The 65,606-nt window shown below is 40.2% G+C and overlaps 1 protein-coding gene across 1 annotated transcript; it reads left to right on the top strand.

Annotated features, from left to right (window-relative positions):
• The first annotated feature begins 9,373 nt into the window (after positions 1-9,373).
• trhr2 (thyrotropin releasing hormone receptor 2) lies at positions 9,374-34,174 on the top strand. The gene is given in 6 exon segments (XM_038705006.1): positions 9,374-10,212; positions 11,680-11,812; positions 12,264-12,415; positions 13,758-13,825; positions 13,828-13,880; positions 29,805-34,174. Coding segments are annotated over 6 exon segments (1,359 nt in total). The 5' UTR covers positions 9,374-9,829; the 3' UTR covers positions 30,375-34,174.
• The last annotated feature ends 31,432 nt before the right edge of the window (positions 34,175-65,606 follow it).

Here is a 65,606-nt window from a genome sequence, read left to right as displayed (position 1 = left end):
CATGAAATAACAATAACATGAACAAACGCTGTCTACCCGAGTCATGGTGTGGCAAGTATTTGGATTTGGATGGAGTTGAAAAAGACTTCAGTTATTCTACACTTATAGAGCCATCTTTGGTAGCTTATGTGGCCCCTTCCCATAGCCAAGGCATCAGTGGCTCTTCAGTCCAAACTGGCCCTGAGCTCTGTCACTACAAACATACAATATGAAGTGATGTGTGTGGAGGCAGGGAAACAGTGGTGGCACAGAGAGCTATCTCTCGCTCTCAATTCAATTCAATTCAGTTAAGCTTTATTGGCATGAATGTCAAAAACAATATTGCCAAAGCTTAAAATATAATACATCTGTGTCTGATAGGAACAGGGTCAGTTACTTACATGATCAGCTGAGGGTTTGTTTGTAGTTTGAACTGAAGAAGAAGCAGGCGGAAGCTCCCCCATTTTGTCACTTCTCCAGTGCCCCAACAAGGGTACCTTCACTTCCTGTATGAATGTTGCAAATGTTAAAATGTTGAATTCAATCAGGTGGTGCCATTCTCCCCCTACAGTGCTGCAGCTCAGTCGGCCCATACTATATATGAGTGACTCCACTGAAAGGTAAAATCAACAATCAGTCACTTATATAGTAAATGAGTCATACAATGGCAAAGCACCAATGTGGATTAAATAATTAGTGCAAATTGCAAATAATAATCTGTATTTACATTTACATTTATAACGCACAATATATTTATTATATAGCGTGGTATGTTAAAAATGTAGATTAATAATAACTTCCATGAGGTCACCAGCATATGGAAAACATCCGTCTACCGTCTACCGTTTTGTCTTTTGTGGTTTTAATCTAAATGGAAGCCCAACAATTATGAAGACCCAACAATTGGGGCGGCTGTGGCTTAGGAGGTAGAGCGGGTTGGCCATTAATCGGAAGGTCAGTGGTTCAGTCCTGGCTCCCCTAAGCTGCATGTCAAAGTGTCCTTGGGCAAGATACTGAACCCTGAATTGCCCCTGGTGGCTGTTCCGCCAGTGTATGAATGAATGTGTGTGAATGCGATGTAGTGTAAAAGCGCTTTGAGTGGTCAAAAGGCGCTATACAGAGATAAAATATATCCTCCAGTCAGCCTATGTATGAGTAATCGTTGTGTTATATATTAGACAATGGAAAATGATTTGTGTGTCTTTGTTGTTGGTTTTATCCTATACCTTTCACGATCTGTATGAAATTCAAACCTATAATAAAACCTGATTCTAATCCAAGATAAGTCTAATTCCAAAATAAGTCTTGTACTTTTATTTTGAAGGTGACAGTGCTGTTTCCCACGTATGTCTCTGTGGGTGTGATGGAGCTCAGTAAGTAGTAGCAGGGCACTGTGTTGGACAGTGTGCAGACTACAGCATGGCTATGCTGCCGACCTGGCTTTAACCATCGACTGACACCAAACACGCACACAGGCAAAAAATATAGAATTTTCACATGTGAAGAAAGATACAGGCTTGAAGAGTATTCTGGAGGAAGCTGACATGATGCATAGACTTGAAAGGTAAATCATTTTATTTTCTCCTACAAATGAGTAAGAATAATAAGAAGTTTACACTCACTCATGTCTGCCTCTCTATTGTCTTCATTTGCTAAAGCTCCATGCCATAGTAACATGAGAAAGAATTTTTGACAGTTGTCTTTTTGATTGAATATAGAAAAAGTAGCCTAGTTGTCATGGGGAAGTCGATATATCCATTCTCTTAATCTCTCTCTCTTTCTGTCTCTGTATATATATATATATATATATATATGTCATATCAGGGTTGGGGAGTAACGGATTACATGTACATGCACGTTACATAATGAGGATACAAAAAAGTATTCCGTTACAGTAAATGGAAAATAGACGTAATCAGGTACATTCTGTAAACTTGGGGATTACTCATCGGGATTACTTTAAGCAGAAAGTTTCCATGAAACAGAAAACGCAGTGTCCATCAGGAAGCTCTGTGTAGATCATCTCACTAGGCTACTGGATTCCCTGTTGGTCTCCGAGGCTGTTCGGTCCTGTTGATGCTGTGTTCACTGGGAGGCTGCTGAGCGAGGTTTCGTTGCCCGCACGCCTGCTCCGGTTCCCAGTCAGGAGCCTCACCGCTCCATCCGTCCCTGCTGGGCCCCCGCCCCTGTCCTGAAAACTTCAGTGCTTGAGTAAAGGCGTAAACACCTTTATACAGTCTATGGTAAACACCAACACTCCTCCGGTGCTCCGATCTCCCAGTTCGGGGCAGAGTAAGATAATCTGACCAGTGGCTGCACAGCTAACTGAGCTAATAACAGCAGCTAGTTAACTGTTAACTAACTCCAGCCACAAGTACATCTGTCTGTCCATCAGGAAACTGTGAATCACAGAGTTGAGACAGAGCAGCAGGGGACATCAGAGAGAAAACTAGAAAATATTTCTCTCCTTATTTCAAATTTTTCTCCATCAAATATGTCTTTTCATTGGACGCTAAATGAATACATCAAGTGCAGAATGAGTTATTTAACATTTTAAAATGCTTTTCCAAATGACAAACACATTTTTTTTTGTCATTGATGGGCCAGAGACTGCGTTACTGGTGACATAGTGCAAAGCATATCATATAAAAACATTTAAACATGGAATCTGATTTCATGGGAAGGGAAGATTTTGTACATGTTTCTCTAAAAATACACTGCGCAGACAATGCATCACTGATACTTCTCTTGTCTTCATTTGCTTATTTGGCATTGAAGTAACTAAAAGTAATCAGATTAAATTACTTTTATTTTGTGGTACTTGGATTACATTACTGATTTTTTACATGACTCATTTTTTAACAAGTAATTTGTAATTGTACAGGATTACATTTTTAAAGTAATCCTCCCAACCCTGCATTTAAATATACTAAATATATAAATAGGACTGTGCAAAACTCTTAGGCAGGTATGAAAAAATGCTGTAAAGTAAGAATGTGTTCAAAATTTTAATAGATATGTTTATCAATCAACAAAATGCAAAGTGAGTGAACAGAAGAAAAATTTAAATCAAATCAATATTTGGTGTGACCACCCTTTGCCTTCAAACAGCATCAGTTCTACTGTCCGGCAAAGTCTGGTCCAAAGTGGCCAAAACAGCATATCTCCGACATGGAAACAAGGACAAGCGACTCAACTATGCATAGAAACACAGGAAACACAGGAGACGAAAAATGGCAGCAGGTGCTCTGAACTGATGAGTCAAAATTTTAAATGATTGGCTGTAGCTGAAGGCAGGTTGTTCGCTGAAGGGCTGGAGAGCGGTACAAGAAGAGTGTCTGCAGGAAACAGTAAAGCATGGTGGAGGTTCTGTGCAAGTCTGGGGCTGCACTTCTACAAATGGTATTGGGGGTTTGGTCAGAATGAATGGTCTCCTCAATGCTGAGAAGTACAGACAGATCCTTATCCATTAGGGAGGCATCTGAGTGGCCCCAAATTTTTTTCTGCAGCATGACAACAACCCCAAACATTCAGTGAAAGTCATTAAGAAATATCTTCAGCATAAAAAACAAAAAGGAGTCGTGGAAGTGATGGTTTGGCCCCCACAGTGCATGGAGTCTGTCTGGGATTACATAAAGAGAGAGAAGCAACTGAGGCTGCCTAAACCCACAGAAGGACTGTGGGGAGTTCGGATGCTGTTCTGAAGGCAAAGGGTGGCCACACCAAATATTTTTTATTTAGAATTTTTTTCTGTTCACTTTGTTGTTGCATTTGGTAATTGATAAATGTGATCTATTACATGTCTATTTTGAGAGCAGACTTTTGCACAGTACAGTATAAATGCCAAGCTCCATCAGGCCGGGCTTCAGGATGAAGTGATTTCTAAGTGATTTCATAATCTCATTAGTTAGTGGTGAAAAGGTGTTCTCACATGTCGCTGAGGACAGATCCTCCGAAAATCACTCCATGGGTAAGTGCAGTAATCAGGGCTGGCATGGTGGAGAGAGACCCAGAGTAGCGCTGCAGGAAGGTAGAGCAGAAAAAGTGCATCAAACAGATTCCACCAAAGCTGTGTTGAGCTCCAGCAGTGGTTGCACCTTCTGCACTTCCAAGTGGGGACTATCTGTGTCATGGGCACCTCAACCAGCTGGCTGTTTTGTTCATTAAATCTTCTGTTCGCCTCCCCAATAAAACTGTCCGGTGTGCAGAAGAGGAGCCGCTTGCACTCAGCCTCACTTCCTCTTTCATGCTGCCCTACAGTGACATCTACCACATACTTGGCGGAGGAGCTGCTGTTTCTGATGCGTCATGTGGGTCGCCGGTGGCACACTGTGCCCAAATGGTTTGAAACTCCAAGTCACTCCTGAGCTTCTCCAAGCAATCCAAAGCACTTTTCACAGCCGTCACTCCAATGTAGAGGTCTGTTTTTTCATCCTGTAACACTTTTTTGGATTTTGTGGACCATAACTGCATTAATCCTGCAGCGGGGGTCTTGGAATACTTTTAGGAGCCCTGCTGCCTCTGTTCTTAGTTCTGTGTGAAGGCCACTACTGTCAATCTCTGCGAGGAACTGCACAACAGCGTCATAACTGTTAAAGATGACTGACACAGTGGCCAGGTGACCAGTCCACCTTTAGTCCTGTAGCCTTTTCTAAGCGAGTCCTTGCCAGTTGTTAACAAGTGTGGAGACTTTAGATCCTGTCGCACTATGGCCACAGAATTCCATTCAGAGAGCAATGCATTTCAAATGGTCCTTTCTGGATGCATGTCTCGCAAAATCTTTGGTTTCACATTTCAAATTAGAGAAGTTGGCTTGTGTAAAGGCTTTATCAGCATTAGTACTACATCCAATACTAAACTACTGACGTGGAAAGCAAAAAGGCAGCATCAGCATCTGGTGAATCTTAAAGCCACTCCCTGCCATTAGACCAATCTTTCTGGCATTAACTATCTGGGTAGCAGGTGCCCCAAAATTGCCATTCTGATCATGCTCGAGTGGAAGGAGCCACTGCCAGAGTAACTTCTTCTGCAACTGGTGGAGCTAGCTTGATACCAGTGGTATCATTGCTGCTGGGGCTACTGGCCTTGGCTGGGGTCTCTACTGTGCTTTGTTTTTTTCTTACAAAACCGCGTTCTGATATCCATCCTTCTTCCTGAATTGCATTTTATGGCTAAGCAAACAAGCCAGGAAACACACAGGCAATTCTTTAACTTTGTATGCAGCGCATAAACCCCCTAAACACACAACAAACAGTGCTATCCATTGTTCAGAAACAACAGCTAAGCGATATGTATCTCGTATCTGTATCTCGGCCCATAATTTTGTTGATTTTGCTATTTTGATACAGATAAATGAAGCTGAAGCAGAGGGGACAAAAAATACAATTGAGGGCATTAAGTGCCCTAAGACCGCACGTGGCGCCGGGCCCAAGCTCCATGCTGATTCATTCATTCAAATTCATAGTGCTTCATCTGTCACATAAACACAGATGCCACACTTTCATTTACTAATGGCCACTGTGCAGTGGAGCAGCTGTAGGTTTGGTGCAGATCAATTCTAATTTCTAGTAATAAGCTATTCTCTCTCTCTCTAGCAAGTCAGATTTACTAGTTTATTTTTACCCAAATTCTACTTGCATAACTGTGTGTGTTAAAGCTTTGTTCCAGACCTGCTGCTGTTTGTGTTTGATATCAACTCTCAGCAAGAAAGCGAGTGTATTTCCCAAAATCTCAAACTATTCTTTTATTAAGACCAAAAATCATCAATATGTACATATTTATGTAAGATCTTAATTTGATTAGTTGCCTCCTCCCCTTTTCTCATGTTGAAAAGATATTTTGTATCTGTATGTAAAGTGCAGTACAACAGGAAGCCCTCCAACCACCTCACTCAGCCAAGCATGATGGATAGTCAGAAATGTGCAGATGATCAGTGTGATGGAGACATGATGGAGTATTATAGATAGCAGAATAGTGGAACTAAATTTCATTTCATTTCATGTCCACCTCAGTTTATTAGCGGCAGTCCTCAGGAGGGGAGGTCTGATATTTCTATGTGACTGGGCTGGGTCCTGAGTGCAGTGAACAACAGATGCTTTGTAACACTTTCACAGTGCTGCACATTGGTTTATTAGTTTTCAGAAGAATGTGAAACCTCGAAACATACATCAGGTTTTTTTGGATGAAAAACATGGTTTACACTGTCCTCTAATAGTCATAGTTGAAGAATAACTTTAATCAGAAAATCTTCTGCTGTACAGGATTTTAGAAATGTGGCTGTAACTTTGCCGGTAATACACTAGGAGGCATCATAGTTGCATTATGAGAGGACAATAAACACTACGCTTATTTGTGTTTTTTGTCAAAATATTATGTTAAAATGATCTTAATGCAGTCTTTGAGTGTGTTTACAACTTGAGTGCAGTAATAGGGGTTATTTGTTACACTACATGCTCAGCAGCACCAGAATGGGTGTTAATCCATATCCACATTGGATTTCTTTAAACCTTCACCAGGCATGGTTTCAGCTCTGGTTCTCAAAGCTGTACAGTGCAATTTATCTGTTGGCATGTCAGAGCAAGATCTATTTTATCACATTATTTCACTACTGACCACATTGCCATGACATTTGTTGTGGACAGGATTCTTACTGTGCATTCAGACCAAACGTGAATTTAATCCTCGCAACGCTTTCCTCAAGGGGGTTTTATCGCTGGACAACTACCAAAAGTTCACACATAATGTGATAACACGAATGAACACAGCTTGTGATCACTACAGCTGTATGAACCCAAAGTAAACATTTTGTTGTAATTAAATAGCAATAAACGGGTCAAACTGATGCCGAAATAACTACAATTTGATACAGATTTGTTAAACATATGAATTCATGCTTTGTCAGGTCTGTCAGCAAGACAGCAGGACAACAACTTCTAAAATGTTTGTTTTCTGAATGGACTTCGGATCGATCAGGGCCGTGCTACGCTTACTTGTTCAAGGTAAAGCACAACGATAGCTGGAATAAAGTTACAAAAACACAAATTTTGAAGTCACCAGATAGTTCAACTTCCTCCCTTTCTTTTCTACAAGTAATGTCCTTTGTCCAGTTTTTATATCAATATGAAGTAGTAGTCCAGCAGACCTCTGGGTGCCAACCTGCGCTAACAACAACAGTGGAACCAGAAACGGATGAAAGCTAGCTGCTGAGAAGCTCGAGTGAAGATAACTCAATGCTGTAATCCCAAAAACTAAAGTAAACAGATAATTTAATTAAAAGCAGTTAACTCTGGGCTCGTAAACGTAGTTGTCAGAGCATAATCCAGACCGACTATGGGTGTTTATACGTCCAGAAGCTGCAGCGCTGCTCCTGACTCTGTCCTCGGCTTTTCCCCGTAGTTTAGCAGTTCTCCGTTGGCCTGGTCCTCTACAAACAGCGGTCTGAAGCCGTCGGTGACATCCGGACAATCTCAACACTTATAGGCTATCACGTGTCATGCGACTTTCTCGCTAAAGTTGAACATTTTCAACTCACATGAAGGCCTTCGCGTCTCCGGCAGGAAATTGTGGCTCTCTGCGTATTTTCATTAACTTTGTGTGTAAACGCACCGCCCCCAACACTCACTTCGCTTTTGGTCTGAAAGCACCATTAGTGTTTTATGTGACCACATTCCCTTAGCACCACCATCAGGTCAGAAATGTGCACTTGATACTCTGGTCAAAGGGTACATCTTAATTCATTTAATTTCATCCACATTTCCCTCACTTGATTGAGAAATGCAAAGAAAAGACGCAAGGAAAGAGGAATTGCAGAAACATGTTTTCTGTGAAATGAGCAGCCTAGTAATACACCTGCTGATCCAGTGTCAGAAGTAAACTCAACAGGAGCAACAGGAGTGGGGATGGATGGATGGGCAGGCAGGCAGGTACAGGACTTTCACACAGGGGACTGGGGCTTGGGTCCCATTTGAAACCAATAGTCGTTGTTGACTGTTTTAAGGAAGTACTCATTTTAACCCAAACTGTGATCTTAAACCTAACCAATCGTTTTAGTGCCTTAATCTAACCAAACTGCACAGTCACCCGAAATGTTTCACAGCAAGCTTTATTTACAGTCTAACTGGAAGTTGTATTTTGAGTACTGGTAACTTGCCTAGACGAAACAAAACACACCATGATGGAATGGCACGTGTCGTACATGCTTTTGCGTGATGCTAGTCTTCCTTCTCTCTCAAGCATTATCTGAAGTCACTGTCAGAACAGCACAGCTAAATCGCCTTTTAGTCTGTTTTGAAGGATAGGAAATATTTTAAGTCTGTCATATGTACACTGAAAGAGATATTAGCTGCAGCAGGCCCAATTATTCCTTATCTCCACACTGCAATGAAGAGTATCATTCCAGATGCAGTTCCAGCGGAGCTCCGCAGTCTTCATTTGGTGCAAAAAGGCTTTGCAAAGTTCTGCCCAAACTAGCATGAATTAGACAAATTAAGTGGGTATCAAAAATGTTTGAGTTAATTTTGTACTACATATACACTGACTTTTGAAGATACTCATTTGATTCGTAGAGTACAGACATTTATAGTACTGAAATTTGATTTTCATTTGAATTTGTCCTGAGTGACTGAATAGGAACGACAGTGATAGACAATAAATCTAATGGTGAGACTTGATGACAAATATGACAATTGCCATTTATCAGAGAGAGAATTAATCCACCTGTGACCTGCTGACCTTTCCTTTAGCACCCCCATTTAGCCAAATTTTAATTTTTAAAATATAGTGGTTGGGCTGTAACAAAGGTAATTTTTTTACATTCAGAGCTTCTGCTGAGGTTTTCAAATATATATCATATATTATGTCATTACCCCCCCATCACCTCCATCGTGCAGCTCAGCCCTGCCCTCGTTCAAACAAACACACACACAACAGAGAGCAGAGGAGAGAGACGGAGACAGCGATGTAACCTGGGCACTATGTTTTTGGGCCCTTTGTGCTGCTGAATGAATAGACATGAACAAAAAGTTGCATCGAATTATAACTACTCGGTACAGCCATATAAAATGGTCCGATTGGCATGTAATTTAATGAACACAACCTTTTAACACTCCATGAGCTTTACCCTAACACCACTCACAGGATAATGTGTCAACTTTGTATGCAAGATATCTCATATTCTACAAAATACTGCAGAGAAAAATGGACTGCAGATTTTTTTCGTACATAATTTTTGCAATTACAGAACAAAATAATCAAGCAGCTATATCTCAGTGCCATTTGACACCACCAGCTTGAATTGCTCTGAACCCCCTTCCCTTTATTTTAACCACATATGCTTTATCTGATTGCATGACCACTTTTGTCCAATTAATTCGACACATTTTGTATTTCTAGGTGACCCAATGGGAGCCAGAGTGGTGTTTGGAAGTCCTGGGATAATTACATTCAACGTGTTATTCTTTTTCACTTTATACATTATTTAAAAGGAAGACAGTGAGGGTCAGACGGTGAAGGTGAATGGCTAAGGAAGGAAATATCAAAGACAAGAAAACAAGGATAGTGCTTAGTTCCCCTTCTCAGTGATCAAAGACTTATAGCAAGCAAATTCACAGCAGTTGCTTCCTCTGTAGTAAGAACTCAATCAAATCTGTGAGACCATAAAGCTTCACAATAGTCAATGCCATATGCTACTTTTAATTGGACTGGCTTTAAAAGAGAGCTTGTGCTCTAAATGAAGAAGAAAAAACATGACCACATTTCAGAGTCGTGCCCCTCATTACTTAGCTTTACTCAAATGAACGTAACCTTTGATTAACAAATACTTGGGGAAGAAAAAGGCCAGCTGTTAGCAGATATGAACGACAACGTGAGCTCCAGAATCGACACCCCAACCAACATCTCTCTGAGTCCTAGTGTCGCCATCTCGGAGTCATTGGAGTTCAAGACAGTGTCCGTGTTTCTGGTCCTGCTGGTGTGCAGCATTGGCATCGTGGGCAACATTATGGTGGTCCTCGTGGTATTCACCACTCGCCACATGAAGACACCAACCAACTGTTACCTAGTCAGCTTGGCTATAGCCGACCTGACGGTGCTGGTGGCAGCGGGGCTGCCCAACGTGTTGGACAGTCTCATAGGCACATGGGTTTTTGGCCATGCTGGCTGCCTGGGGATCACCTACCTTCAGTACCTAGGCATCAACGTTTCCTCTTGCTCCATCACCGCCTTCACAGTGGAGAGGTGAGGACGAACAAAGAACAGACTAACTGTTCTCAGTACCCTAACTTTAACAAAATAGTAATTTTAACCTAAACCTTAATGTTTCCCTAACCTCAAGCATGTAGTTTCTGTTCCCAAATCTAACCAAACCATAGGGTTGTCACATTTGGGAAAACATTTTATCCTTCTGGGTAGAAAGTACAAATATATGAGATCAAAAATTAACAGTAAATGCAACCAAAAAAATCAACAACCAAAACACTGTGTCCCAGTTACTCTGGATAATCCTTAGAATCCACTGTTTTAATTGGAACTACTTTCGACCGAAGAATCAAAATCCAATTCCATTCACCTCCACTGTTATAAGGCGGAAGCAGAAATCAAGACCAATATCTCAGTTGCACCTGCCAATCTCCAAATCCCCAATCGCTTTACTTGTATACAGCATACGCTACACTATACTTGTAAACATTTCCCAAAGCATACTGTAGTGTGTTTTACCACCTTAAGTCATATAATTAAACTTGGAGATACTTTGAAAAGCTTAGGCAATACATCACACACAACATGAGTGCTGTCTGTATTAGTGTAAATGTAAATGCTCCGTATTTGTATAGTCTTTTTGACCACTCAAAGTGCTTTTACAGTGTCACAGTTATATTATTGTATTATATATTATTATATTATATAAGGTAATGCAGCTATAACTGACAATTGATTTGAAAAGTCTGTCATAGGTCTATTCTAACAAAACTACCTCTAAGCAAGTTTAAAGACTGTATGGAAATAAATGGAAAACAATGGCTTCATGAAAGGTTTACAAGTCAGTCCAAAAAGTGTAAACAGTGTAATTTAACTTGGTTGACAGTAATAGAAAGTGTAAGTGCAACAACACTTGTATGGTCTTTTATATTCTTGCACACTATTAATTTGATGTTTTATAAAAATCTCACGTGCATTTTCTGTTCATGATTTAAGATGGAAGGATATAAGTTTGTCCTCTACAGCTACTTTCAGACATGCACCCCTTTATGTTAATCTGATTGCAATTTAACATGTTGCGCTTATACATGAAAGCCACGACAGCAATCCAGCACGGTCGGATTTAGTAACATTTCTGTATTCACTTTACAAAAGTCTAAACTGAATGCAATCAGATTAACGGAGCAGCAGCACAAGGTAAAACAAAACATAATATAACCATATTAATAATCTGACCAACAGTCTTTCCCTATATTTTCAGCTTTCATGCCAAATGCATGGATGAATATATGAATATCTAACAAAATGCTTTACATACAGCATGCATAAAATGAGTCCCAAATTGACGTTAAGCTAGAGAAAAGGTGCCATTATCCAGTGTCACAGTGCAGGGGAATACATGAATAGCTCAGTGGTATCTATTTACCAACACATTGTTGTCAGTTAAAATATACAGCCATTGTGAGTTACTTGTGTTTGAACCCTCCATTTCCTCTTCGTATGCAGGTACATAGCCATCTGCCATCCAATGAAGGCTCAGACAGTGTGTACAGTGTCCCGGGCCAAGCGGATCATTGCAGGGGTTTGGATCTTCACCTGTATCTACTGCATGCTGTGGTTTTTCCTGGTGGACATTCAGGTTAGAGAAATATTTTGTGCATTACGTTTTGTGTGTCACTGATTCAACTGGATGGGGGCTACAGCAGAGTGACCTTCAATTATTGATTGAAATATAAGGCATAGGATAAATATTTGTGTACCATGGCCACAATAAAGTAAAATACATAGAATGAAAGTGAAGAATCCAAATAAGTGTTTTTGTACATATGAATATAAATATATTTACGAAAATAAAAACAGTACCCTTCACAGGACTGCATAGTGTTTCAGTAGTAGTAGCAGAGTCATGAACAGAGGAGTAAACTGCAGGGGAATGTGAAAAGCTTTTTAAGAGCTCTTTGCAATATCTCAGAGTAGCATTATTATGTTGAGATGGGAAAGATTATTATGTGTATCTCAGCCCAGAGCCAATCTGTGAGACACTAGCCTGTTTTATTACAGCACCTCTACGATAACTGTGTAACATTCAGGTTAGCCAGGACGGACATGTGCAGTGTGGCTACAAAGTGAAACGGGAGCTCTATCTGCCCATCTACCTCATTGACTTTGCCATTTTCTACGTCATCCCGCTGCTCCTCGCCATCGTGCTGTATGGCCTGATAGCACGGATCCTCTACCTCAGGTACTGTAAAGATCTTTCAATCCAGATCGATAAATATGGTTTCATTTTTTTAAATTACTTTTAATAGGTGTCAGTCCACCAATTTTACACATGAAGATCAGTTTATTCATCATTACATTGTGCTTTAAGGTTATCTGCACCTTAGATACAGGTTAATGACATTGTTTTGGGTTTTGGTAATTATTTTGTTAAACTAATTCGTAATTTTATATTAATAATGTGTCCAGTGATAAAGTGTAATGTGAAAGGGACAGAGAACTATAACCAACTCTGCAGTTCCCCTCAGCTTTAGCATTTATTTTGGATCTTTCATCTTATTATTTTGGTTTATTCTCACTGCTCTCGTCAGCTTTGTTTCCAGTTATTGTCAGTGGAAATCTCTCATAAACACACCATACACTAACTGCTCAGCACCTAACAGCAGATTTAGTAAGTAGCTGGTGAACATAGAGGAGCATTTAGCAGCTAGATAGCCTGTTCATTTTCTCAGGAGTTCGTGGAGACCAAAACAGAGCTAAAAGAGTGAATATTAGATTCATATTCATCAGGGGGACACAGACACAACTCAATGCTAATGTTGTTGCTGGATGTGTAAATAGGCAACTGTTTGTTAACACATTCTCCATTGCAACATTGTGATAATAGTTCAAGGCTGTGTTTGCAGTTTGTTTCTTCTGCGCCAAGAGTCCAAACAATGTATTACTTCTTATCATCACAAATGCACTTGCGTGAATGGACTCTCCTTATTAGTATATGCGTCCACACATCCAATACAGACTATTTTATTAAAATCAATATTAAGATTGTTGATGGGCAACAACTCTCTGAATTTTGACACAAAACCAGGCAGGAAAATACACTTATGGCTTACGTCACATGTTGGGCCAAAATCAAAAGACTTTATTTAAAATTGGTTCAGGCAGAAATCCAAGTAATGGATTTTGTGCAGTATGATTGATTTTCTGTTGTAGTGGTGGTGCTGCAATACGTTGTTTAGGAAGATCCTCCATCCTGACAGGATTCAATTCTGGTGAAAAAACAATGAATATTTGTATTTTAGGGGACAAAGCTCCTGATAAAGAAAGGATGAAATATATATTCAAATAGATGTTCAAATATATTCAGTACTGACATAAAATATGAATTTAATTAAATATGAATCCAAAGGTTTTTTATTGCCATTCAAAACTCATATCAACTGAGCCTTTCTGTGGGATTTTGAGATCTATAAAAAACCCTACAGCACGTGTTAAATCCAACCACATCCTAACGAGTTAATTTAACCAAGAAACCAAACCAACCAACCACTCAATGTTCTAATATGCAGCCTGTGTCCCCTCAGCCCCCTGCCCAACCATCCAGACACCAGCGCCACTACACTGCGTTGGAGCTGCCGGGAAGTGTCTGAAGCAGGAAAGGGGGTCGCCAGGGCCGGCCAAAGAGCACGCTCTCCTCCAGGAAACAGGTGTGTGCCTAATCTCACATTTACCCCCTTTCCCATGAACCACTTCTGCGCTCTCCTTCCTTGTTGTTACATCTTGTCTTATCTATCAAGTAATTGCTTTGCGATAGCTTTAGTCACATTTGACCCGGTCTCGTCTTTGGCTGTGTGTGTGATCTACTGGGAATATAAAGGCCATGATTCCCTTTTAAGAGCGTGGTGATGATGTGCCAGCTATCCGTTGCCTCAGAAAAGTGGCCTCTTGTCGGCTCTCTGTCCTGGCTGTTGCGTGGCCCTGAGGGCAATCGTGGCAGTAATGGCTATTTTTCCTCAGGGTGAGCAGTCAAAGAGCCTTTTACTGAGAAAACCTTGTCTCTCCCAGATTGAATGGTATTGCTCTGTAGTGCTGCTTTGTCTCTGTGCTCTTGAATGTAGAATCCATTCTCTTAGGCTTTTGGGTCATAAGCGACTAAGTTATTTTTACTCCAGAAGGGACTAGTTTTGTCTCCCCATTTTGTTCTTTCAAAAGTAGTATGGAATTTGAAAAGCCAAAGTACAGGAATTTTTGTTCACAACATAAGCAATAAAAGTTTCTGTCTCTGAATATCAAAGGTTTTGTCATTTTTGCATAAATATATTCACATATTCATACATTTGAACAACAAGAAATGAGATTTCTTTCAACTTCACCCAGATAGGATTACTGTAAAGCCTTGTACCTCAGCATGCTTCACATGAAGAGCTTGTCAGATTGTCTAAATGCAGCTGAAACCCTCTGAGTGTTTAATCAGCAGGGCTGTGCCCAACACAGAATTCCTGGAGAGAGATCAGACAGACTCTCAGATGCAGCCACAAGAATGACTCAATGTTATTTAATAAAAGTCAACTATGCATTTGCGTTTTTCCTGGATCACTCTGACGTTGACTTTCCACTCAAATCTTAAAATGTTAAAAAAGAGAATGTATTATAATTACAATGATTCTAGCGATCTATTAACTCCCGTTGCTCTTTCATACGTTTCTATCTGCAGGATGTCTCTCTTTATTCTATGACTCACTCTGTATGGAGTGTTTTGTCAGAGTGATTGTTATTTGGGATGCTGTAACTGTCGCTCCCCATCAAGCATCTGGGCGCATGGAGAGCTGTTTACTCTGCTCTCTGCTGGACTGTTACAGTGTATGGTCTCTACTTGTTACAGTTTCATTTACTTGTGGTGAATAGCAGGTATTGTACTATGCCAGGTATTCTGTGCCATCTATGTGCACATGATGTACTGTGATGCAGTGGTGGAAAGTAACAAAGTACAAATATACTGTTACTGTTCCTAAGTATTTTTTTTAGTTATTTGTACTTTACTTGAGTATTTTTAGTTGTTGCAACTATTTACTTTCACTTCGTTACGTTTCTGAAAAGCATGCAGCGCACCTGAGTGGAGCAGCATTGAAAAACCAATGTAAAACTGATAAAGCCGACTCGGCGAGAATCAACTTCGCCCAGCTGATGCGACACCGGCATATGCAGTGATGGTAATCAAGTCACTCCCGCAAAGCTGGAAAGCCCTGCCTCACTCTCATGTGAAAGATGAAAGCAAGTGTTTATGTATGAGAAGCCGCCTAGGCCAAAATTGAATACTTTGTTTACACATGTGTAAATACACACTTGCTATACATACATACTGTCATGCACATACATACTGTCATTTGTAAGTATGTTTGTATGCACAAGGTGAGTATTTATGTATGCGCAAGGTTAGTTTGTATATTTACGTGAGGTTAAGTATATATATACAGTGGTGTGTTTGTCACATTGAAATGTTTCAGATCATCAAACAAATTGAAATATTAGACAAGGAACACAAGTAAACAAAAATATTAAGGGGAGGAAAATCCAAACCTACATGGCCCCCATGTAGGATTACTGCCACATGTGTTCTCAATCTAGAAATCACTTAAATAGGACCTGCCTGACAAGCCTGACAAGTGAAGTAGACCAAAATATCCTCAAAAGCTGGACATCATGCTGCGATCCAAAGAAATTCAGGAACAAATGAGAAACAGTGAGTGCAAGTGAGTATGTACATATGTATGTGCATGTATGTACGTATGTATCTGCAGTGCGTCTCTCTTTGTCTGTCCTGCTTACCCAGCTGTTTGTGTCTTGGTTGCTTGTCAGACTGTGACTGAACAATGTTAAAGTGAAATAATCGAACCGTGTTGCGTGTGAAATTCCAGCAAGAAACATCTGTGGGACCAGTCCAGACACAGATGTGAGGGCACTCCTCATAGGCGCACATCATTCTAAAACAAGACAGTGATTATCTGCCTCTCAGTCATGGTTCAATTACAACTCTGGACTTATACAAGATGGGAAGCAGGGAATTCATTTTATACCTAGTATTTTATATTTGAAAATGTATTGAAAGAGTCCGTTTGAATGAGCCTGACATACAGTGGGTACGGAAAGTATTCAGACCCCTTTAAATTTTTCACTCTTTGTTTCATTGCAGCCATTTTCCAAAAATCAAAAAAGTTCATTTTATTTCTCAGTAATGTACACTCAGCACCCCATCTTGACAGAAAAAAACAGAAATGTAGAAATTTTTGCAAATTTATTAAAAAAGAAAAACTGAAATATCACATGGCCATAAGTATTCAGACCCTTTGCCGTGACACTCATATTTAACTCAGGTGCTGTCTATTTCTTCTGATCATCCTTGAGATGGTTCTACGCCTTCATTTGAGTCCAGCTGTGTTTGATTATACTGATTGGACTTGATTAGGAAAGCCACACACCTGTCTATATAAGACCTTACAGCTCACAGTGCATGTCAGAGCAAATGAGAATCATGAGGTCAAAGGAACTGCCTGAAGAGCTCAGAGACAGAATTGTGGCAAGGCACAGATCTGGCCAAGGTTACAAAAAATTTCTGCTGCACTTAAGGTTCCTAAGAGCACAGTGGCCTCCATAATCCTCAAATGGAAGACGTTTGGGACGACCAGAACCCTTCCTAGAGCTGGCCGTCCGGCCAAACTGAGCTATCGGGGGAGAAGAGCCTTGGTGAGAGAGGTAAAGAAGAACCCAAAGGTCACTGTGGCTGAGCTCCAGAGATGCAGTCGGGAGATGGGAGAAAGTTGTAGTAAGTCAACCATCACTGCAGCAATCCACCAGTCGGGGCTTTATGGCAGAGTGGCCCGACGGAAGCCTCTCCTCAGTGCAAGACACATGAAAGCCCGCATGGAGTTTGCTAAAAAACACCTGAAGGACTCCAAGATGGTGATAAATAAGATCCTCTGGTCTGATGAGACCAAGATAGAACTTTTTGGCCTTAATTCTAAGCGGTATGTGTGGAGAACACCAGGCACTGCTCATCACCTGTCCAATACAGTCTCAACAGTGAAGCATGGCGGTGGCAGCATCATGCTGTGGGGGTGTTTTTCAGCTGCAGGGACAGGACGACCGGTTGCAATCGAGGGAAAGATCAATGCGGCCAAGTACAGGGATATCCTGGACAAAACCTTTTCCAGAGTGCTCTGGACCTCAGACTGGGCCGAAGGTTTACCTTCCAACAAGACAATGACCCTAAGCACACCGCTAAAATAACGAAGGAGTGGCTTCACAACAACTCCGTGGCTGTTCTTGAATGGCCCAGCCAGAGCCCTGACTTAAACCCAATTGAGCATCTCTGGAGAGACCTGAAAATGGCTGTCCACCAACGTTTACCATCCAACCTGACAGAACTGGAGAGGATCTGCAAGGAGGAATGGCAGAGGATACCCAAATCCAGATGTGAAAAACTTGTTGCATCTTTCCCAAAATGACTCATGGCTGTATTAGATCAAAAGGGTGCTTCTACTAAATACTGAGCAAAGGGTCTGAATACTTATGATCATGTGATATTTCAGTTTTTCTTTTTTAATAAATTTGCAAAAATTTCTACATTTCTGTTTTTTTCTGTCAAGATGGGGTGCTGAGTGTACATTACTGAGAAATAAAATGAACTTTTTTGATTTTTGGAAAATGGCTGCAATGAAACAAAGAGTGAAAAATTTAAAGGGGTCTGAATACTTTCCGTACCCACTGTAGCTGAAAACATTAATATATAGAAAATATCTATAATTGAATTAACATTTTTCATGTGGTATCTTTACTTTTACTACTTTGTACTTCCACCACTACTGTGACATGTTTTTGCTTTGCCTGGCTACAAACACATTTACCATGATCACTGGAAATTCTCTGTGTCGAACCCCTTATAAATGCGCTTCAGATACCACCACCTGAAGACGCATTGATATCACTGTGTGTGGGTATTAGTGCTGCTATTGGACTTTTTTTGAAATTAGGCTCACTAGCACAGAAAGGGGAAAACTTTGCGCCAGATGTGTGCATATTACCAGCTCTTACTTTAAAACACTGTGGGCTGACATAACTTACAGGGGACAGCTGCTGTTGAGGGGTTGCAGGGGATGTTGTTGCTGCTGCTGCTGATACTACTGGAGGTGAACTGTGACTAGAGATATTAAAACAAACATAGCATATATATTAGCTGATTAAACAATTATGTGACCATGACAAGATATAAAGATTGTTGAGTGTTTGAAACTGGCTGAGTGACTTACCTGCTGTAGTGCTGCAGCTGCTGCCAAGGCTGACTGCAATGATAAAATAAGAGGGAAACGCTCACAGAGACTGCTGCACACCAAGAGCTGCAGGTAGAGGAAATAAGATGCCAGATTCAAAAAAGTGTGGGTTTAACCTGAGAAGGAAACATTAACAGGGGAAAGGATGAGGGTGGCCATGGCAGGGGTAAGAATGAGACAAACAAATTTATGGACAGAGTTGTGTGTGTCTGTGTTGTTTGCTTGTGTGTCCACAGTATGCAATATTGTGATAATGATTTTATATATTGCATTGTGAATCTGTGATATATTTGGATTTTTATTGACTATATGTCTAATCATAAATATAAATAAATATAAATAAATAAACTAGCATTAGCCTTAGCCTAACATTTCATACCTTTTTCTGAAATCTAATAGAGTCCTTTCATCTTCACTCTTTACTTTGATGTCATGAATATGCTTCATTGACACTGACATTTTTTTATTAAGTTACCGTAATAATCGTAGTTCAAGTGAAAAGTTTTTAGTTAAATTACATAAAAAAGACCACACCTCTCAACGCTCGTGAAACTTTTCTCCCTCAAACAGCAAGAACGAAGTGAACAGACCACCTTTGTTCATCTGCGCGTAGAGGCGACACACAGCAATATCAACAACTGTGCTGCTCTCTTTGCGTCTTTCTTGTAAAATTTATCCAAAAACCCACAACAAGCACATTGCGGCAAACCCCTTTCGGTGGAAGCGAAGGTGTCCTGTAGGCAGAGCTGCTGAATCACTAACGGTGTCTGAGCGGGAGGGCTCGTCACGGATGAGGTCATCAGGTGAAAGGTCATCATGTGGGTCATTTTATTTACTGCAAAATTATTATTCATTCATTTTACTAATAGTTTGATTGGGCAGGCCTTCACAAAAGGGCCTTTACAAATTGAAAAATAAATAAATAAAAGGACATTTTGCACTGAAAATAGGGTACTTTGGGCATCAAAGGGCAAAAGGGCAGGTGCTCAAGCACCCAGCGTGTCTGAAGTTAGAGGTGCATTTTGTGGCTGCTTTGAGAATTATATTATATTATATATATATATATTATATATCTGACATCTAATGGGATTCATTTCCTATCTTTATTCAAGAGCGTGGTCTTTCAATTTGAGAGCATAATTTATTGATTTTATGTTCAGATTTTGTATCGCTTTCCCTTAATACCCTGCCCTTACACTCAAATGGCCCCTACTTGAGCTTAGATTTGCTCTGCTTCTTGCTTGTTGCTTGCACAGATCTCCTGCGCTCCAGCTTTAGCCGTTCTTCTGGCGCTCATGCTGTTTGTGTGCGCTCATGAAACTCTGTTCTCAAACTTTTGCTCTGCTCTCGGATTGTTTTTTAAAATAACGCTGTCAAAATCTTCCTGCCAATAGAATGTCAGGTGGAATGCCAACAAAATGATCCTCCACTCTGTTAGTGTTTTTGCTGTTATGAATTATTTTTTGCAGATTCAGACTGTGCCAAAGTAATATGCTATAGAGTGTTTATCTCTGCGTATATGCGACCACACTCTGTATGTTGTAGAGAATTGAATTAAAGCCTATGATTAAAGTACTTAAGCCCCGCTACACCTTCACATGTTTTGTCAGTCCATTGAGTCTCCCACAGAGGCCTGTACTACAAAGGGGATTTCACCTACTCAGATTGAACTCTGTTATCAAGGGTTGACAAATTCTGACTGCTTACTACGACGATAAATAAGATGTTAGTTGATTCATTGTCGACTGGACTTTGTGCAAGTTTGCATAAAAGGGTTGTGTCTGGCAACTCAGGCAGTTTTTTCATAATGGCTCATGCTTCATATTTTCCACAGAAGAATGCACAATGTTAATGTATGAGGAGTGTAAAGAAACATTAGTGGCCAAATCAAACAATTGAATTGGCCAACAAAGCCAGGAGGGCTTGTTGGCAGCGCTTGGAGTACATTTGTAAGTAACTTTACAGTGTTTTTGTTTTAATTCTCTATTTTGTCTTATGGACTCTTCTTTTCTTTGCAATATGACTGAGATGTAAAGGTACAACAGCACATTAGGGTCAATGTAGGTTTAAAAAATACAGAGCCAGGGAAGAGAGGTAATAATCCAATAAAGAAAAGAGGTACATTTTATGGGAAGAAAGTCCCAAATCTACAAGAACCTGAATATTCTCTGACATTATTACCATACATTTTTGAGAGAATCTCTGAAAATAGTTTATTTTGTCAAGGAACCACATTGCTTAACTATGCAAGGCTGCATCATCACACCACAGATCCACCACAGAAAGGTCAAATCTACACATTGAAAAAACACAATTACAGAAAGTTGTCACATACTTCATTCAATGTTATGTTATCTGTGAGAAATAGTTTCCCCGTGCTTTTCTTCCTCCTGAGTGACTGAGGTATCCACATGAATGCTGGTCTAATGATGTATAGAGCTGAAGTTAAAACCATCACATCAATCCAAACTGCTGTGGGTTGCTCAGGGACCCTGGCACTGATGAAAGGCAGGAAGAAGAACCTTGAGGCCCACGCAGTACACAGTAAACACACAGCCCAGGCTGCAAAACATTCTTTCTGAAATCTCTTCCATCATGTTCGTTCTTTTGTAAACCTGGACAGAGGCTGATAAAATGTGTAATTTGGTGTGCACACAAGACAGGACGCGAGTTTGTCTGGTTCCCACACAGTGGGCGTTCCTTTCCCCAGCAGCACTGACAGGACAGTTACCAATTATAGGCTAGACACTCATTGAGTATTGGGTATTGAGGAAGCCCAGGGTCTGTTTGTAAGAAATCTAGGAGAGTCCTTTCTTCTGGTGCATTTTTGACAAAGGAGACGCTCAAGGAGTGTTTGCTGCTCCCAGTGACTGACACAGGATTTTGAATTGAACTTTGAGATCTGTATTATAATAACTATATGTTAAAAATATACCTGAAATATTAAGGGTTAATATTAATTGTAGTTTTTGGCCACTTGGGAGCAGCGGAAATGACCTATTATCACCCTATAAACCTGTTAAGGTTGTTGCAAAAAGTTGTTTATTTACACATGCAGCAAACACAGAGCAATGAATACATTCATTTGGTGTCGTGCTTCTGTCCACCTGATGGATGCAAATCCAATAATGACTCTCCTATTGATTTTTGTGTACACCAACTCTTGAAAAATATATGGCTCTTTTGCTGCTAAATGCTTCACCATATTCACCAGCATGGTCTTACTTTGTCTATTTGCTGTTTGGGACTGGGCAAGTAGAGTACAGTGGGCTTTTCAGTGTGTTTTTCTGCTAAAACAGATCCTGGAAATGAGGTTGATGAGAGTAGTGATTGTTGACCATACAGACAGTTTGTAGTCCCCAAAACCAAAACAACAAGCGGACGATGCTAAAACGCTCTGTAGAGCTGAAAGGAACTAAATAGTCAGGTAACTGTGAGTGAGACCTTACTTACGTATTACTATTTTTTCCCCAATAGTTTAATTAAATACATTTGTTTGTACAGGCTTGTAAAAGTCATCGAACAATGTCGCTGTAGAAAATGAATGGCTGTGGATGTAACTAAGAACTGCGTCTGCCTTTTCTAGAAGTCACTAACAGATTAAACAATAATCCTTCCATTTAATGTGTCCTGAGGCTTTACCTTCCCATGTAACCTCTAGCATTGGTTATTTTGGTGTCACTGTGACTCGGTCTCTGCACTGCAACACAGTGACACTGAACTATCACGCGAGAGTAGAAAGAAGATCCTAATCTCGTGTGTTCAAGGGGCTCCATCTAGGAGCTGAGGATTTGCATAATGTGATTTGGGATTTACATTGAAGTGTGCTTAATACCGCAGATGATTTTACTCTCAGTTCTTCAATAGGCACTTCATGCTCTTTCATTCATCGTTTGATAAGCCAAATCAATCTGATAAGAGTTTGATAAACTTGTGTATGCCAAAGAATGACACTTTTATGATTGGAGATTAATACGGTGTGATGTGAGATTGCTGTATAGTTTTAATCTCTGAGAGTTTCTTTATGTCTGTGATCTCCTTAAGTGCATGTAGAGGAAGAGCAATGTGGAAGCTTGGTCACTGTTGCCCCGGGAGAGTCGATAGCATCAGAGGCTGAATGCGAATTCAATCCATGACTGAATCCATGACTGGATTCAATGTGGGAGGATGCTGCCATCAGCAAAAAATGGGATTTGTTTGTAATGCTGCAGTCAAGTACCCTGCTGCCACATAATTACAGTCATAATATGCATATTCAAAATGTCACCCCAATGCTTTCTGTCTCATTATGGTAGTGCAAAGATAATTAGAAAGCTCTCCTCCCTGCCTCCTTCATGTTCAATTAAACGCTTTGTTGTTCAGAGTTTTTCCTTTTTTATCTACCTGCTGATGTCACTGGCTCGCAGCTTAAGGCATAGACACAGACCCTTATCTCAAAAAGCATTTTTGCTGAGAGGAGGTATGTGCATGATACCTGGTATCAACCTGCCACACTTTGTTTTGCCATTTTTTCCCCTGCTGTTGTTTGGAAAACATTTGTCAGCTGAGCGAAAGGCAGCCGAATTGTTACGGCACAGTGAAGGTAGATTGAGAACTTTTAAATGGTATGGATGATTGGGGGGGCTAGAGGTTGGGAGGGGCTAGATTTGTTGCATTACTGGCAACTGATAAGACTAATCACTTGAGTCTTACAGGCTTGGCTACACCCACCCCCCACCCCCACCCCACCCCCTGTCTTGCAGGGGTTCAGAAATGTCTGAGCCGTTACCATGGTCACCAAGCTGCGGTGGGGCGGGCTGAGGAGGAAGGTCAAGGCATGCTGAGGGTGTTGTACACACACACACACACACACACACACACACACACACATATTTCTGAGACACCGCTGAGTCACTCTGCCCCTCCACACGACAGCTTTTTACCTTATAAAAGTGAAACATGAAATACTGAAATAACCTTTGTGTACATATTCACACTCTCCTGTCAAACTCCTGAAAGCAGTCAAAATGTTTTTCCATCCATCCATCATCAACTGTATCCTGCGTACAGGGTCGCGGGGGGCTGGAGCCAATCCCAGCTGACATCAGGCGAAAGGCGGGGTACACCCTGGACAGGTCGCCAATCCATCGCACGGCCAAATTGCTTTTCTCTGGCAGCTATATTTTATGAGTAGGCCTTTGTGACATTTCCCCCTGCAGGGTTCGGGGACCTCACTCCTCAACCTCCAAAAATCTTGTTCAGCAGCCATCTTCACAATTTTAAAGCATTTATAGACGAAAAGCCAAGTCAATAATCATGTCAATGATGAATAAACTTGCCCACCTCCAGACATCATAGTCTAAATCAGGAGACCAAACATAACCAGGGTATGCGGGGGTCTTTACCCAGAATTTTGTTTTAATTGTTGGCAAAAAGATATTCATTGAATTCATGGAGTCATTTTGTTGCTGAAATGTGGGGAAAGGGGCATTGAAAAATAGGAATCTGGAGGGTAGGCAGGTAGCTACAACATTGTATGAAAAATGAAAAATAAATGAAAAAACATAAAAAAAATCATTTTGAATAAGAAACTAACTAGATTTGATTAAACTAGAAAGCCAGCCTAGAAATAGAAGAGAGAGAAAGAGTCCTATTTAGTTTGGATTTGTCACATTTTTCTCATTGATTATGTCTGAGGTGCTTTCCCACATATTTACTGATAAAGACTAATGAGGCAATCTTCTGCCACCTTGGCAGCTAAATTACAGTTTTTCTTCAATTTCTAACCTGCATTGGTAAAATCTGAAGTCACATTGTCAAAACTCTTCACCCAGTCAGCGAAACAGAAGTGGATGTGGACCAAACTGTGAATCATTTTTCTTTGCTTTCAAACAAAATGCAATGATCTCTTTCTCCAAAATCCATGAACTCTTTTCTCATTACTACTTCACCACCTGCAAAACACTGTATATCTGCAGCATATTTTTCAGATGCTAACACACTGTGTCCAAAACTGAAAAGATGGCAAACGTCTGTTTGCTTAGAGAAATGTGTGTAGTGTTTTGAATATGGTTTTACTGTAAATCTGCAAGCTGAGTGTAAAGCAGAAAATGTATTGAATGAATTATATTCTAGCAGAATTGGTTCAAGGGGTTGGTACTGTACATGAATTACAGGTTGTGGTCATTGTGTCTCAGGTACCATTTTTACTGCGTAAACAACTGACAAAAACTGTATTGCAGCACTGAAATGTCATGCTTTTCACAAGTAAATTACTGAATGTAGTGGTGTAGGGAAAAAAGGATATTGAAGGAAATGTCTGCATTTCTGATTCATTCTTGTTACATATACTATAGAACAGTTAGTAAAGTGAAAATATGTGTCTTTGGTACATTTCTAGAATCATCTTTAACATTTGCAAAACTGTTTATATTTGTAAATTATGATTACGGTTTGGATGCAAATGAAAATGCACAAGGCTGCAGTACAGAGTTATTATACATTGCAAGGGTTTGGATTGGGACAGGTTTCACAGTAACACTTTCACTGTATGCACTGTAAAAAAAAAAAAAAAACGAGTATTTCACAGCACTGCCAACCATAACGGAAACAATCACAAAATAAGAAATGGAAACATGGAAACGCTCCCTCAGGTTAACGTTCCTTGGGCCACATGTATGAAGTGTTGGGTGGTTTGAGTAATTTTTTGAGGTGAGATTAACTTTTTTGACCAATTTGCATGTTGGTAATGCAGACTGTGTGAACACTTTTGAAAAAGTGACTTCAGTTTTGACCACTGCATCTTAGCAATTGAAAAAAACTGCAAGCTATTACAGTTTTTTTCTTCTTTTTTTTTAACTTCTGAAGCTGAGCTGCCACCTACCCCGTTTCCTGGCCTGGTGTGGGAACACATTTTGATAAATAAACGCAGGTCTCCATTAAACATCTGGTCTGATTTTTATAGCAGTTCTTTGGATGTATAAAACCTCTAATCTCTTTTCTCATTTAATTTAATCCCAGCTGAGTCTACATAGATGCAGGCATGCCTGAAGTCGCCTAAAGGCTTTTTAAATGTGCATATGGCACCTTTTCACTGAGTGATAAACTAGCTTAATTAATTTTAATTCAGTTAAAAAAAATTTATGGATGAAATATTTGATAGGGGGGTCTGGGGCGTCCTCCCCCAGAAGATTCTGAGCATGAAACCTGGGGCCTTGCTAGACATAAAGCTCTACTGGCCCACAGGCCCCCACATCCCTCATGTAATTTTTTTAATTTATTTTTTGTGATGGAAGTGTATGAAATATGTTAGTATGTGCCTCACCAGCTTCCCTTGCTTAGCTCATTAATGTTGGTCATGTCAGAAAGGGCTTTGACCGCAGCATAAGCACACTTGTGCTAGTCTGTTTATAAGAGCAGTATTCAGTAGTTACAAAATGTTACGTTAACGCCACTCTCTCCCAACGAGTCCAAGCATCAGTGAGTTTCTTTCTGTAAGTTTCATGTTGCTGTGCTGCTTCAGCAGATGCTTCAATAAATCAGATGTAGAAATGTTCGTGATTGAAAGTATTTTGCTGGTCGCACAGTTTACAATAGACGACAATGTTCTTTGCATCTTAGACTGTGACACAATAATGGCAGCAGCTGCTTACAGCTGTGGAAAGAACGCCTCTCTCTCTCATTCTCCATTCTTCCTTTAGTGTTAAGCTATCAGCGGACATGAACAACAAAGTCCGGTCCAGCTGAGCTGTCGCACAGTCGTGGATTTATGTTACTTGCCTTAATAACTTGTAATAATATTACCATTTTAGAAAAGTAATTAGTTACACTACTTAGTTACTGGGAAAAGTAATATTATTATTATGCCCAACACTGGGCAGTCTTGAGCAAGAGGAATTAAAGGCCTGTCCCAAATATAGGCAGAGTCAGTTCAGTGATTTTAGCAAATAAAAGCCCGGGCTATAAATCAATGTTTTACGGTATACTGTCAATTAATAATGCATGAAGCAGGATTGCAGCATAATGTATTCATTAGATGATGGCCAGTCCAGCCTGTCTGCTGGACGTTGACTAAGCTAAATGATTTGTTTCAGCTGAGCTCTCATTTGCATGGCTGTTTAGATGTCAGGAGGGTTAAATAGTTAGAACTATCAGTCAAATTAATGACGTTATCACTAACTCCTGAACTCGTAAATTAGTTTTTCAATGAGTAATAAAATGGAAGTGTGGTGTGACAGCGTGTTAAAGCTGGCAGTTGCTGTGTTTACCTGGACATTGCCTGGACATGTCATAATGTTGATTCAAGTTGCTGTAATAAATATATTTTTTGATGTCACTTCTAGTGAATTCTTCTGGATCTGTGTGACGTGCTTGTCCTTGACCAATTATATTTTTTAGCTGAAGCTGCTAACGACGCATTTTGTGATTTGTTGCAGATTTGACCCTTTTAATTTTAAAAAGTTTTTCTCCCTCCTAGAATTATATTTCTGCCTTGATGGAAAATCTCTGAAAGACCATACAGGCCAAGGGGAAAAAAGTAATAATTTATTTATTTTAAACAATTCATTGTTTTCTGCATAAAGCAGATTTGTGTGTCAGCATCATAGCTGAGGAGGCGGCAGATGTAAGCATTTTGGTTGTTTTCACCTTCCCAATGATTTTGAGGAACTCATGAACCTCGCCTTTGTTTCAACCAAGGTCTTTTCAACCTGCTGTTGTGGGTTTGTGGAAAGTGCTGCTAGTGTCAAACAAAACAACAAAGTTCAGTGCTGCAAACTCCTTAATAATAATAAAAAAAAGATTTCAAAGAGCAGGAACTGCAACCCAGGACTCAAAACTGGAACTACATTTCTTCAGTCAAATTGCAGGAAAGGTTCCTCAGATCCTAAAAGGTTATTTTGGTGGAAACGCAGGAAAGGTTCCTAACAAAATAATCTAAGCTCAAACATCCACTCACTGTCACAGTCCATTCTTCCTTTAGTGTTTGGCTATCAGCGGACATGGACAACAAAGTCCAGTCCAGCTGAGCTGTCGCACAATCGTGGATTTACGTTACTTGCCTTAATAACTTGTAATAATATTACCGTTTTAGAAAAGTAATTAGTTACACTACTTAGTTACTGGGAAAAGTAATATTATTATTATGCCCAACACTGGGCAGTCTTGAGCAAGAGGAATTAAAGGCCTGTCCCAAATATAGGCAGAGTCAGTTCAGTGATTTTAGCAAATAAAAGCCCGGGCTATAAATCAATGTTTTACGGTATACTGTCAATTAATAATGCATGAAGCAGGATTGCAGCATAATGTATTCATTAGAATCCTGAGTTTCATAGCCAATGCAGGAGAGTTGGCGGCCCTGATATATGATTATAATTAACCATTCAATGTTTATCCTCTCTTAATACCTACAAGTAGTAACCGAGTGTTGAGCAAGTACTTTTGTATACGGGGCTACAGGTTATGTAAAAAAATGCTTCAGATTACAGCCTGCAGTGTACAGCATGTTACTCATGAGTTAGAGTGTAATCTTTTTTACAATAGTGTAGCAGTACAGTATGTATCAGTACATACAGTACATAGGCACTGGGTGGGAAGTTATGGACTAATGGGGTAACAATTAGCCTGCGGGTGCCTCTTCTCCTCTTTTTGCCCTCTGTGCCCAGCGAGCTATGAGCTCTGAATAGAGATCAGGCTGCAAAGCCACTGCCTCCAACCTCTATTGGCGAGAATTTTGCTCTCTAGCCACCTTGCTAACATTCTCTGACCAGACCAGATATTTGGGGAACTTCCTCTCAAATGTCACTTCCAGGTGATCCTCCCAGGGTACTGTCAACTCCAGGAGTATGACTGGCTTTGTGAAATTAAACCCTAGAAGCATTTCTGGTCTTAAGGTGCTGGTTACAATGTGCTGCGGGAACTTGAGTTGCCTCTTATAGTCCACCATCAGCTGTCTGTCTTGCAGAGACCAGTATTCCTGCTGTTGTTCTCACAGGAGGTCTTGGCTATTCCCCGGCTCTGACAAAGGCGATGGCTTTTTTGAATGGCGAGTCTTCTTGGCCCACTTAACTCCAGCACTGATGGATTCTTGGATGGTCTTCAAGACCTGGCCCCACCACTCTCTCAGTGCCTTGGTGCAGCAGCTAAGGATGCGCTCAAGGGTTCCTAGACCGTCTGGACAAGGAACTTGATCCAGTCGGGCACAGCTCAGCCCAGGTCGCTTTCCACTCCATGGCGGTCTTCCATCTGATCCGTGCTCCCTGTTAGCTCATCATCAATGTTCTGCAGGTCCTTTCCTCCTCCACTGCTGCTCTTATTTCCCCCCAGACTAGGTGTCACTTCGCCTTTCCTTTGGGGATGTGGGGGTTTGGAAACGATCCAAATCCATTGTGATGGAGCTCTGCCTACACAGCAGCTTTCTCTGCTCTTCACTTCTTCCTAGTTGTCACCTCAATTTTGACTTTGGCCACCTTCTGATCTCTTGACTCACCTCTCTAGCGCTCATCACCATGAATTCCTGATGGGTGGTTGGCATTGGGGAGATTCTGACTTTGTGATCATGTTCATCACTCATTTCAGACGACAATGTCCTGTCAAGGTACAGCAGTGGGCCGATTAAACTACGTGTACGTGCTGCATTATTTAGGGGAATCTGGAGGTACCTCAGATAGCTTGACGGAGGCTCGAGACTGGGTTCAAAACTTTAAGCCTCCTCAAGCCCTATCACGTCACTAGTATTAACTCAAATTCAGTTCAAGACAAATCAACTCAATTTTCATTTGAGCAACAAATCAAATTCAATTCAAGCCAAGGCTACTTTGTGGTTGTTGTGGGTGCCTTAAAAACGTCATCATCAACTTCATCGTCATTCGTATGCCATTTATTTTAAACTGCCACCTATTTGTGTTTGTGAGACACACATTTGTTATGATCGATTCACAGGTACTTTTTCATGTTAAGGAAGTGAATTATATTATTTATATGTGTTATTGATCTGATAAGTTTATTAGACTTCATTTAAACAAAGACAAAGTGGCCACTGTATGTATGCCTTTCTTCACATGGGGTCAGTAATCAAGGTTATAAGGTCATGTTCATTATTATGTTGTTCATTATCCATTATTTATCTACAGTACATCTATGAAAAATCACGTAAAAGTTTTGATGTAAATTATGAATTTAGTATTAGTATTATTTTATTTGCTGGAGGGCCACATTTGATCCACAGACTGCTATTTGCCTATCATTGACTTTGAGGCTTTATTCCCCTAAAAACTAATCATAGCTGCTTTGAGTTTCAATGAATTGAATGTCTCTGCTTCTTCCCTGCAGGTGACTAAGATGCTGGCAGTAGTGGTGATCCTATTCGCTTTACTGTGGATGCCCTACCGGACTTTAGTTTTGATCAACTCTTTCGTAGCAACACCCTATCTGGATGCCTGGTTCCTCCTGTTTTGTCGGACATGCATCTATGCTAACAGCGCTATAAATCCTGTGATATACAATGTCATGTCTCAGAAGTTTCGCTCAGCATTCCGCGGGCTTTACCGTTGCCAGCGGCCAGAGATAAATCAGAGGACGCTGTCGGCGGTCCAGTCTGGCTTCAGCACTGTCCGAGACCCCCCAGCCTCACAGGCCAATAACAATGGAACCGATGAAAAGGCAGGGAGAGCCATCCTGAGTACTGCCACTGATATGACTACAAAGCAGAATGGAAGCAGTCATCAGGAGACAGCAACAGTTAATGACAAGAACGCAGACCATCCCATCAACATAAGCTCAGATACTTTCAGCTTTGGTGTGGATCCAACTGGTGATGAGGAGATGGATTGGCCTACAAATAATACCACAGTGAATTTTGGACACAGACAAACAACAAACGATCAGCAAGAAAACGTGTAAATATGTCCGTATCACCATATTGTAGGTGTGTGGTTGAATAACTATTCAACTGAGCTTTTTCTATCCGGTGACAAAACAGCTGTGGATTACTCATGGGCAGAAACTACTTGACACAAGAGAAAAGAAACTTTTGACCAGCATTTATTTCATGATTCAAAAGCGGTAGCTTTTGCCTTGACTACTGAGGTCACATAAAAAGAGATGAAAGAGATGATGAGTAAACGGCATAATTCACACTGTGGTATAGAAGCATTTCTTTGGCCACAAAATCTTATCAAAATTCCATGTCAAAATGTTAGTTTTAAATGAAAGTTTTCTTTTTAACTCTAATTAATTTATAAACTATTATTATTCTACACTTTTACCCTCTAAAAAACTGGTTCTCATAATGAACCAAGACCATAAATGAATTCCTAGATTCTGTTTCACCTAGTGATGTAATGAAGTTCAGTTATTTGGATGTGACATACTTTTGTGTATGAAAAGGTCAGACAAGGATCTTTTTATATTGCATCACTGATGAAAGCACTAATTATTTGACTGTGGTCATGTTTTCTAATATGTCATGCATCCTCCAGTCAGCTGTTTTTAAAAAAAGTCATAGTAACAGCTTTAAAAGAAACACGTGGTCTGTATCTCTTGCACAACAGCAAGCACAAAATCAAACAGACTTGAGCAAAGGATCAAGACAATTCAGTTTAGATTTTGTAGTTCACAAAACAGTGTTAAAGGTCTGGGAGGGGTGGAAATTGTGTGATCCACTGTATACACTGTATATTTGACATTTAGTGATCGGACACTGAAGTGCTCTGAGAATCCTATCCTGACATTTTTGGTTTGGGACTTTAAAATACAAAATATAGATAAAATAAAATGTGCTTTAAATAATATCAAATTATCAACATAACCATTACATCTTTGACCTCTTGCTGGCGAAGAAAGAAATAAAAGGCGATTAGATGTTAATGCATGGTCAGCTTTAACTGGTGTAGAAAGCATGGAGACACTGACTGGTGTCTTGTTGTTTATATTGACACACCTGTGATGTGTAAATGCAGTATTTACACATATTCTAAAAAATATTAAATATTGGCCAATTATGTAATCTTATGAGTGAGCCAGCCAGCTTAAAACATACCAAAGACATCTAATATGTGCAACTACAAAGTGATACTAGGTCTAAGATGGTGAGCTATAGAAACCCTTCTCTGCCTGCAGTCCTCAAGAGTTCTACATTAATGTGTGCTCCTCTGCCACTGACCTTAGCTAGGTGCTATACTGTAGCACTTATTATCAGTCATTTGGTAAGGATAAAAGCCTCAACTCAAGACAGAGGTTTATTTGGAAGTACCTTTACAGAGAGGTGGTCAATTACATGTGCTGCACATTAGGTTTTAAAGCTATGAGCCAGAAACCAATCCATGAAAAATACTTTTGTTGTCTAAAGCCTGCATGCATTATACAGCAGATATCATTTGAAAAGGTTGAAGTGGATTTCATCTCTGTTGGTCCAGCACAGAAATCCAGCTCACGTGTAGCCTGTTTCAGCAGATTTTCTTAGCTTAACATGTCTCCCATTCTAAAATGGGCACGAGAGACACTGGGAGCGTCCTCTTTACATTTATACATACATTTCTATACATGTTAAAAAAGTAATATGTTACAGCAATTGTTTTTGAAAATAAAAATTCGCAAAACCAGGTTAAACATGTACGTTTATGTACTGGACATGGATAAAATATCAATCTTAGTGGCTATTTTCTAAAATGTTTACTGTTACTTGAAGTGTGTCATATTTATTGTTAGTTGTAGTGACTTCTTTTAATACACAGACGCTATTTGTTTTTGTGAGAAAAGTTTTAAAACTACAATCGTTGTTGTTTTGTAGCAGTATTTTGTCGCGGAGTATACCAGATTCTGGGGAACTTGTATAGAAGAAAATAATGGCCATGAATCTGATTTAAACAGCTGAATATGTAAATGTGAAATTACTTTTAGCTCTGAAATATTTTTCTTTATATGATATATATTTTCTAAATAAAGTGGTATTGAGTAGTGATTAAATTTTACAGTGAAGTATTCAGTTACTTATAAATTCAAATCTATGGCAATTGTTTTCCTCCATAAACCTGTCCCATAAGTCAGCTCACCCTTTAACTGATGAGAACACCAGTCATCATATTTCCCAGCAGATTCTCATGCTAATACCTTAGCACACACATGTTAATTGTATACACTGTGTTGAGTGATATTAGCTCCCTGGTATTATCTTTAATTCCTGCAATTAAAGTGAGTGTAAATATTTTAGTTTAAGGATATATTAGTTAAAGAATATTTTAAAAATCTGGTTGGCAAACATGCACTCTGAAGCTATAAAATATATTTCCAAGGGAAGATTAAGGAAAATTTAAAGAATCTAACTTTACATATTAAAAGCTGGAAGAACATACTGCATCTAAATATGGCCCACATGTATTTGTTTTGATCCTTTGTCTTTAATTATAGTGACTGCAAATGATTATGTGAAGTGCTGTAAGTGATGTGTAAGCTACAATGGGACTGTTTTACTTGTTTGTATTTCTAAAATGCACTGCATGCCTATGTTGATCCTGTTGGATCTTGTTGGATTTTTGACATAATTAGTACACAACATTTATTTGTGTTTGTATGCTTCCAGAGATTTCTTTGTTGCCACAGAGTAAGCAGAATTTCCAGGATATTTTAGCTTTTTCAAAAATGTGTATGTAGCAGTGCTAATGTTTAATGAAAATAAATCATGTAAAACATTTGCAGCCTTATTGAAGCTACATTAAATAATTTTTGTGCCACTTAGGGGAAGCGTAACAACATGTTACATATATCAAATCACAGCATATTATCATCCTGTAAAGTTTCTTAGCTGCTGTGATGTGATGTGATGTGATGTGATGTGATGTTTGCACCTAGTTGCTAACTTTTTCTGTCTGCCGTTGGGTTCTTTTGAAAGAGGAGTGCAGTTAGTAAACCGAAACAGTCTCATTTGCTATGTCAGATACGTTTGTGCCCCCCTCCCATTCAGACAGATTTCCACCTGAAGTGGATCCAACCGTTTATCTAATAGGGGGCAGTTTGATACGATGACTGACAGAGGAGCGTCATGGGGTCCAGATTTAAAAAGTCACATGTTTCGCTGCTTTGATTGGTTGTAGGTCTGGACCAGTCTGCAGGTCCGTCCAGTGCACAACACACGAGGCTCATGTAACTCAAATCAAACTGTCAAACTAGGCAGTGCTGATCAAATATGAATCAAGACAATTTTTTGTGTACTGTTCAGCTTGAGGAGTCTGTTTTTCAAATTTTTGTTCTGCTTGAAAACGGACCAAGCACTGCCCCAACTTGCATGTTTCACTCAGCGCTATGATAACATTTCATTGCACTGAATGGTTATAGGTCTATCCAATTGCATCCATTGGTATTTTGTTCTGCACCTGTTGATAACGCCCCTTGGAAATCAAAAATGAACTTTTGCGAATTAGTCTAGCGATGCCAGGCTACAAAACAATATCAAATATGCCAAATCGCTCCTTCAATCATTATCATCTGATCCATTACTGAAAGAAGAAAAAATAGTGGAGCTTTAAAGTTCACATTAGAAGGTTAGTAACTGCATCTTCTCTCACAAAACTGTATCATTATACTGAAGAGATGACAGATTGTTGCATGGAACATGGAATTTCTTTGACAAGCTCTTCATCTACAAACATCTCTTGCTTGCCTCAACTCACATCAGTTCCATAATATGTCCAACCACTGTCCTTTGGATTTATGTGCTATAGATGGCAGGACAAATTTTGGGAAGTCCATGTCATGCCTATCACTGATAAGTTTTTAATTTTTTTTTTTAGTTCTTTGCTATATAACGCTGGGGTGCGTAATTTGGTGATAAATTAATTATTATGTTCCAAGTTGAAACATTTTCTATGTAATCTTATTGTGTTTATTGGTAGTTTAATTGATGTAATTTTAAAATCTTTATTCCACTGTGTTAATATATGTCTGGATGTGTGTGTATGTATGTGTGGGCATGCACATGCATTGCTTACAGGGAGTTAGCTATCAGGAGGGAGAGTACATCCAAAAGAGGGAAATGCAATTCAATTCTTTATGGTTTATGAAGTTTCCGATAGCTACTAGGAACAGTAGAGTATATTTAGATAATATTTAATTATTCTATTTCTAAAATGTTAACAGAGCTCACTCATTTCGCTTGAAATGACTTATTGACTATGGTGTTCTCATTTTGGAAAATGACAGTGTGTGGATTGGCTGACAGTAGCATAAGCAGTAGTAACTCCTTTGGACATGCTAGTGTGTGTGGGTGAGTGTGTGTGTGTGTGTCTCTAATTCCGTCATTATTTAGCCCTGGAGAGCTGCTGGTTTGTTGTGTTTTAAATGTGCTGTAATCAAATATATTGATTTTTAAAGTAAAAGTGTCTTTATCTGTGTTGTTGCAGCAAGATGGTGTTTTATTGTTTAAAGAAATATGCCATGTATTGTGGTCTGTGGTTTCATTGTATGCATGTGCAATACAGTGGCTTACTTTCCTTATTTTAACAAAATCAATAAAAAAAAACATTTGTTGAAGCATCTTTCAGTCACAACTACAACAACTACTACTTCTGCTGTACATTTTGAATGGTGGGTTTCTGAAACACAAGATCACAAGATGTTCAAGTGTTGAGAGTCAGTCACTTTGGTCTGGTTAAGTAGCAGCACCGAAGTAAGTTCAACCAGAAAAAATGACATGAAATGAGTGAAATAAAAATACTGTATGCTTAAAGTTATGATCCTTAAGATTCACATAAAATCAAACCCTGTTTTGATATATTATATATATATATATATATATATATACATACATACATACATACATACATACACATACACACACACACACACAACAGTATCTCACAAAAGTGAGGACACCCCTCATAGAAATGTAAATGTAAATATCTGATTATATCTTTTCATGTGACTACACTGAAGAAATGATACTTTGCTACAATTTAAAGTAGTGAGTTTACAGTAATAACAGTGTAAATTTGCTGTCCCCTCAAAATAACACATCACACAGCCATTAATGTCTAAACCGCTGGCAACAAAATTGAGGACACCCCTAAGTGAAAATGTCCAAATTGGGCCCAAAGTGTCAATATTTATTATTTTTGAGCACTGCCTTAACCCTCTTGGGCATGGAGTTCACCAGAGCTTCACAGGTTGCCACTGGAGTCCTCTTCCACTCCTCCATGACGACATCACGGAGCTGGTGGTTGTTAAAGACCTAGCGCTCCTGCACCTTCTGATACTGTGTGAGGACATGGGCCACATGGGGCAGCTGTGTCTGCATCTTGAAGATACTTAACCCCAAATTGCTTGCTCCTGTGAATGTGTGTGACTGTGAGTTTCTGATTCTGATGAGCAGCTGGCTCCTTGCATGGTAGCCACTGTCATCAGTGTGTGAATGGGGTGCATGTGACATGTAGTATAAAGCACTGTGACAAGGATGTATCATGACAAGCCCCTGATATTGTACTACCGATATTGTACTACTACAAAAACATTCCTGCAATCTATGAAGTGGGCATAACCCCTGCATGACATTTATAAACAAAACACACATATGTAGTAAACATGCCGTCATTCATTAGATGTTCATATATGGAAGATTTTATTAGACTTTAATATTTGTAACCCAAAGAAAACAATCCACAAATGTGTACTATGATGCGCGAATATTTCACTATCTATCGATACGTATTTTCACATTTGTGATGTGTAAAATCATACCCACAAAAATACAGAGTGACTTCTACACACAAAACAGTTTTTTCACATTTGCAGATTGCTTTCTGTCAGTTTGTGGGTCATGTTACATTTGTAACTTCCTTTTTACAGATTTGTGGAATTTTGTCCAATGTGTACTGCAGAGATCTGTAAAAAAAAATACACAAATATCTCACTACCTAAAACATGTATTTTTACATTTGTGTTGTGTAAAATTATATCCACAAAAATAAAGTGCAATTTGCAAATATGAACAAGTTACTCAGTACAAACATATTTTAATTTTAATTAATTTTAATTACGCTGTGGACAAAATTCCACAAATGCGTACAAAGGAAGTCACAGATGTAACATGACCTGCAAATTGACAGGAAATTATGCGCAAATGTGCAAAAACTGTTTTGTGTGTAAAAATAGATCCACAAATGCATAAATAACACTTTGTATGTGAAATTAAAATATGTGTGTACAGAGTAACTCATACATACTGTTTTTGCAAATTGCACTTTATTTTTGTGGAGATGATTGACCCAAAACATGTAAAAATACATGTAAAAATACATGTTTTGGGTAGTGAGATATTTGTGTATATTTTTTTTTACAGATCTCTGCAGTACACATCGGACAAAATTCCACAAATGTGTAAAAAGGAAGTTACAAATTTAACATGACCCGCAAACTGACAGAAAGCAATCTGCAAATGAACAAAAACTGTTTTGTGTGTAGAAGTCACTTTGTATTTTTGTGGATATGAATTTACACATCACAAATACATATTTGTAGATAGTGAAATATTTGCGCATTATAGTACACATTTGTGTACACATACATTTCATTAAACAAGTAATAAGCGTATGTGTGTTTGTGTGCATGTGTTAGAAAAATTCAAATATATTAAAAATGTAAATATATTAAAAATGAAAATAAAATAAATAAATGTGCGTGTGTTATTATAATAATATATTAAACATTAAAATAAAATAAACAGATAATACCGTAAACGTGTGTGTGTGTGTGTGTGTGTGTATAATACAAATATTAAAGTCCAATAAAATCTTCCATATTCATAAGAATTATGCCTTCAGACCTCAAATCAGAGGTCTCAGCAACATCCTCAAGGCACAAAGTCTTTCTAAACTGTCAACAAAAAATGAGGGTGATACAACTCTACAACATTCAACAGCAGTCACACAAAATAATTTTGAATTATATGTATAGACCAATATCACAAATCACAATTTGCCTTTACAATCAGTAAACCTTCTGTACTTCAGCCCTCGATTCAAATGAGGAAAAACAAAACAAAAAATCCAACATAAAGTCATAGTTTATACAATTATGATGACAAAATTGTAGTTAAGTGAAGAGGATGGATCCAGGAGGGTCCAAAATGCAGCCTGAAAGCTGGTGAAATTCTTTCATGCACAATGTCAAGGGGAATTCTGTAATATGGCTGCCAGCTGCTGTGAAGAAATGTCCGATTGAGAGGGTCAGCCTCTCTCTCGCTCTCTCGCTCTCTCTCTCTATGCCTTTCGTTCCAGGTCTTCTGTGCGCGAGTTGTTACACTGGCACTGTATGCAGACACGTGCATGCTCCTGTCTCTCTGGGTGATGCACTCAGAGATTCCAGCGTTGTCACCAACAGAGATGTTGATTGTCCTCTGTTCTGGGTCAGAGCAACTGATTGTCTTTTTGTCTCCTAGCAACTTTCTTTATTTAAAAAAAGCAGGCCATTGCTGGCTGCAGGCAAAAGGATGCACACCTCCAACTCCTCAGAAAGATAACCAGCGTCATAGTGTAGCATGAAATCTGGTTGTGGTTGCTGGTGTGATGGAAAAAGGGCAATTATTGACTGACCTTCTTACTAAAACAACAGAGTTGGTATTGTAAAAATATCACTTCCTTGTTGTAGTTGTAGGACTGTATCTTTTTTTTAATACTAACATCCATAATAAAGCTGCAACAATGTTGAGCGTGAAGTTGGTTGACTGCACTTCTCCCTATCCCATAACTGTTTTGGTTGGTTATTTGGAAATCCAGGGAACCTGCTGATTGGTTGAAGAGCCTGTGCAGAATAACGTAAGATCTCCACTTTTGGTGCTTCCGCCCAATTACTATCTGGGGAAAAGAAGTGTCTAGGTGACTCATGCGCGGATATTACAGCAGAAAAACATGAGTAGTCGGCACAATTTTGTCAAAAATGAGCATACTCAGATTCATACTCAGACGATGTGCACAGATAGAAATGGCAACAGACACATCACTCTGCTTGTGTTTTTTAAAACTTAAAAGTTGCAATTCAGCACTGCAGATACATACATCCATTTCACCCCACTACTCTAGTTGCATTATGGATATGAATGGATATTCCACATTTTCGCAGGTTTTAAAATGTAAATACATCTCTTTAATGTGGAGAACAGTTATCAGTTAATAATAGCTATCAAAAGTTAACAAGAAAACAGTAGAAGACAAAGAATTATGGAGTGACAGGTTGCCATGGTTTCCATGGCAGTTGCAAAAGGAAAATTGCCACCCAAAAACATTTATTTACACCATTTGAGGGGTGAGAACTAAATGTACATAAATGACATTTGGTTAACTTTACGAGAGAGCCAAAACAAAAAATACTGTGCATAAAGAGTTCAAAATGGTCCAGTGTTCAAATTCAATTCATTTTTGTATCTAACAGAGGTCATATTATGCCCATTTTCGGATTCAAAATTTTATTTAGGGGGTTGTATCAGAAAAGGTTTACATGCTTTAACTGTGTCTCTACATCACGGTAACAACCCTAATGTCCATTGACTGCCTGGAAGGTAGCTAGTGTTTGGAATGGAGAGGGGAGGCAGCAGGCGGACGTCCTGTCACAGTGCCATGCAGCTCAGAGTGTTTTTCCACCGGTGTTTTGAGGGCATGTCTGACTTGTTTTCTTGTGACATCACAAGAAAGCTACTACAAATGAGCTGTTTTCAGTTCAGCGCAGGTTTCTGTGCGAGATGGGAACTCCCTTTGGGCTGGACTGTGGGTTTTTTCACTTTACAAACCGGTAGATTCAGTCTCAATGAACATTAACACATGTGAAAATTAAAACACAACGCTAAAACTAATTATTTTTGTTCATGAAGTCACCTGTCTGTCATTAGGAAAAACACAACTGTGGATATGTGACAGCGGGTAAATCATGATCTTTTACCTAATTTTTATTTTTATTTTACTCATTTCATCAGTACAGATACTGTCTGCGCAACGCGTGTGTCAGATCTCTCCGCCGTGGCTGCCTGAAGCTACACTTTCCCTGTCCTCGCGACTGTAACTTCCTCTAACCACAAAAAAACAAAAAGGGGAAAAGAGCATGAGTGTTACTTTGTGGCTATAACAACGCTGTTGACACAATGCACAGATAATGTACAGATAACCTGCAACCCCTGCTTGGAGCAAGAGAACTACACAACGATCAGTATTTAATGTTTAATTAGGCCATATTCAAAACCCATGTTAATTGTAATTTTTGGGTCAAACCGGATAGGAGTTGAGAAAACTGTTTGTAATTCGGGACTGTCCCAAATTTTTCGGTATGTCTGGTCACTCTAGTCTAATGAATGCATTATGGTGCGATAGTGCATTGTATTTATCTCAGTATTTATTTATCACATAGTATCATTGGTTAATAGCTTAATTATGTTGCAAACGTGACAGAAGATGAATTCCCTTTCTTCGCAGTAAACATGTCTGAAAGCACCTCTGACAAATCCAAACAAAATAGTTCAGCTACGAACTCTTTCTCCATCTCAAATCTAGGTTGTTTGTTTTCTGGACCAAATTACCCTGCAAGATCCACTGGGTTTTTCTGGGGGACTGAATCCCCAGGGCCCCAATAGGGGGGAAGGGCCCTTGAAAAGCCTGTAATGAAATGTTTGTTTTTGTTTGTAAGGTTTTATTTCTTTAAGTAAGTAGTGTCTGAATTAAATCAAAGTTGATTGACTACCCTAATCACCACTACAGAATCATGTGCATAGTTGTTAGCTCAATTATTTGAAAATTTGTGAGACACATGGTCCAAGAGAGAAAGAGGGCCCACAGAGAAGGTTTACAGTATGTATAGGGCCCAGAATTGTGTACTACGCCCCTGACCCCACACCTGCAGTGGCTAGTGACTTTACAGATACTGAATATCACTCCAAACTAAAATGAAAAGTTGGCAGCCCTGGTTTATACAGGCTGCTAGCTAGAATGCTAGATTTAACTTTGAACCAAGTTAATTTAGCTTACCTCTGTCACTTTGACAGTATTGACTTTAAAGCCCTATTTCATTATTTTTATCCTTTACAAATTCTTATGTTATAGTATGAGTTATTTCCTATTTTATTTGGATAAGTGTCTTTCCTAGTGTGTGTGCTCAGCTTTGTTTCCTCTCTTGGTGCTCCTTGCTACATTGTCTGCACCTGCCCTAATGTGTGTCACCTGTGTTAAATCATCCTTCCCTCCCTGTTCTTTAGTCTGTGTGGTTTTGTTTGTCTTTGTCAGTTCGTATTTTCCACACTACATGCCCAGTGTCTCTGCTTGTTATGTGTTTCCTGCCAGAGTTTTGTGGACTTATTGAGGATGTAACTCATATTTAAACAAAATGTCACTTACGCCCCTCTGGTTTTCACCCCTTTTTCAAATTTATTTTCCTGCTGCCCAATCTCTTCTTACAGTTCTGCTGTAAGAGAAATACCCCATATTGTCTCTGAATAGAAATATGATATAATAGTTGTGCTGCCAAGAGAAGAAGAAAGAAAGAATTATGTGATGTAAAATTATTCTGCAGGTTAATTATTAAAGCCACGCAGACTCAGAGTGTTTCTAAGTATTCATGTAAATTCCTAGCAATGGTTTTGTTTAGTATTTTCTAACATTTACATAGTAAGTGGTGGGATTTACAATTTAAATATGGTTATTTGAATTAGCAATGAGGACAAATTAAAGCCCCCCTCCAGTATATTTTGACATTTCATGATTTTTCATATTTTTTTCATTTCCTTACAATGTTGATTACCCACATAGTTCGGCAAATATTTTTGACAAATAGCTTAATTTTGTGCTCAAAGCTGCAAAAGTTGCTTAGTTGTTAAAACGGGGTTGTGACGTATGTGACCATTTCTCTAGGGAGTGCAGTAAAAGACAGTGGCAGCGCCGTGATGAAAGTCAGACAGGTCTGACAGTTTGACTTAGGGGTAGTAACTAAGCAACTAAGGGGGCGTGGCTTAGCAAAGGGTCAATTGCCTTATTTGTCTGTTCCTCGATCCTTGCTCACCCGCTTGAACCAGAAGTTGTTCCTCTCCGCCATCTTGCAGACCATCCCAAAGCTGCGTCCGAAAAGTCTTCTGCTTAGGAAGGTTCCTAACTGAGTGAAGTGACCCGCAGCCATGATAAGAGCTGGTCAAATTCTCTAAATACTAAGCAAAGGTACTTCAGTGTTTCCTTTCTTATCTCCTTTAGCATAGGGTACACCGGACCATCCTTTATGAAAGGAAAGGAGATCATGCCATCCCACAATTCCTTGCAGCAGCAACATTTAAAGCGACACGTGTTCTCAGACTGAAACGATAAAATCCATTGAACACATTTAGCAAAATCCTTGCAAAACAGACACACATTATGATACTTGAAGAAGACACTCACAGTGTCCTTCTTTCTTTTGGCTTTGCTGTAACTTAATGATGTTTTAACACCATTTTATGCTTCGGATTGTTGAAATATGCCATAAAGTTTTGTATTTGAATAAAAAAAAGAAATCACCGACCATGACGGAACGTCGATCACCATGTAAGTTACCATTTGCTATTAAGCCTTTTCTCTCTTCTGCCATAACTTGCTAATATGCATATGTCTTGAACTGTCAATAATAACTGAGACCCATACCCTGTGTTACTGGTCTTGTTAAATGATCAAAGTGAGGATAATGTTGCAGCGTGTAGCCTCACGTTAAATGCTCGGTTTGCATTTGTTGTTTTTGGCCAATGTTTTGCCAGCCTTCAGCAATATCATAAATTAATTTTACTTCAGTCACAGATACTGACACCCTATCCTTAATAAAGGCAATAACCAAGCTGGATAACCTCTACAGTAAATGTAATGTATTACCAGTATTTACATACAATAATTGGGATTCATGTTGATAAATACTGGGTATGAGCAAGCATTCTCAATGTGACAACCATTTCCATTATTTGGTGACTGGTACCTGATATGCCTTTTTGCTATCTTGGTTATTAAGTAATATATTCCACCGTGTTGTCCACCTTTAGATGGCCTGCATTAAAACAACACGGGGCGCAGTGTCAAAGACGCGCTTTTTGTTCTCCATCTTCAGAAAACTGTAGTTTCTTCACAGCCACGTCAGTAACATCCGCCAACGCATAATTACGTCGCCTAGAAAAGAGCAGTCAGACTCTCTTAGACCCGTGGTTCTCTTTTCCTAAGTCCCTATGGATTCTCCTTCATATCTTCACCTCGGTATAAAAATGTCATGAGGTCAAGGAAAAGTGGTTAGGAAAGGACTTTTTTTTTTTGACTTTTCGACTGCAGCCCAAAGCTCTTATTTGTGCCTCAAGGAGTGAGGAGTGATCTCTGAGGATACACGAGTGAATCCTTCACAGAAGTCTTTTACTGACCAACATGCCCCCTTATTGGGTAGCCATTATATTGATTGGAAGCTACAGCTGATCTGATACAACATTGCCAAAGTTTCATACTAAGTGAAGACAGGTAACAGATTAAAAGTGTATCACTGCCAAGTTCTATATATAGGCTAATTGTTTTATGACTCGCTAGTTAAAACCTGTGTTCACTGTAACAAAACCCAAACAACAATTAAAACAGATTTCTCTTTGCTATTATTTCCCTCATTAGCTTTTATTATGGAGACAGTTAAGTCAGAGGGAGTCGGAAGTCTGTCAGGAAACATTTTTTTACATAATTTTTTCCATTTCCATTCACACGTGAGGTTGGTCACTCCTGAGTGTTTAGTCCAAATAGACAACAATTAAAAGGTAGTAAACGACTAAACAAGTCACTAAACTGCACTAAAGAATCAAGCAAAGAAAAAGAAAGCATGCACATTCAGCTGATCTCACCGACTGCATCTGATGAAAGTAGCCAGCGCCTCCAGTAGTGCCCATTATGTAGTCTGCACATTCTTTCACTGCACACGCACACACACACACACACACACACACACACACACACACACACACACACACACACACACCAGAAGAGAGCAAAATTTAGCTTTATTACAAGTTTTTTTTGCCAACAGGTCTCCTTGTATGTATTTCCTTATTGATCATTAGTTTGTGTGATTGTAGTGTATAACTTTGGTTGTGTTTAGGTGTATTATTGGTGTGAATTACCATAAATAAGCTCCATCAGAATTATGCTGGGAAATGATTAATCGTGATTAATCGCATGATTTTGTGTGCAAAATTGAATAATGAATTCTAAAGTAGTGTATTGAGCACTTTTAATTTAATTGTTCTGCTATATCCACAAAAGTGCAATAACATGTGGTTTGCAAACACTTTAAACTAATAAGGTGCTTTTTACCAGCAGTATTCCCTTTACACAGTAGCAATAAAATATTTCTTGTAAATCTCAACTTAAACATTAATGTAATCAAATATTAAACCAAAGCTATTTGCCACTGCCAGGGCATTACCTTTTATCAGCAACTGGTTAACATATAAATCTGTGTCAGCAGCAGAAACATTTTTCTTTTATCAGGGAACAGCAGAAACCGTCTATGTTAGAGTGAGGTGAAGTGGTCTCATGCACACGCCAGTCCGCCGTTGAATTGTCCCCTCCTGTGACCCATGGTTTGACTGTATGTGTATTCAGAGCCAGTGAGCAACAGACTTTCACAATAATAATAATAATAAAAACTGTTAACATGCAATAAAATAATTGTCGGCATTCATTAATGAATGCATTAATGCGATAACGCGTTAACATGCCCAGCCCTAATTAAAAAACAAGCAAATAATCTGGATCTCACTCATTTCTAAACCCTGGGGAGAGTTCAGCGCCGACAAAACATAACAGGGTGCCTTGAACACCCTGTTGTGTACACAAGTGTAATGCATTTTACTGCCTTTTTAACACGGTTGTGTTTACAAAGCTGTCACAGCTGATAACGCCCAATTTTTTAAACTACATGTTTTCTTGAAATGTTGCACAACTTTCAAGAAAACGCAATGCAAAGTTTCTGTGCCTTTTACTGAGCAGTTTGGCTACTCTACGTTACTGGCCTGATTGGTGGAGTGCTGCAGAGATGGTGGTTCTTCTGGAAGTTTCTCCTCTCTCCACAGAGACCGCCAGAGCTCTGTCAAAGTGACCATCGGGTTCTTGGTCACCTCACTTAGGCCCTTCTCCCCCAATTGCTCAGTTTGGCCAAGTGACCAGCTCTAGGAAGAGTCCTAGTGGTTCCAAATGAAAACCAAAGGCCACTGTGCTCATTGGGACCTTCAATGCTGCAGAAATTTTTCTGTACCCTTCCCCAGACCTGTGCCTTGATACAATCCTGTCTCGGACCTCTACAGACAATTCCTTGGACTTCAAGGCTTGGTTTGTGCTCTAACATGCACTGTTAATTGTGGGACCTTCTATAGACAGGTATGTGCCTTTCCAAATCATGGCCAACCAATTGAATTTACCACAGGGGGACTCAAGTCAAGTTGTAGACACATTTCAAGGATGATCAGTGGAAACAGGATGAATCTGAGCTTGTGTTACAGTGATGGAAATACATCATCATCATGTCATACATCAGTACATCTGACTGGCAGCGCTCAAGCCAGGCAGGGGCGTATGGATAGACAGTGCAGCTGCACTGGGGCCCCTGACAGGAGCAGCCCCGCCAAGTCACAAACTGGTCTTTGTCACTTACATGGTAAAAATGCATCAAACTTGCCACTGCAACAGCAATCAAATGCTATATATAGACTCATAAATGCATTTCCCTCTTTGCCGTGGTGTCTGACAACACAGACTTGTGGGTAAAACTACTGAATGCAGTCAGCAGTGTTACCCACAGACGTCTGTAGCAAGCAGTATGCTATAAGATATAGGTGAAATACAAAAAACAGATTCCACAGATTCAACAGAATAAATTTTCTTATTTTCTTTGGTATTCATGTCACATTACCCACAAATGGAGTGATGATTGCTGGGTAATATGTAAATGAATGCCCAATCTTAAGTTTCTGTTTGATCATGTGACAAGACGACAAGATTCCAGAATCTGACTAGACTAGCAGAGCACACGTGCAAGCTAGCAGTCCTGCTATTCACACATACAAATTGTTTCAAGAAGAGACAGGAGAGAAAAGAACAGGGGGAGAGGGTCGCAAAACTCCCAATAAGATTGTTTTGGATTACTGAGGACATTACAAAGAATTTGCTAAATACAGGCTCATCGGATGCCTTTCAAATAGGTGAGTAACCTTACAAGTGTTTTTTCAGTGGATGTGGTGTGGCTGCCGTGCCGCTGTTTTAAAGGCTGTCATCATTTCGGGGTCAGCTCGCTGGTGAGTAGGCCTACCTGTTTAATTGTGTGGATGTGCTTGTGGGTATTAAACTGTGTGTGCGCCGTAGCTGGTCTGTATTCAGCACACAGTGTTGTGTTATGAGTAGGCCACCTTTCTTTCTTATTCACCATAATGTTTTGCCTCTCTGTCGAAGAGGAGTGTGATTGTTGTGATTCAGGAGGTTATTGTACTGAAATTGCCCGAAAAAGTCTGCATCATTTCTGCACTGTGCACACCTCCTGCACTCAGCTGTTTGTAGGGACATTTCAGGATTTTGACAATGACAGCACTGGCCATGCTCCTTATAACGTTCTCTTTGACTTTTGTACTTTGCCAATACAAAAGTCTATGTGACACAGACTCTAAAATCCATCACATGATGATACTTTACTTTAGACTGCTGCATCCAGGTTGTATTCTGTGTATTGGATAGAGACACAAAAAGAGAACTGTTGAATTTAATATGTTAATATGGAAAGAAATATAAGGAGCTTTAAATTAGGCATTTACTGCATCTAATCTTATCAGTTCAAAACGAGGAAACAAGGCAAACAAATTTGCTGATATAGGGTTCCCTTCTAGGCCCATTGTTACTACCTTACGCCACTGGAGCCAGACAAACTTAGTTTTGCTGCTTTTAAATGTCTTTGCATCCCTGTACGGTGTCCTTGAGTGCCGAGAAAGGCGCCTTAAATAAAATGTATTATTATTATTATTAAACTGTTGTCTGCAGGTCAGATAGTCTGCAATCCAGCATACCATGGCACAGTCCACCTTCATGGCTTTAAGCTTCTCTGCAAGCATGAGTGGCTGAATGGTCTTAAATGCACTTGAAAAGTCAAAAAACATTATTCTCATCATGCACCAGGGTCTCTTCAGATGAGAGTAATCCTTGTGTAGTAGGTAAATGATGGCATCATCCACAGCAAAGTTTGCCTTGTAAGTTAACTGCAAGGGGTCCAGGGAGTTGGCCACATGGGATGCAGTACCAGACGTGAAAGACCTTTGAGAGTCTGTGAGAGGTCAACGTCACTGGCCTAAAGTCATTTAGAGCACTAGTGCATCCCCTTTGCATGTGTGATGCATGACAGATTGAAGAGGGTTTTTCCAAGAAAGTTCAGCTTCTGTGTTCAGCTCTCAGTACCTTTTACTGCTTTTTTACTACCAGTGAAAGCAGAATAAATGCTTTGGTACCACACTGGAAAGCATGGTAAAGTTTGTGAAAGGACTGTCAAGTGAACGTAAAGCAGATGATGAAGGAAAATGGTACTAAAGGTCAATTGTCAGAGGGTTTCATTGTCTGCTTTCACTAGCTTTACAAGGTGGGCAAACAAAGGTGGAAAGACAGATACTGCAATGTTCATAACACCCCACAACACCGAGGTGACAAGTATCACCAAAGGTCACGGAGTGCCCAGAATGGAACAGCTTCATCCTCTGGGCAGTATGATTGTGCTCAGTCAATTTCAAGCCAATTTGGCCATGATGGCCATTTTGAGGTCATCGAAATCATCAAGATTCATCCTCTGTCAACCATCAATATTAGACAGTAAAAAAAATCTTACCATAAGTCAAGCAGAAATTTCACCCTGATGATGGCAGTAAACCAAAGAAGAGGAGAACCAAAATGATTGTGATTGTGATGAATTTTCCGCAGATGGACTACAAAAAGCGCATCTTTGACACTGCGCCCTGTGTTGTTTTAATGCAGGCCATCTAAAGGTGGACAACATGGTGGAATATATTACTTCATAACCAAGATAGCAAAAAGGCAAAGGCCTATTGGGTGCCAGCCTCCATATAATGGAAATGGTTGCCACATTGAGAATGTTGCTCACACTCACCCTCCTGCCCACCCATATTTCTCAACATGAATCCCAATTATTGTATGTAAACACAGTGTTTCCCACAGAATGACAGCATAACTGCAGCGAGAGAGAGAGAGGGAAAGGAGGTGCAGAGCGAATATATGCCCTGCACGCAGCTCTGTAATCAAATACGATTTCCCATAGCCATAGCCTAGTAAAAAAAACAATAATCAAAAGTCAATATGTGGCGGTCAGCGTTGATAATGTGGCAGGCTGCCACAAATAAATCAATGTGTGGGAAACACTGAAATAATACATTAAATTTAGGCTACTGTGGAGGTCATCCAGCCTGATAATTGCCTTTATTAAGGCGAGGGTGTCACCATCTGTGACTGAAGTAAAATTAATTAATGATATTGCTGAAGACTGGCAATAGGCTACATAACGTCAGCCTACTCGCTGCAACATTATCCTCACTTCATTTTACTGTGTACATGTATGCGTGCATGTGTATGTGTACCTGCACATCACATCCACCTTCGACATGTACATAATGTTAATAATAATTCACTACTGCATCCTTTGCACTGTGCTCACTGCACTATTTGTCAATATGTCTATATTGTTTTTGTTTCTGTTTATAGTGTGTATATTTGTGTTCTCTATACTGTCAGATTTTATTATTGTGTTATTGTATTATTATTACATGAGTAAGCGCATCATGAGCAATGTACAATCCAAAGTCAAATTCCTCGTATGCGTACACATACCTGCCGAATAAAACTGATTCTGATTTTTTTAACAGCTCACATGGGGTCTCAGTTAATGTTGACAGACCAAGACATAGACTACATTTACATTTATTCATTTAGCTGACACCCCGACTACGCATATTAGCAAGTTATGGCATAAGAGAGAAAAGGCATAATAGCCAATGGTAACTCGATTAACTTCCTTTACCCGTCATGGTCAGTGATTTCTTTTGATTGTAGAAAATTCTAATACAACACTTTATATTTCAACAATCCGAAACTTAAAATGGTGTTGAAACAGCATCAGATTACAGCCAGAAAACAAACCAAAAGAAAGAAGGACACTGAGTGTCTTATTCAAGTATCATAATGGATTTTATCGTTTGAGTCTGAGAACGTGCGCCGCTTTAAATGTTGCTATTCCAAGGAATTGTGGGACGGCATTATCTCCTTTCCTTTCATAAAGGATGGTCCGGTGCACTAAAGGAGATATGAAAGGAAGCATTGAAAAACGTTTCCTTAGCATTTAGAGAATTCGACCAGCTCTGATCATGGCTGCTACTTCAATACTTCCGGTTCACTTCACTCAGTTAGGAACCTTCCTAAGTAAAAAAGACTTTTCGACCTCAGCCACGGACCTCGCTATCCTTAGCAGTTGGTGATTGTTTGTCTCATGGTTGGCAGGAAGTCATAAATTAACCTCCAACCTCATCATTGTTCCTAATAAAATATTCTGTTTTGACTCTGATGCATCAAACATGCCAGTTGAGCTTCATCGTCACCCCATGAAGAACTCCATGTTAAAAATGACTTTCTTGGTTTCATTTCCGCTGACAGATATATCTCTCCCTCTTACCTTAGTGACCTCGTCTGGCTTGGTAGTGATGGCTGTTTCTCACAGGAGTTTCTCTCCCCTGGAGAGAGATAGGCCATCAAAAGCACAGTTTCCTCACCGCAGAGAAGCACAGAGAGAGACAAAGATATAAATAAAATGCTGCGGGCTGACGGGCTAGATTGTGATAAGGAATAGATGAATTCTGTGTTTGTGTGCATGTGTGTGTTTTTGGTTGTTAGCCCCACTCTAAGGAACTCATCTGTTGCTATCTGCCCATCTTCTTGTCATGGCCAAAAATCTTGCCACTCCAGACTGCAATCAACACCGTGACTGAGACGCTACATCCTTAGGGAGAGAGGGGGAGAGACAGATAGAGAATAGTCCGCCATCTTGCAGGCGTCCCAAAGCTTTCATCTGTGCTCTGAGGAGCGAGGATCTCTGACAATACACAAGAGCAGCATTCACAGAAGTCTTTAACTGGCTGACATGCCCATTCATTGGATATCAGTTAATGACTGGACACTGCTGCTGATTGGACTCATCTCATACATTACAACATGTTACAACATGTTGTGTCATAGTAGAGTGAAGACAGATAACAGATTTAACTCAAGCGTTACATTTTATTTGTTTTCCTGATTCACCATCTAGTAAAAAACCACAAGGACCACAAACAACGTTCTTCATTCATTAGAAAGATTTTTTTTTATGCTCTGTTATTTTCCCCATTAATTTAAATTATGGATACAATTTAAGTCAGAGACAGTCCCAGTCTGCCTGTCGGCAAGAAACACTTTTTACATCATTTATTGTCATTTCCATTCAGTCACATGTGAGGTTGATAATTCATGAGCACTGGGTTTAATATGAGATACATCGCCTAATAAATCATTTCCAGTGTTTTAAAGATCAGAATGATCAGAATAACAATAATTACAGACACAAATAATGAATAAATAATTGAAACGCACTTAAGTAGGAATGATCCTGTTGCTCTGAGCAGGACACATTATAAACAGAATGCAGGGTGTTCTACATGTGCAGCTACAGAGAGAAAACACTGCTGCTCTGCACTGATAACTGTGAGCCTTTATTAATATCAGTACAGTGCACAGACACAAACTCCATCACCGTCTCCACAGCTGTTAGAGCAGACTGACAGCTGATCCAGCTGTGATCAGCTGCTGCTGTCATCAGAAACAGGCTTCAAATGGTGCTTCAGAGGAAAGGATGTCTCTTTTCTCTAAAAAGTATATTTCCTAATTTCTTCTCTCCTCGCATGGTTTCCTCGCAAGTGAGGAAAATGTGGATGCAATTAAGAGACTTGGGATTTACCCAAAATCACCCCCAAGGAAACTGAAATTACTTCACATTCATGCATTTGCAATAGGCCACAGAGTGGGCACAGGGCGTGTACATTTTACAACAACAAACGAAACCAGAGGAACACGTGTGGGATAATGGCGCCAGCCGAACAGACACAGTTTTGTCTGGCGTCAATGCTGGTGTTCCAGCAGCGGAGTGTTTAGCCTACACGTTGTTGTCAACATGTTAATTTGTCATTTTGTGATTTCTCGATACATTCCACATGTCTAATGAATTCTTCAAAAATATAGCATATCACATCAAGTCATAACTGTTGCTAACTGCTCTTTGCTCAATTAGACGTGCAGCTAACTTAGCGGCCCTATTAGCTGACTGAGACCAGGGGCCTCATTTATAAAGCTACGCTAATAGGCTACACAATAGTTTGATGTGGATAATATTAAATAAAATCTGAGAGATTCATTACAGGCATGATGTTACATTTCACTTATAAAAAATAAAGGCCAACTCATATCTCATCAAATCAAATTCCGTAAATATTTCATCAGCGCCATCTCACCATCACACACCCCACCTCTGGCATCGCCGGACTAAAGCTGCTAACACTCGTGGTCAGGTGTGGAGCGCCCCGCAGATGTTTAAATGTCAGGATGTTGTCAGAATATGGCAGGTGGCAGAATTCAGGAAAGCCTGGCTTGCGTTTCTCTGATATTAAATATCAATATAATATAAATACTGAGGTCTTCCACATTAACTAGACTAACTGATGAAATGTTCATCTATTGTAGAAATCCAAGATTACATCAAACAGTAGTTAGTACTAATATCTATTAATATTAACAGTGCATTCTCTATTTTATTTTTTTATTATAGCTTTTGTGAGTGAAATTGCTGCAATGAACACTGTGCTGCCAGGCGCACAGAGTACACTGAGACACCGCAAAAAAAAGTCATCAAAGTGAATGAAACCACAACACCACTACTACCACATCGATGTGGATATGGCGAAATGCATTTCTCACAGTAACGTTATACTGCCAGACATCTGTCTTCACAGGAGGCAGCTAGATTAACTTGTGACCTCTGTTCATACACTGTAGACCAGTTTGGTATGTTAATAGTTACCAACACACATTTAAAACCTGTTAATACAAAACGGCATTGTAGCGCTACAAATAAATAAAAGTATGTAATCACGTGAAAAATCCTGTATCAGTTGCACAATATAATAAAATTATGTCTTTTGGACCTTTTGGACAACCCACACAACATACAGAGGTCAAACAGTAATTTTATTCAGGACAGGCCACAATTTATTTGGTGAAATCTGCTACCACACTGATCGGGACTCAGGAACATTGCCAAGTATTTTTTACATGTACAGGGAATTTGCTTTGTTGAATAGTTGCCAGACATAAATATACATACTTACATACATACATACAAGTATATGGAATATACACGTGCGATCAGTGGGACAAGTAGGGGAGGGTGAGAGAAATCTACAAATAAAAGCCTTGCATGAGGGTATATAGAAGTAAAGTAGCGGTTGCATCTTCTACTCCTGTTTACCTGATATGCAAATAGAATTGGGTCAAGCAAGCCATGAACCTAGTCAGTGACGATTTGCTTGACCATATGCTGTAGGCATAACATAAAAAAACTCAAATAGCGTACGGTCAGCCATCAATCTTAAAGACAGGAGGCCAGATCAACTTGTGTCGACACTGGTCATATGTACTCATACTCATTTCTAACACAAATAAGCTGCTGTGTACCAACTATTTGTTTAAGATAAATTATCTATTTATGTTAGTAGCTTTAAGGCTATGTTTTAGGCAATTTCAAAACACTAGATTATAGATTATCAGTTTCATGAACTCATTAAAGACTATATTTGTCCCACACTGTGGAAATTCATTACTGCTCAAATTCACATATAACCAGAAGTACGCTCAATAAAAAAAACATGGAGTTGGTATGTCCACATAATTAGTGATGGGTAGGCCTATAGCAGGTGCACATTGGATGACCCCATTAGTCAAGACATGCCTGTAGACAAGCACCCCATTAACACCAAATGAGGAAAACCTATATAAAATTGGGCAAAAGTCACAACACTGTTTGAAGTAGGAAAAAGATCAAGACGAACAAACAAACAAAAGGAAAAAAGAGAAAATGGAAGCAAACCTGGTCAAAGAAATGATGGACTTCAAAGTCCATAACCACTTGCCAGAGGGCCTTGACAAACACCAGAGGTACTTAAAAGAAGAGCTGCAAATTTTGTACTTAGGAGTAAGTATTAATATTATAGCCTACAATCAAACACAAAAGTCAATTTGTTCAGTTTATATCACAATTAAATTGAGCTTTTTTGACTAGATGGAGTTCTACACTATATTTGCCAAAGAAGACATACAGAAGAATTCGACCAAGGTTGTGCTATCAGCCACCGAGGCCAACCAAGTTATTTGAAGAGCTGCACTGCAGTAGTCTTGGTGCTCACTGTGGAGACACACCATGCAGTGATCAGCAGTGATGGATTTTCCCTGTGGATTATGTTTTTGTTTGAGTCACTTTTGTTTGGACATTTGCCACTGTGCTCCCAGTGTAAGCCTGCTTTATTTGTTTAATAAATCTTCGATTGAACTGCATCCTCCTCGCTGTAGCCTGCGTTTGGGTCAACACCTCTGCTCTCTGCCACTGCACTCAGCCTTCCCATGACAGTAGGACGTCACCAAAAAATGGATCCAGCAGACATTACCTTATCCCGGAATGAAATGAGTGAGTTGAGATTTGCCATGGACAAACTCAAACTGCATTTGAGTTACTTTCATTATTTTAATAAGAGACTGGGCGCTATAGCCTCGTTTGAGGAGACTCTTAAAAATAACCCTGGGTTCCTCAAAGTTCCAGGCGTGGCTAGCCTAGTGTCTGGGATGGACACTCTAAAGACTGCCATGCTGGCTTCACTGGGTTCCTCCAGTGCTGTCCAGCCTGCCTCAACACCGTCTAGCCACCTGCCTGTTTTCCCGGCCTACTAGCGCTTCAGCACCTAGTCACCAGCCTGCATCCTGATCAGTCAGGCTCGGCATCATCAGCCTTTTTGATGGACACTGCTTTGGAGCCAGAGAGAAAACAGACTGCCAGACCCAAACAACCAGCCATCTGCCGGTCTGCTAGCCAACATCCACATGTCTGGGTTCCCAGTCTGATCCACCTCCAGAGAGACCTTCTGGAGGGCGACGGGGTTCTCGCCGCCACAGACGTGCTGCTCAGGGATCCAGCGCCTCATCCTCCACGTCACCCAGTGGTTCAGAGACTGTGTTCATGTGCGGCATGGAGCCAGAGCACACCAGTTCTTCCAGGCCGACACTGATAGTCCGACCAGTACCAGTCCCGCCGGTGATCTGATCGACTCCTGCTTCAGATTCTCTGTCAGTGGCCTCCCAAACACGAGCACCTTTGGTGGACCAGCCAACTCCAGGCCTCTGTGTCCAGTCGCCGGTCTTCTGCCCAGCTGCCCTGTCGCCAGTCCTCACGCATGGTATTCAGTTCCTGGTACCCAGCCGGCTCCTCCGTTGCGTACCCAGTTACTGGTATGCAGCCCGGTTGTGCCGGTTCATAGCCCGGCTCCTCTGTTGCGTACTCAGCCTTCCCATGACACTGAGGGTGGTAATCAATATATTTGTGTAATGGTTGATTATTTAACAAAGTGGGCAGAGCCCTACCCTCTTAAGAATAAGATTGCGGAGGAGATGACCAATTGTATTCTTGATTTTGTATACAAATTTGGTGTACCTCAGAGACTGCTTACACGCCAGGGGACAGAGTTTAAATTCCAGGTACAACACTGAGAAACATTGGTTTCTTTCTTAGTAAGCAGTACTGGATATGCTAGCGTGTGTTCTACAAAATGGACATTAAGTTTAATGCCAGACTATGCGAAGCCCTTTGCATTCACAGAATCTTCTGTACACCTTACCACCCTCAAACAAATGTCTTGGTTGAGAAGCTTAATGGCACCATTTAAAAGGTAAGTTACTTATCTTTAAACTGGCATATATCATACATAACATTAATGCTACAGACTAAATTGGTGACAAATGGTATGTTATCTAATGTGAAAAAGCAAAGTCGCCCGACACCACCCCCAACAATAGGATAAACACCTCCAGCCAACATTGGACCACACAGTATAGCCCATACTTTTTAATGTTTGGCAGAGAGGCAAGGTACTCCTCAGAGGTGCCAGAGGAGTACGAAGTGGCTCAGTTTGTTTGGGAGTCAAGGGTTTGAGGTCATAATAACTTGGATAAATGGCTTGAAATATAATACCACTTGGCATATTGTACTATAGGTGACAACAGAAAAAGTGGACCACTTGATGTTGAGGGGGGTGTTTGCGGGACTGAAAAAAAAACTAGAGCAGGTCTACGAAACAGTCCAACAAAATGTAAAAAGATCCCACGAAAGACTACGAGAGCGCAAGTGCTGGGTCCATTTAAGATTGTGGATATAAAGGGGAAAGTGGTGACTTTGGGCGATGAGACCTCAAAACAGTGGCCAATACTGACCAAGTCACACACTATACAGAGCCAGAGCAGAGGATTCCAGCAAAGCTTAAGAATGTAATCATCAAGATCATTAATGCTTACCTCGCATGGGTGGAAAAGCAGGTCCAGATACACAGATACTTCAGTGACAACACGGCATCTAACGACATGCAGTCCACTAACACTATAAAACAACCGGCTCACAGCAAAACACAGGCTCCATGTAACAACAATAAAGGTTTATGTGCTGAAGCCCATCAGACCAAACAGGTTCAGATGATGTCAAGTAAGAAAATCCGAGCAGTTGCTACTATTATCCGATGCAAAGTTATATCGCATATATATGTTGATGTAGCCTGCAAGAAAGGATGTAACAGTAAAAAGCAAATGTGGAGCGATTTGTTTACTAACGTTAGCCTATAGTGATGCAGCCAGGAGCAGCTAGCTAATGCTACAGTAGCTCGGACCTGCCGCTGTTTGCTTCGTAACGTTCAGTTTAGGTTTATTGTGGTTTTACCAATACTCAGGTACACAGTATCTCCACCTATCTGTCGCTGTAACTAACGTGACCCACATAATATACAATACTGCAACTTCACAGCAACAACAGCCCAGAGGAAGAGCCATCCACTAACACTACAGTAAAGTTACTTACTGTGGTCTAACTGTTATAAAGTGTGACACAATCTCGTTATAATATTCAGTCCAGTTCACTACCAGTTTCGTTATCATCCAATACATTTAGCTGTGCTGACATTGCTGAGCCTCCAGTGAAAGATTCACAGAGAGTAAAGATAGTTACTGAAAGCAGCAGGCAAGCAGCTAACACTGTAGCAAGTCGGCTTAATGCAGTAAATATACCGTGATCAGGTAACGAGCATGGATTAGTTCAACCTGCAGCTGATAAAATTATTGCTGTAACGTTGCAGTAGGGCTTTACCTGAGTTTCCAATATATTGTGTGAAGCAGTCTCCCTGCCTGTCTATAGCTGTCACTCTGCAATTTTTCCGGGAGGATTGTGCCGATATGCGGCTCGCTGCGCTGAATGAAGTAACGTTACGGAGGTGGTGTTGATCTGCCTCTGAGACAGGAACGCTGAAGTAACAGAGCCTGAACATGTCTGTGTGAAAAGCCACAGCCTGCATGCTGGTGATCCTGCGTTCTTTGCAGGATTTCTGTATGAAAGTGGTTGTGTTTCGGATTATCCTCGCTCATGAGTTCAAGCGAGCACACGTACGGGCACACGCCTGGTAGCAATCTTAAAACCGCACCGCTAGTGGCCGCTGGAAACTCCATAATGCCCCTTTATCAAAATCAATTAAAGTTTCAAAACCATATTACACAAAAGTATCAGAATTGCTCAAAGTGGGTCTTAACTAAACTGAGGTGTACTGTACTACAACATAAGTCTGAACATTACAAACCTGACCTACTGAATGACACAAAAGGAGGGGTACGTATATATATATATATATATATACAGTGGGTATGGAAAGTATTCAGACCCCTTTAAATTTTTCACTCTTTGTTTCATTGCAGCCATTTTCCAAAAATCAAAAAAGTTCATTTTATTTCTCAGTAATGTACACTCAGCACCCCATCTTGACAGAAAAAAACAGAAATGTAGAAATTTTTGCAAATTTATTAAAAAAGAAAAACTGAAATTTCACATGGTCATAAGTATTCAGACCCTTTGCTCAGTATTTAGTAGAAGCACCCTTTTGATCTAATACAGTGTCACGGCTGTCGCCGTCACCCTTGTGTTTCCCCTTTTCCCTGTCTCACCTCTACCAAGTAGGCTGTGTCCCTGGGGAATGAAGACCCGCCTACTTCCTGGTTTCTGGGGTGCTGACATCTGTACCGCCCATTGGTTCCCTCTGTTTCCACTCAACCAATGGCTCGTCACCACGTTAATTACCTCCGGCTCATAAGGAGTGTCCACCTGTTGCTCCAGGCAGCTTGTCACCGCCTGTTGACTTGTGTGCCGCTGGTATTGACTGCATAGCCTGTCTGTTGTACTTTGTGTTTAGTGGAACTATCCACCTTCCTTGCCTATTAGCTGTACATTGTGTTTAGGTAAACATTTGCAGTGGAGAAATTCACTTATTGTTCTGTTTGCTATTGTGTTAGTTTTCACCAGGTGGAGTGGGTGCTGTGCTCTTTGTGTTCTTTTGTAGTAAGAATCAACCCTGTTGAAAACGATAGCTAGGTACAGGCCTCCTTTTGAGGACCTTTTTATTTTAACTTGGTTTGTTATTTTCGCAGCACCCTCGTCCACCCTCCTTTTGTTTTTTTTGTTACCTGTCTACATCTCTTCTGTTACCAATAAACGTTACCTTATTAAGATCTACCAGTTGTGCCTATATGTTTATGGCCCCAACACCCCTAGACCAACAGGGGGGTCGTAACATACAGCCATGAGTCGTTTTGGGAAAGATGCAACAAGTTTTTCACATCTGGATTTGGGTATCCTCTGCCATTCCTCCTTGCAGATCCTCTCCAGTTCTGTCAGGTTGGATTGTAAACGTTGGTGGACAGCCATTTTCAGGTCTCTCCAGAGATGCTCAATTGGGTTTAAGTCAGGGCTCTGGCTGGGCCATTCAAGAACAGCCACGCAGTTGTTGTGAAGCCACTCCTTCGTTATTTTAGCGGTATGCTTAGGGTCATTGTCTTGTTGGAAGGTAAACCTTTGGCCCAGTCTGAGGTCCAGAGCACTCTGGAAAAGGTTTTTGTCCAGGATATCCCTGTACTTGGCCGCATTCATCTTTCCCTCGATTGCAACCAGTCGTCCTGTCCCTGCAGCTGAAAAACACCCCCACAGCATGATGCTGCCACCACCATGCTTCACTGTTGAGACTGTATTGGACAGGTGATGAGCAGTGCCTGGTGTTCTCCACACATACCGCTTAGAATTAAGGCCAAAAAGTTCTATCTTGGTCTCATCAGACCAGAGGATCTTATTTATCACCATCTTGGAGTCCTTCAGGTGTTTTTTAGCAAACTCCATGCGGGCTTTCATGTGTCTTGCACTGAGGAGAGGCTTCCGTCGGGCCACTCTGCCATAAAGCCCCGACTGGTGGATTGCTGCAGTGATGGTTGACTTACTACAACTTTCTCCCATCTCCCGACTGCATCTCTGGAGCTCAGCCACAGTGACCTTTGGGTTCTTCTTTACCTCTCTCACCAAGGCTCTTCTCCCCCGATAGCTCAGTTTGGCCGGACGGCCAGCTCTAGGAAGGGTTCTGGTCATCCCAAACGTCTTCCATTTGAGGATTATGGAGGCCACTGTGCTCTTAGGAACCTTAAGTGCAGCAGAAAGTTTTTTGTAACCTTGGCCAGATCTGTGCCTTGCCACAATTCTGTCTCTGAGCTCTTCAGGCAGTTCCTTTGACCTCATGATTCTCATTTGCTCTGACATGCACTGTGAGCTGTAAGGTCTTATATAGACAGGTGTGTGGCTTTCCTAATCAAGTCCAATCAGTATAATCAAACACAGCTGGACTCAAATGAAGGTGTAGAACCATCTCAAGGATGATCAGAAGAAATAGACAGCACCTGAGTTAAATATGAGTGTCACGGCAAAGGGTCTGAATACTTATGACCATGTGATATTTCAGTTTTTCTTTTTTAATAAATTAGCAAAAATTTCTACATTTCTGTTTTTTTCTGTCAAGATGGGGAGCTGAGAAATAAAATGAACTTTTTTGATTTTTGGAAAATGGCTGCAATGAAACAAAGAGTGAAAAATTTAAAGGGGTCTGAATACTTTCCGTACCCACTGTATACACACACACACACACACACACAAGCTAGCCTACACCCAACACAAAGGGGAGAAAACTTAACGTACTACAATTAAAAAGACCCGGAAAAAAACTACAACCAACCACAAGAAAATACTAACATTACTACTGAAACCCAATATTAATCGAACGCAAACAAAATATCCACATGCTGCTGTGTTGTTGAGAATTAAGAGTCCCTCTGCCCACTGCCAGGAGTTGGTTCCTTCTACTTCCTGTGGTGGAGTATAAAAGGCAGTTTCAAACTCCAGCTCCCCCTTATTAATGATGGTAGAGAGACAAGGACTGAAATATGGTCAGGAAATGAGTCAGCACTAGACCTTACCATCACATCTAAAGATCTAGCAAGGCTTTGCGAATGTGAGATATGGGAGGAGTTGACAGTAGGGAGTGATCATTTTGCTATATTAACACAATTAGAATGAGGACGGAAAACAGTCTGGAATGGCAAGAGGGAGGTGGGTCTTTGGTAAGGCTAATTGGGGCAAATTCAAGGAGTTATGTGAGGAAAGGTTAGATATGGAGAGTGAGAGTATAGAACTTTCCAAAAAATCATTGAAGAGATGGCAGAGGAAACTATTGCTAGAGTTCTGGGATAAGGATAAGGAAAGTGGTTCCTTGGTGGACACAGGAATGCACTGAAGTAATAAGAGGTAGGAACAGGGCTTTCAGGTTGTTGAGAGCTACTCATAATCTGGCTCAAGCAATAGTAAGAAAGACTGTATGCCATGCTAAGAGGAAATATTGGCACGAGTTCTGCAGCTCAATAAGAAAAGCGACACCTGTCTGAGAAGTGTGGGGGATGATTAAGAAGATGAGCGGAATAAGGAGGGAGTTTACAGGTGATGTAGCATTAGGAAGACTGCTTAGGCTATACAACACAGTTTGGGAGGAAGGACAGCTTCCAAAGTGTTGGAAGGGAGCAGTTGTAGTCCCAATTAGGAAACCAGGGAAGGATCCAACAAAACCTACTAGCTATAGGCCAATTGCTTTCACATCTCATGTGTGTAAAGTTATGGAGCGAATGATAACAGACAGACTGGTTTATTTTTTGAAGAGGGAATTAATTGCATCTTGTCGAAGTGGATTCAGGAAGGGGAGGGGAACAATGGATCCAGTGTTATGCCTGCAAGATGAAATAAGGAAAGTCCAGGTCAAAAGGGAAACAGTGTTAGCAGTGTTCTTTGATGTTGAGAAAGCGAATGACAATGTGTGGAAAGAGGGGTTGATAATTAAACTCGATAAAATGGGAATAGGAGGTAGGGTGTTTAACTGAGTGAAGGAAGGGAAAAAACACTGGCGTTTTCTTTACAAAGAATAAGTTGGAGGACGAGATCAATCTTAAATTATATGGACATGTAATGGAGAAGGTAGAGTCCTTTAGATTTTTGGGAGTGGTTTTTGATGCTAGGTTGAAATGAGCCAGCCACATTGAGAATTTATAGTAAAGTTTAAAAAGGTATTAAATGTGATGAGGTGTAGGGCTAAACAATTAATTGCATTTGCAATAATTCTAATCAAATGAATACTAATATTAACCAAAATACATGCACTCAAATTGGAAATTTATCATCATTTGTGAAAAGAATGAACATGTCCAAAGAAAATGTTTCTGATTATTTGTAGAAAACAAAACCATTACCACAACTTTAGGTGTAACTGACACATTTCAAATGACTGCCACTGAGAACGGCACATCAAGGGGGGTGAGAATGATAAGGATGATAGTTGCTTTTAAAAGTTGTTGGACACAATAATACCATCTTAAAAACGCAAATGATCACTTGCAGCTGGATGTAATGGAATGGGACACCCTCATCGGGGCTGTCTGCAAAAAGTGACATTGGACCCTAGTAGTAAGTGCACTTTGATCAACACAATTTATGCAACTACATTTACTATCACAATCCTGTCTGCCATGTCATGTTTTGTACTTTTAGTCAGTTTTATTATCTGTTGTTTTGGTCTGTTGGGTTTTGGGGTTCTGTCTTGTCTGTCGTCTAGTGTTCAGTAACCTTTGTCATGTCTGTTACCCCAGTGATCCCTCTGCATGTCTGTCTCTCTTTTCACCTGCTCTCTCTCTCTGCCTCGTTAGCCTCATGTCTGTCACCTGTGTTGCTCCCGCCCTGCTCGTTAGTCCCTGTGTGTATACACTCTTGAACAAAATCTTAAGACCGGAGGAAACATTGCAAGTACTCGCATTTCACGCTGGTGGATCATAACCAGGTTGTAAGTACTGCTTCAAAATGCCAAAAGAAGAAACAGGAGCAAGAGACAAAAAATAGAAAGTAGGCAATCTATTGAAAACTGCATTTAAACTCAAACAGGCTGTTCATCAGCTGATCAAAAGTTTAAGACCATAGGCATAAAAAGGTAAAATCTGCACACAAATATGGCTTTATATATGGCTAGCAAAGACAAAAAGGTTTTCTCTCGTTGAACGTGGCAGGATTGTTGAGCTGCACAAAAAAAACCCAAAAAATTTCACCTGCACTGAGCCGCTGGATCCGGCGGGTTGTCCGTGAAGACACAGGTCGATGCTCGACCCAAATTAAGGCACTTACTGATGCTGACTGTAGCCCGATAACCATAAGACGTCATCTGCGAGAGAAGGGCTTCAAGAACAAAAAACGTCTTCAAAGGCCACGTCTCCTCCCACGCCACAAACTTGCCCGTTTGGAATTTGCAAGGGAGCACCAAACATGGGACATTGAAAGGTGGAAGAAAGTTTTATTCTCTGACGAGAAAATTTTTTACCTGGACGGTCCTGACGGCTTCCAACGTTACAGGCATGACAAAGAGATCCCGCCTGAGATCCCATTAACCACATGGAGCAACGTTTCCAGCAGCCTCCTGGGAACAGTCGCATCAAGCATGCCGAAACGAGTGTTTGAAGTGATCAACAAGTGGGGCTACTCACTACTGAACCTTTTGTTCACCTCTGGCCGCCTCGGTCGGCGTCCTGAACTGCCTTGCCCTACCTGTATTTGGTTCATTGAGATTTTTTGTTTTGGCCCTCCTCCTGTCCTACCTCCGCCCACCCTGGCTGACTGTTTTCCCCCTCTCTCTCTCTGCCTACCTGTGCCTCGTTAGCCTCATGTCTGTTACCTGTGTTGCTTCTGCCCTGCTCGTTAGTCTGTGTGTGTGTGTGTGTGTATATGTGTGTGTGTATATATATATATATATATATATATATATATATATATATATACCTGGTGTTTCTGTCTTGTCTTTGTTGGGTCATTGTATGCTGTCTCCCTGAGTTGCTGTGTGATCGCTTGTTGTCTGTCCTTTTGTCGTGTCTCCCTGTTTCCCTGCACCATTTGGATTTCGTTTTGGACAACCTTTGTTTTGGACTCCGTATCAGCCACTCAACCTGTAAGTGTGCTCGCCTTTAGTTTGTATTAAATAAATCACTGAACTGTACCTGCCGGCTCTGAGTTCTGCATTTGGGTCCTCCAACCTGCTCAACCCTGCCTTCACCACAAAGGCGTGACATTTACAACTAAGATTCATGTACGTTAACTAATCCTATCTGTAAAAGGCCATAAATGTTTGCAGACCCACTTCCACTCATCTTAAACACTGTAGGGATTCAACAAGGTCAGGAAATCCAGGATTTATATTTTAATGTGTTGCATTTGTTATGTTAAATGGTTCTTGCCAATTCAACACCTAACCTGTATTTTAAGACAGCAGAGCTGCTGCTGACAGGAGGCAGCATGGATTTTGACATTGATGAGGTGGGCATCAACTCCATGCGACAAGAAACCACATTATACTTAGACTCAAAAGATGAAATTAGGTGTTTTATCTATTTTATTCCAGATAGCTAGCTGTTCACATGAAGAGCAATTTGCTCTCTTCCTGTTTTTAAGGGTAACGTTGAACAAAACGAGTACTGTTCTAAGGACAATGACTTACTGTTGGAGATTGGTTCACTGACAATTTCAAAATGGCGGTGAAGTTTCTTTCACAAAATGGCTAGACTTGCTTACACATGTTCTGAGACTTTTACGCTACGTGGCTGCATGATTACGTCAACACAATGGGATTGTTTCCGCATATATATACTGGTTATACTGGTCAGGACTATGTAATCCTTCTTAAATTTTATGGTTGGTTGAAACATGATGAGATGTTATGTATTTGTGATAACCATTGGCTCCCCCTGAAAGTTCCCTTTAAGGGAGGCTACGCTGAGTTTGTGTCCAAGATGACATAACCTCGAAAAAATGTGCGGGAATGGTACAAGTTTGACAACTATGAGCCTGATGCACTGATGAGATGCGTGAATGCCTAAAATTGTGGAATCTAGTGTTGTGTCGTTCAAAGACTGTTTCGTTCATTTGACCTAATCTTGTATGTGACTCAGGAGGAACGGGTTGTCTCAGTAAGTAATTTTCACGCATTGTGTGAATAGTCTTGGACTCTTACGTTCAGTCGTTACACAGAAGCTGCATGGTCTGTCAGCACAGGAAACGGATTTGATTAGTTCACGACTCTCAACTGTGGTTTTCTGTGTTTGAGTCGTTAATTTTTCACGTGACATCTTGGCTTCTGTGGAGCAGGAATGAACTAATCATTCAGCACTCACATGAGTCCTCCTCGGAGTCTGTCGGCAGGCTGAGTTACTGCCAACACCGGGGAATGAGAGGCAAGTCTGTTGTCGGGTAACAGTCACTGGACTGACATATCTAATATCTATTTAGATAATTTTGTGACATTTAATAAAGCATAACGTTATTACAGCGCAGTGATGTTGAGCTAAGTTTTTATCACAGCCGCACTGTAACTTTAGTCCTGCTAGTGTTAGTGTTTACAGCCAACAGCTGATGAGAGTTGTTCTGGGTCCGCTCCACTTCAGAGCCCTGACAGAGTTCTACCTGGAGCTGAATTACCACAGGAGGTTGTCACCTCTCTAAAACAAAGGGACTGGCTCATTAAAACATTAAAACGCAGCCATATAGCAGCATTAGCCCTGTGGTTTGTTTACAGCTAACAGCTGATCCGGTCTGCCAGAGAACGCAATTTAACTTTTACTTTTTATTTATCGACAGAGCCGTGCTGTTGTTTCACCGCTCCTCACTGGTGAACAACCTGCAGTGTTTGAGATTGTTATTAAATTTGTTAAATTTTAACAAGAGTGTGTTTTATTTATCTAGTGTGTCAATCTTATTATTTCAATATATTCCCTGTAAATCTGATGTTAATATATAGATTTTACTCATGGATAGGTGTTAGGCTACTGTATGAATGAGCACTTTAAAGATATAGTGATAGTAATTACAGGTGCTGGTCATATAATTAGAATATCATCAAAAAGTTGATCTATTTCAGTAATTCCATTCAAAAAGTGAAACTTGTATAATGTATACATTCATTCCACACAGACTGATATATTTCAAGTGTTCATTCCTTTTAATTTTGATGATTATAACTGACAACTAATGAAAACCCCAAAATCAGTATCTCAGAAAATTAGAATATTGTGAAAAGGTTCAATATTGAAGACACCTGGTGCCACACTTTAATCAGCTAATTAACTCAAAACACCTGCAAAGGCCTTTAAATGGTCTCTCAGTCTAGTTCTGTAGGCTACACAATCATGGGGAAGACTGCTGACTTGACAGCTGTCCAAAAGACGACCATTGACACCTTGCACAAGGAGGACAAGACACAAAAGGTCATTGTTAAAGAGGCTGGCTGTTCACAGAGCTCTGTGTCCAAGCACATTAATAGAGAGGCGAAGGGAAGGAAAAGATGTGGTAGAAAAAAGTGTACAAGCAATAGGGATAACCGCACCCTGGAGAGGATTGTGAAACAAAACCCATTCAAAAATGTGGGGGAGATTCACAAAAAGTTGGCCGCAGAGAGGAGAGGCACAGAATCCACGGTGCTTGAAGTCCAGTGTAAAGTTTCCACAGTCAGTGATGGTTTGGGGTGCCATGTCATCTGCTGATGTTGGTCCACTGTGTTTTCTGAGGTCCAAGGTCAACGCAGCCGTCTACCAGGAAGGACCATGGTATCCCTGTTCTTAATTGGCCAGCAAACTCGCCTGACCTTAACCCTATAGAAAATCTATGGGCTATTGTGAAGAGGAAGATGCGATACGCCAGACCAACAATGCAGAAGAGCTGAAGGCCACTATCAGAGCAACCTGGGCTCTCATAACACCTGAGCAGTGCCACAGACTGATAGACCCCATGCCACGCCGCAGTAATTCAGGCAAAAGGGGCCCCAACTAAGTATTGAGTGTTGTTCATGTTCATACTTTTCAGTTGGCCAACATTTCTAAAAATCCTTTTTTTTGTATTGGTCTTAAGTAATATTCTAATTTATAGATACTGAATTTGGGATTTTCATTAGTTGTCAGTTTTAATCATCACAACTAAATGATATAAACATTTGAAATATATCAGTCTGTGTGTAATGAATGAATATAATATGCACGTTTCACTTTTTGAATGGAATTCCTGAAATAAATCAACTTTTTGATGATATTCTAATTATATGACCAGCACCTGTATAACTTTGTATGTAGTTTCAATAGTAACATTAACATTTAACATTGGTTGAAAAAGCACTGAAATCCAGCAGATTTTTGGTTGTGATTTCAGCGTGGTTTCAATAGTAATATTGGTTGAAAAATTATGATAATCACATCCGAGTCTGATGAAGATCTAAGCAAAGTGCCAACTCGCATCTCAAATCAATGTCCGCTAAATATTTCAACTCTGTGAATTAAGGGTTTTTGACCA

Source organism: Micropterus salmoides, unplaced genomic scaffold, assembly GCF_014851395.1.
Source record: "Micropterus salmoides isolate LMB-PRFRI ecotype aquatic unplaced genomic scaffold, ASM1485139v1 Ms_hic_scaffold_8, whole genome shotgun sequence".
NCBI classification, from domain to species: Eukaryota; Metazoa; Chordata; class Actinopteri; order Centrarchiformes; family Centrarchidae; genus Micropterus; species Micropterus salmoides.
This window is presented reverse-complemented; position numbering and strand designations above follow the sequence as displayed.